At 38.4% G+C, this 72,089-nt stretch overlaps 5 protein-coding genes and 2 long non-coding RNA genes across 19 annotated transcripts; 6 read left to right on the top strand and 1 right to left on the bottom strand.

The window, feature by feature from the left end:
* The first annotated feature begins 26,087 nt into the window (after positions 1 to 26,087).
* Positions 26,088 to 36,564, top strand: LOC147511029 (uncharacterized). Of its 13 annotated transcripts, none has more exons than XM_086602872.1 (9): positions 26,090 to 26,244; positions 26,313 to 26,421; positions 26,521 to 26,617; positions 27,058 to 27,389; positions 34,008 to 34,039; positions 34,128 to 34,534; positions 35,647 to 35,830; positions 35,932 to 35,967; positions 36,068 to 36,564. In XM_086602872.1, exons 7-9 carry the CDS (start codon positions 35,727 to 35,729, stop codon positions 36,198 to 36,200), a joined length of 273 nt encoding a protein of 90 aa, XP_086458998.1. In that variant the 5' UTR covers positions 26,090 to 26,244; positions 26,313 to 26,421; positions 26,521 to 26,617; positions 27,058 to 27,389; positions 34,008 to 34,039; positions 34,128 to 34,534; positions 35,647 to 35,726; the 3' UTR covers positions 36,201 to 36,564. The 13 variants fall into 13 exon arrangements, 8 of the variants coding, with proteins under 8 accessions (XP_086459001.1, XP_086459002.1, XP_086458998.1 ...); XM_086602874.1 differs by having other exon boundaries at positions 34,008 to 34,043; positions 34,432 to 34,534; XR_015219163.1 differs by lacking the exon at positions 27,058 to 27,389 and having other exon boundaries at positions 26,088 to 26,244; positions 34,432 to 34,534; positions 36,071 to 36,564.
* LOC147511030 (uncharacterized) lies at positions 27,407 to 33,995 on the bottom strand. The gene is made up of 2 exons (XR_015219166.1): positions 29,824 to 33,995; positions 27,407 to 29,239 (listed from the first exon to the last, which is right to left on the bottom strand). It is a non-coding gene; the product is annotated as an uncharacterized LOC147511030 (long non-coding RNA).
* Positions 36,565 to 40,268: 3,704 nt separating the features above from the next.
* LOC147511028 (uncharacterized) lies at positions 40,269 to 41,113 on the top strand. The gene is made up of 2 exons (XR_015216910.1): positions 40,269 to 40,308; positions 40,388 to 41,113. It is a non-coding gene; the product is annotated as an uncharacterized LOC147511028 (long non-coding RNA).
* A 14,168-nt stretch (positions 41,114 to 55,281) lies between these two features.
* LOC147511027 (uncharacterized) lies at positions 55,282 to 57,357 on the top strand. Its single transcript, XM_086598334.1, has one exon. The coding sequence runs from the start codon at positions 55,282 to 55,284 to the stop codon at positions 57,355 to 57,357; it is 2,076 nt and encodes a 691-aa protein (XP_086454460.1).
* A 1,478-nt stretch (positions 57,358 to 58,835) lies between these two features.
* Positions 58,836 to 60,047, top strand: LOC147511026 (uncharacterized). Its single transcript, XM_086598333.1, has one exon. It carries the CDS (start codon positions 58,836 to 58,838, stop codon positions 60,045 to 60,047), a length of 1,212 nt encoding a protein of 403 aa, XP_086454459.1.
* A 93-nt stretch (positions 60,048 to 60,140) lies between these two features.
* LOC147511025 (uncharacterized) lies at positions 60,141 to 60,668 on the top strand. Its single transcript, XM_086598332.1, has one exon. The coding sequence runs from the start codon at positions 60,141 to 60,143 to the stop codon at positions 60,666 to 60,668; it is 528 nt and encodes a 175-aa protein (XP_086454458.1).
* Positions 60,669 to 70,072: 9,404 nt separating this feature from the next.
* Positions 70,073 to 70,900, top strand: LOC147511024 (uncharacterized). The gene has a single exon (XM_086598331.1). The coding sequence runs from the start codon at positions 70,073 to 70,075 to the stop codon at positions 70,898 to 70,900; it is 828 nt and encodes a 275-aa protein (XP_086454457.1).
* The last annotated feature ends 1,189 nt before the right edge of the window (positions 70,901 to 72,089 follow it).

Genomic DNA, 72,089 nt, shown 5'->3' with positions numbered 1-72,089 from the left:
TGTCAACTTTTGATATTTCATCGTGTAAGACGCTTCGTATCCTTGTCAAACACTGACACACCTATCCGTGTAAATGTAACTCACAGCTTATAAGTTATAACATTCGTACACAACTCAATCACCACATTTTTCAAAATTCTTAAACAAACAGCTTAAACTAGCAATACTACCAAAGCATTGATATCAAAATTAGCTGACATTACAATCTACACTTAATATATATTTAAAATTGTGGAGAAAAAAGGAGTTTTTTTCTCTCTTTGGCGAACAGGTTGTTAGGCATGCCCGCGCTCCTCTCTCTGGCTATGAACAAGTTGTTAGGCGTGCGCGTGCTCGACCTTTGCCTGGCCAAGGGCGCACCCGTGTCCCACCGTATTTCAATAGGACTTCGACTGTTTTCGGAAATAGTATAAATATAAGTTTTTCTATAAAAACTTAACCTAACCAAAACCAAGAAAAATAGAGATTATAATAGAGCAATTCTTAGTAAGTTGAGTATTCATTCTTTGTGAGTGAATTGATAACTCTTGTAATTTGTTACTTTGGACATCTAGTAAAGCTTGGAACTTGCAGTGTGGACGTAGGCAATTCAAATTGCCGAACCACGATATATCCTTGTCTTGTGTTGTGTTCTCTTTTATATTAATTGTTTTACTTTATATGCTTATTTAATTGACATTGAGAAGTGTTGGGATAGTACTTGGAGGGTGTTGAAGTCTTGTTTAAAGAGAAGGATCAATCCTTGTGTAGAGTTAATCTATTTGTAGTGGATAACGTTGTTTCCGCATTAATTTATCCATAACAAAAATCATACTAAACTTGCATTTACCCTAATTCAATTCCTTCTTATACACTCGTACACAACATCCATAAAAATCACAATCCAAGTAAACTACGGGCATTATTAAATAAACTGACTTCCAATACAATGTGATTCAAATTACATCTAATTGCAAGTTTAGAACAACACATGCGGTCATTAACTCAAAGCCCGCCCTAACACGTAAAAGCATACAAAACAAGACCTAACATAAATAAAAAGAGCAGCAGGAATAACAAAAGGAATAATAAGCAGCAATACTATATTTACTCCCACTCCCTCAACTCAAAACCCCCCTTTCTAGTAAGAGCCACTAAAAGCAATAACGAAATAGCAAAGAACAAACAAATAGAAAGAACTTATGTAGTTTGGCAAGTAGTACTGTAGTAGTAATAGTTTTGACATCAGCCCTCGTCCATCTTCAATATCTTGTCGATTCTATACTGTCGTTTCAATCCTTTGAATTTTTTTGATTGGCCTCAATCCTTTGAATCAACTCAATTAATACATGATGTTTCATCTCAACCTTAATTTCCTCACCAGACTCTTCTTCTAATAGAGGCACTTCTTCTTCTTCTTCAAAGTGGTGCTGGCGTTGAAGTATCTTCTCCTTAAGTTTGCGTCTCCTCTCTTCCAAAGCAGCTTCGTCTTCTTCAAACTTTTCCTTTTCCTTCTTTATTTGTCATCAAATCAATGCATGTTCTCTACATAGCCTGCTATCCTCGACATCTTCTTCTTTTTCGAAGTCGTTGCCAGCCATTGTGGGGGTTATCGACTATTCTTTCTTCCAATTGAACAACTCTTCCAAAAACCCTAAACCCTATAGATTAAAGTAGCCAACGTTGTTATAAAGTTTGTAGATTAAAGTACCAGTACTCCTTTCTTATTTATATATGTACAAAGAAAATCCTAGTTGCACTCAAATTAGAAACTCTTTCCATATTCAATTAGAACTCGTTTCTTTCCATTATAATAATAGAATAATGAAAAAACAAGATAATTTCCTTAAACACCCTTGTTGGTGAAAACATTTCTGTTCGTGGGTTTCACCCAAACCCGAACCAAGCCCATACAATGCAGAAACCCGTTTAACCAGACGTTGTGGCTGGGCTTGACGGTCAGCCCAACATTTCAAACAATTTGGGCAACCAAAATATGGGATTCATCTCTAGTTTAGAAAAAACAACATATACAAGTAGATCTAATGACCATAGGAGCAATAAGCCGTTAGAAATAATCAAAACAATCTATGCCCAAGAGTGACCGTAAACGAGAAGAATATAAAAAAGGTTGAGAGAATGGGGAGAAATGGAGTTAAAACTTACAAGAGAGACATTGAAAGGAGAGAAAATCAAGCAGCTACTGAAATAGAGTTTGTCACTCTCTATAGTAAAGATGTGAAATGACATAGGGTTTTTTAGAGTATATAAGTACATGGCTTCTTTTCTGACCCAAGTGGTCCTTTATAATTCGCTGGCTTGGGATCCTACGTGTCGACTCACTTGGTAATTTAAAAAGTCAAATCAAATTTGATTTGGTCAATTTCTTTTTTAGTTACATTACAATCACAAGTCCTCTCACCTGGCTTGCCACATATTAAACCATCCTCCAATCCAAACCAAGTCGTAAAAAAAAAATAAACAATTTTTAATCACTCACAAGGACCGAGTAGATGAAAGGTCAAGTTTACCCTTGATGCAAAATTAAACACAGCTTGGGTAGATGAAATGTCAAGTATATCCCTGATGCAAAATAATAAACGGCCCGACTACCCAACCGAAACGACCCAGTGTATATAGTATGAACTTATGGTATGAACAATCATTGTTCATACCTCAACATAGGGGTGTAATACGGGGTGGGTCGGGTCAACTGCGGGTCAAATAATGACAGGCCGAGTCTAGGAGATACAAATCCATTGGCCCCCGACGGAATGGGTTGAAGTGTCATGTCTTAGTACCATCACCCGGCCTGTTCGATTAGCTTATAGGGCGGGTCATCCAGGTCAAGTGGAAATTGTCATTTTAACCCAATTTCACACAAAAAAAAAAAAAAAAAAATAAAAATAATAATAAAAAAAATAAACTAATTCTGCAAGTAATATCTTTCCAATTCACAACATAAAGAAAAAAAATATATAATCCATCAATGAAAAATAAACAAAAATGAAAAACTAGAACTTGAACCCAAAACCATATCTGAAAATTTGAAACTTCTTTCTCGTGATTTACCATTTGTAAATTGATTATCTTCCATAGCATGATAAAATGAAGATGGGAGGATCTATGGTACAAAACAATAAAATATAAACTAAAAGAATTCGAAATTAATACAAAGATGAATGGTTCATCTTCTCCAAAATTTGAAAGTTGAATTTGAACTATTGATATTTGCCCAATGTTCAAACTTGAACATTTGAAATTTATATTGAACTTATAATTTTGTGTTCATATCTCCCAAATTCCTACAAAAGTTAAAAGAAAATATAAACAAAATACAAAACTATTGGAGTTAGAGTCTTGAAACGGTGTAGGTCAACGGGGTTGGATCAACGGATTTTGGCACGGTGTGGGTCGGGCGGCTCGATAGTTGGTTTGAGCATAGAACCTACACCCATAACCCGACCGCGTAGAAATGGTGGCGGGGTGGAGAGGGTCTGTTTACAGGTTTGGGTAGCGGGTGAAGATCGACGGGGTGATGGGTCAACGATTTTTTTTTTACACTAGATGTCTTGGAATAGGTTGAGCCTTTAGCCTTTGGGTCTTTGAGTGTAGTTTAAGCCCTTGAGTTTTTAAGTTTACTTTGACCTTGATCGTTGACTTTAACTTTGACCGTTGATTTTTTTCCAATAATATTTATTTTTCACAAGAGGTCCATTTTTTGCTCCTTTTGCCTCTAAAATTCGTCGTTCGAGATAATTCATCCATAATAGACTTGTATCCTTAAAAATCAATAAGAACATGAGTTTTCTACATTATTGATCATACAATTAGACTAAATTGAAACATTATAAGGGGATAAAAATGCATATTTGAGGTCTGATTGGAGGGGGGTGTAAATAATACGTGTAGAAGACAAACTTGAACAAAATAAACTTTATTATATCAATTCAACAACTTTTATTAAACTTGATAAACAAAAGAACTTACCCCATCATACCAGTACCTGCATCTCTTTTCAACAATGCATCTCTCTTATTATTCTCTCACTTCTTCTTATGTTAATGTCTTAGTACACACACACACACACACACACACACACACACACACACACACACACATATAGCTTCTCCAATTACTAATTCCTACTAACTTGCTAATAATTAGAAACATTTAATACCAACCCAATTCTAATCTTATTTGTATTGCCAATATCAACTTGGTTTCCTAATAGCAACTCATACTTGCTAATCACATATCTTTCTAATTAATTAACCTCAAATTCTAATTTAACTAATTTGGCTAGATCTAAAATTACAAATTCCAACATAGATAGAAGAAATCCCATTCTCAACCCTTTGAATCAACTCAACTAGCATATGTTTCATCTCAACCTTAACTTCCTCCTCCTCTTCATACTTAAGCTTGCCAGGATCTTCATCGACTCTTTTTCAGATAGAGACACTCTTCTTGTTGTTCAAAGTGCTGGCATTGAAGTATTTTCTCCCTGAGTTTATGTCTCATCTCCCCAAAGAAGCCTCGTCATTATCTTCCACCTCTTCCTCCAAATTTTCCTTTTCTTCCTCCAACTTTTCCTTCTCTATTTGTCATCGAATCAATGCATGTTTTGCTAATCTACGTAACCTGCTATCCTCAACATATTCTGCTAATCTACGTAGCTTGCTATCCTTGACATCTTCATTCCTAGTAAGAGGACAAGCATTTTCCAATTCAACAATCCTCGCTATATCTCCCTCTTCTTCTTCTTTTTCGAAGTCATCGCCAGGCCAATTTCTCTTGAAATGAATGGTGGTGATTGACTATTCTTTCTATTAATCGAATAACTCTTCCAAAAACCCTATACCCCGTAGTTTGAAGTTCCCAACTAGTCCTTATTTATATATGTATGGAGAAAATCCTTCTTGCAATTAAATTAGAAACTCTTTCCATATTCAATTAGAACTCCTTCTTTCCATTATAGTTCCAAAAGGCCAAAAATAAGAAGTCCTTACATAAATTACCATCTAGCCATTTGTTTGTACATTAAATTAAAGGAAAATATATGTTGGACAAGCTACACCTAAAAAACAAAAGATGTAAACCCAGCTTAGCCCTATAGAAAGGCGAAACTAGAAAATCAGCTAAGACATTGGAGTTCCTATACTTTCCCTTTTTCATCATGTTCTTCAAAAAATATTGGTGACCACTTAATGGGATTAACGAGTATACTTCCTTAATCCAAATACTATTAATTAACAATCAGATTGATTATACTATTGGACCAAAGAGTTCTAAGACTCTATCAGAAGAAAAGCTTGTTTGGTAGAGGATTTTAATGTCTTCAACATTAGCAAAATAATGTCGGCTCATCCCATGTGACGAGCATGTATATAGCGTCAATTTAACAGAGTATGTCTTATTTTTCCTCTTTAATGTGGGATATTCACATATAAATCATTACTGAACACAAGAAGGATATCTAAACATTTGCATACCCTGCCTGGTCTAAATAAAATGAACAAGAGCAATCGTTTGAAAATAAATGTTTTCTATGAGCATTTGGTCTAAGGGTATTTTTTGCATATTTTCTCATTGCATAGGGAGGGGGTCTAAATAATAAGTGTAAAAAAAAACTTGAACTAAATAAAAATTATTATATCAATTCAACAACTTATATTAAACTTGACAAACAGAAGAACTTACCCCTTCAAACCAGTGCATCTCTTTTTGACAATGCAACTCTCTTATTATTCTCTCACTTTTTCTTATACATGCTAATGTCTAAGCACTCACACATATATATAGCTTTTCCAATTACTAATTTATACTAACTTGCAAATAATTAGAAACTTCTAATACCAACCCAATTATAATCTTACTTGTACTGCCAATGTCAACTTGGTTTTCTAATAGCAACTCATACTTGCTAATCACACATATTTCTAATTAATTAACCTCAAATTGCAGGTGCCGACTAGTAAAGCCGGTAAAACCTTTGGGTGATGATATCCAGAGGTCTGGGGCTTAAACCGCGCCAGCATCAAAGACTTATTGATCTCATTTAAAACAAGCTTTCCAATAAAAAAAAATAACCTCAAATTCTAATTTAACTAATTTAGCTAGATCTAAAATTACTAATTAATTCCAACATATATAAAGAAATCCCATTCTCAACCCTTTGAATCAACTCAACTAATATATGTTTCATCTGAACCTTAACTTCCTCCTCCTCTTCAAACTTAAGCTTGCCAGGATCTTCATCAGATTCTTCCTCAGGTAGAGACACTGACGTTTATTGTTCAAGGTGCTAGCGTTGAAGTATCTTCTCCCTGAGTTTACATCTCCTCTCCTTCAAAGAAGCTTCGTCATTATTTTCCACCTCTTCCTCCAAATTTTCCTTTTCTTCCTCCAAATTTTCCTTCTCTATATGTCGTCGAATCATTGCATGTTTTGCTAATCTACGTAACCTGCTATCCTCGACTTGTTCTGCTAATCTACGTAGCTTGCTATCCTTGACATCTTCCCTCCTAGTAAGAGGACAAGCAGTTTTCCTTTCAACAATCATCGCTATATCTCCCTCTTCTTCCTCTTCTTCTTCTTCTTTTTCAAAGTCGTCGCCAGGCCAGTTTCTCTTCACAGGCATGGTGATGATTGACTATTCTTTCTATTAATTGAATAAATCTTCCAAAGACCCTAACCCAGTAGTCTGAAGTTCCCAACTAGTCCTTAATTATATATGTACGGAGAAAATCTTACTTGCAATCAAATTAGAATCTCTTTCCATATTCAATTAGAACTCCTTCTTTAAATTATAGTTCCAAAAGGCCAAAAATAAGAAGTCCTTACATAAATTACCGTCCAGTCTTTTGTTTGTACATTAAATTAATGGAAAATATATGTTGGACAAGCTACACCTAAAAAACAGAAGATGTAAACCCTGCTTGCCCTATACAAAGGCGAAACTAGAAGATCAGCTAAGACAATATTCCATATGCAAATGGTGTTTCTATACCTTCCCTTTTTCATCATGTTCTTCGAAAAACATTGGTGACCACTTAATGGGATTAACGAGTATACTTCCTTAATCCAAATACTATTAATTACTAATCAACTTGATTATACCATTGGACCAGAGAGTTCTAAGACTCTATAATAAGAAGAAATTGTTTTGCAGAGGATTTTAATGTCTTCAATATTGGCAAACTAATGTCGACTCATCCCATGTGATGATCACGTATATAGCGTCAATTTAACATAGTGTCTTATTTTTCCTCTTTAATGTGGGATATTCATATATAAACCATTACTGAACACAAGGATATCTAAACATTTGCATACCCTGCATGGTCTAAATAAAATGAAGTAAAGCATTCGATTGAAAAGAAATGTTTTCTATGAACGTTTGGCCGAAGGGTATTTTTTGCATATTTTCTAATTGCATAAGGAGGGGGGACTAAATAATACACGAAGAAGACAAACTTGAACTAAATAAACTTTATAATATCAATTCATCAACAACTTATATTAAACAAAAGAACTTACCCCTTCATACTAGTGCATCTCTTTTCAACAATGCATCTCTATTATTATTCTCTCACTTGTTCTTATGCTAATGTCTAACCACTCACAAATATATATAGCTTCTCCAATTACTAATTCCTACTAACCTACTAATAATTAGAAACTTCTAATACCAACCCAATTCTAATCATACTTGTATTGCTAATATCAACATGGTTTCCTAATAGCAACTCATATTTGCTAATCACTCATTTTCTAATTAATTAACCTCAAATTCTAATTTAACTAATTTAGCGAGATCTAAAATTACTAATTCCAACATGGATAGAAGAAATCCCATTCTCAACCTTTTGAATCAACTCAACTAATATATGTTTCATCTCAGCCTTAACTTCCTCCTCCTCTTCCGGTCTACTTAAGCTTGCCATGATCTTCATCGACTCTTCTTCAGATAGAGACACTTCTTCTTGTTGTTCAAGGTGCTAGCATTGAAGTATCTTCTCCCTGAGTTTGCGTGTCCTCTCCTCCAAAGAAGCTTCATCATTATCTTCCACCACTTCTTCCAAATTTTCCTTTTCTTCCACCAAATTTTCCTTCTATATTTGTCGTTGAATCAATGCATGTTTTGCTAAGCTACGTAACCTGCTATCCTCGACTTGTTCTGCTAATCTACGTAGCTTGCTATCCTTGACATCTTCCTTCCTAGTAAGAGGACAAGTAGTTTCCCTTTCAACAATCCGGCCTTGATATATCTTCTTCTTCTTTTTCTTGTTCTTCTTTTTCGAAGTCGTCGTCAGGCAAGTTTCTCTTGACAGGCATGGTGGTGATTGACTATTGTTTCTATTAATCGAATAACTCTTCCAAAGACCCTAACCCCGTAGTTTGAAGTTCCCAACTAGTCCTTATTTATATATATACGAAGAAAATCCTATTTGCAATCAGATTAGAAACTCTTACCATATTCAATTAGAACTCCTTCTTTCCATTATAGTTCCAAAAGGCCAAAAATAAGAAGTCCTTATATAAATTACCGTCTAGTCTTTTGTTTGTACATTAAATTAAAGGAAAATATATATTGGACAAGCTACACCTAAAAAATAGAAGATGTAAACCCTGATTGCCCTATACAAAGGCGAAACTAGAAAATCAGCTAAGACCATAGTCCATATGTAAATGGTGTTTCTACACTTTCCCTTTTTCATCATGTTCTTCGAAAAACATTGGTGACAACTTAATGGGATTAACGAGTATACTTCCTTAATCCAAATACTATTAATTACCAATCAACTTGATTATACCATTGGACTAGAGAGTTCTACAACTTTCTAAGAAGAAGAGCTTGTTTGGCAGAGGATTTTAATGTCTTCAACATTAGCAAAATAATGTCGACGTACTTATCCCATGTGACGATCACGTATATAGCGTCAATTTAACAGTGTGTCTTATTTTTCCTCTTTAATGTGGGATATTCATATATAAACCATTACTGAACACAAGAAGGATATCTAAACATTTGCATACCTTGCATGGTCTAAATAAAATGAAGCAAAGCATTCGATTGAAAAGAAATGTTTTCTATGAACGTTTGACCTAAGGGTATTTTTTGCATATTTTCTCATTGCATAAATAGGGGGGGTTAAACTTTATTATATCAATTCATCAACAACTTATATTAAACAAAAGAACTTACCCCTTCATACAAATGCATCTCTATTATTATTTACTCACTTGTTCTTATGCTAATGTCTAAGCACTCACACATATACATAGCTTCTCCAATTACTAATTCCTACTAACATGTTAATAATTAGAAACTTCTAATACCAACCCAATTCTAACCTTACTTGTATTACCAATATCAACATGGTTTCCTAATAGTAAATCATATTTGCTAATCACTCATCTTTCTAATTAATTAACCTCAAATTCTAATTTAACTAATTTAGCTAGATCTAAAATTACTAATTCCAACATACATAGAAGAAATTCCATTCTCAACCTTTTGAATCAACTCAACTAATATATGTTTAATCTCAACCTTATCTTCCTCCTCCTCTTCCAACCTACTTAAGCTTGCCAGGATCTTCATCGACTCTTCTTCAGATAGAGATAGTTCTTCTTCTTGTTCAAGGTGCTGGCATTAAAGTATCTTCTCCCTGAGTTTGCTTCTCCTCTCCTCCAAAGAAGCTTCGTCATCATCTTTCACCTCTTCCTCCAAATTTTCCTTCTCTATTTGTCGTTGAATCATTGCATGTTTTGCTAATCTACGTAACCTGCTATCCTCGACTTGTTCTGCTAATCTACGTAGCTTGCTATCCTTAACATCTTCCTTCCTAGTAAGAGGACAAGCAATTTCCCTTTCAACAATCCTCGATATATCTCCCTCTTCTTCTTCTTCTTCTTTTTCTTTTTCTTCTTTTTTGAAGTCGTCGCCAGGCCAGTTTCTCTTAACAGGCATGGTGGTCATTGACTATTCTTTCTATTAATCAAATAACTCTTCCAAAGACCCTAACCCCGTAGTTTGAAGTTCCAAACTAGTCCTTATTTATATATGTATGGAGAAAATCCTACTTGCAATCAAATTAGAAACTCTTTCCATATTCAATTAGAACTCCTTCTTTCCATTATTGTTCCAAAAGGATAAAAATAAGAAGTCCTTACATAAATTATCGTCTAGTCTTTTGTTTGTACATTAAATTTAAGGAAAATATATGTTGGACAAGCTACACCTAAAAAACAGAAGATGTAAACCATGCTTGCCCTATACAAAGGTGAAACTAGAAAATCAGCTAAGACCATAGTCCATATGCAAATGGTGTTTCTATACTTTCGCAGACTTTTTCATCATGTTCTTCTAAAAACATTAGTGACCATTTAATGGGATTAACGAGTATACTTCCTTAATCCAAATACTATTAATTACCAATCAATTCAAGTTGATTATACTATTGGACCAAAGAGTTCTAAGACTCTATAAGAAGAAGAACTTGTTTGGCAGAAGATTTTAATGTCTTCAATATTAGCAAAATAATATCGACTCATACCATGTGACGAGCACGTATATAGCCTCAATTTAACAGATATGTCTTATTTTTCTTCTTTAATGTGGGATATTATTCATATATAAACCATTATTAAATACAAGAAGGATATCTAAACATTTGCATACCCTAACTGGTGTAAATAAAATGAAGCAGAGCAATCGATTGAAAAGAAACATTTTCTATGAGTGTTTGGCCTAAGGGTATTTTTTGCATATTTTCTCATTGCATAGGGGAGGGGGGTGTCTAAATAATACGCGTAGAAGACAAACTTGAACTAAATAAACTTTATTATATCAATTCAACAACTTATATTAAACTTGATAAAACAAAAGAATTTACCCCTTCATACTAGTGCATCTCTCTTATTATTCTCGAGTTTATGACTATTTAGTATTACGAACTTACGTTTTTTTTCCTAAATGGTACCCGAACTTTGTTTCTCGCCTATTCATACTACGAAATTTCAATTTGTTTCAATTTAGTACATCAGTTAATTTTCCATCAAATTCCGTCCAATTTCACTAACAGCGTTAGCACTATTCACACAGCACTATTTACGTGAACAATGTTTTTTCAAAAATTCAAATTTTGAAAAAACAAAAAACACTATTCACATGAATAGTGAACATTTTTTTTAAGAATCTTTAATCAATCTTAAAAATTAATTCTTTAATGAAAAAAAATAAAAAATAAAAAAACACTATTCATGTGAACATTTTTTTTTTGTAATAATCTTTAATTAATCTTAAAAATTAGATTCTTAAAAAAAAACACACACACACTGTTCATGGTAATAGTAAAAACAATGTTCACGTGAATAGTGTTTTTTTATTATTTTTCATTAAAGAATTAAATTTTAAGATTGATTAAAGATTCTTAAAAAAAATTGTTCACGTGAATAGTGAAAATACTGTTCACATAAATAGGGTTTTTGTTTTTAAAAAATTTGAATTTATGAAAAAACATTGTTCATGTAAATAGTGTTATGTGAATAGTACTAATGCCGTTAGTGAAATTGGACGAAATTGGATGGAAAATTAACTGAGGTACTAAATTGAAACTTCGTGGTATGAATAGGCGAGAAACAAAGTTCGGGTACCATTTAGAAAAAAATGTGAAAGTTCATGGTACTAAATAGTCATTAACTCACTTCTTATTATGCTAATGTATAAGCACTCACACATATATATAACTTCTTCAATTACTAATTCCTACTAACCTGCTAATAATTAGAAACTTCTAATACCAACCCAATTCTAATCTTACTTGTATTGCCAATATCAATTTGGTTTCCTAGTAGCAACCCATACTTGCTAATCACACATCTTTCTAATTAATTAACCTCAAATTATAATTTAACTAATTTAGCTAGATCTAAAATTACTAATTCCAACATGGATAGAAGAAATCCCATTCTCAACCCTTTGAATCAACTCAACTACTATATGTTTCTTCTCAGCCTTAACTTCCTCCTCCTCTTCATACTTAAGCTTGGCAGGATCTTCATCAGACTCTTCTTCTTCTTGTTCAAGGTGCTGGCGTTGAAGTATCTTCTCCTTGAGTTTGCGTCTCTTCTCCTCCAAAGAAGCTTCGTCATTATCTTCCACCTCTTCCTCCAAATTTTCCTTTTTTTTCACCAAATTTTCCTTCTCTATTTGTCATCGAATCAAAGCATGTTTTGCTAATCTACGTAACCTACTATCCTCAAAACGTTATGCTAATCTACGTAGCTTGCTATCCTTGACATCTTCCTTCGTAGTAAGAGGACAAATAGTTTCCCTTTCAATAATCCTCGCTATATCTCCATCTTCTTCTTTTTATTCTTTTTCGAAACTGTTGCTAGGCTAGTTTCTCTTGACAGGCATGGTGGTGATTGACTATTCTTTCTATTAATCAAATAACTCTTCTGAAGACCCTAACCCCGTAGTTTGAAGTTCCTAACTAGTCCATATTTATATATGTACGTAGAAAATCCTACTTGCAATCAAATTAGAAACTCTTTCCATATTCAATTTGAACTCCTTTCCATTATAGTTCTAAAAGGCCAAAAATAAGAAGTCCTTACATAAATTATTGTCTAGTCTTTTGTTTGTACATTAAATTAAAGGAAAATATATGTTGGAAAAGCTACACCTGCAAAACATAAGATGTAAACCCTGCTTGTCCAATACAAAGGCGAAACTAGAAAATCAGCTAAGACCATAGTCCATATGCAAATGGTGTTTCTATACTTTCCCATTTTCATCATGTTCTTCGAAAAACATTGGTGACCACTTAATGGGATTAATGGGATTAATGAGTAAACTTCCTTAATCTAAATACTATTAATTACCAATCAAGTGTATTATACCATTGGACTAAGGAGTTCTAAGACTTTATAAGAAGAAGAGCTTGTTTGGCAGAGGATTTTAATGTCTTCAACATTAGCAAAATAATGTTGACTCATCCAATGTGATGAGCACATATATAACGTCAATTTAACAGAGTATGTCTTATTTTCCTCTTTAATGTGGGATATTCATATATAAACCATTATTGAACACAAGAAGGATATCTAAACATTTGCGTACCCTGCCTGGTATAAATAAAATGAAGCAGAGCAATCGATTAAAAAGAAAGGTTTTCTATGAGCGTTTGACCTAAGGGTATTTTCTTATTGCATAGGGGGTGAAGAATAATAATAGTAGTGAGTATTTGTGTTGAAAATGCTTAAGGGGTTGAAGTTCGCCACTAGATCTTAAGTTGAGTTAAAGGGATGTGATCAGTTTCGAAATGTGCATTTTATTACCTTTACAATGTTTTGAATATGCCTTTTTTATGCTTAATGAACATACAACTTATAGTTTTTGCTACCGTTTGCAAGATAAAGACCATTTAGGACGCATATTCCTAATACGTGCATTTTAACACATAAAGGGTGGCTATTTACGCTGCTTGGGAAGATTCCAGCTTTGGAGCAAAGTTACCAAAAAGTCAAAGTCAAAAGTCAAGTCAACTGTCAAAGTCAAAGACTCAAGGACTCAAGACTGAAAGTTACTGACCTAGGGACCTAAAGCCAAATTTAAGACTTCTATTGTATGGGCTTAGGTCAAAGGCCCATAAGATTGTTTCTAGAAGGAAGGGTATAATTTTAAATTGTGTCCTATATAAACCAAAGTTGTATAAAAGACCTCTTTACCCTAGATGACTAGATCTAATCTTTGGTCATTAGGAGTAGATTCAATGTTTTTAATTTAAATTGTTATTTATTTATTTTCCATTTTCATATTCTTCAAGTTTTAGTGTAAACCAAGTTCTTAATCATTTCAATACAAGTTTTCTTAATCATCTCAATACAAGTTTTCTAAATCATTTCAATACAAGTTTAAGATTGAGAGCAATTCCAATAGCCATAAGAAAATAGGAGAGAAGAGTTACAAAGTTTAGTGTTTCGTCCATCAAAAACCATCCTCTAAACAAAGAGTCTAAGATTAACAACAAAACCCTTTCCACCACAACCAAATACTCTTCTTCAAATGGCGCCGCCGTCATGGATTCATATAGGAAGAGGAAGATGGAGAAAAACAACAATCCTTGAACCCTTCTTCTCAATCTTCATTTAATTTTTTTAGTTTTTTTTCTAATTTTCGTTACTGATGTTTCGTTTTTGTGTGTTTCCAGTACATTTCTGCACAAACGGAGCCCGACAGTAACACAAGACGAGTCACCGGAACTTGCTGTAGAAAACAGAGCGCAAACGGAGAAAACGAACCCGTGACGCGCCTGTTACATGCGCACCCGCGAACGAAATGCACCCGCATATGTTAGACACGCGTCCACGTACTACACGCACCCGCGAACCATTTCCTAGTGCACGCAAATAACACACGACCGCACCTCGTTTTTATCATATGAAAATTCCGTATGCTAGGAATCTTTATATGTAAGTCCAATTTAATTTATCATAGTCTGTTTAATTCAACTGTTAGTAGATAAAAAGTAGATAGATTTACAAGTTTTTGAGTTTTCAAAAATAAAAAATTCAATTAAAAAGCATTTTAAAAATTAAAAGTTTTTATTAATTAAAATAAATTAGTAATCATCAGCAAGGTTAAATATTATAATTAGTGTAGTAGCATGTTTAGGTCTTAGTTTTCATTAATTGTTGTTTATGCATTATTAGATTAAGATAATATCATAAAAGTAAGTCAAAACACAAAAAAATTAATTAGGTTAAATACAAAATAGTTTAAGCTTTGAAAGTTTAGTCTTTTGGTTTAAGTTTACTTACCAAAAGTTGGGGATTAAACCAACTTGGACCGGTTGGATGTGCATGGCACGAAAGAGTAGTACCACGTGCGCACATCACAACCCAACTTGGGGATTGAAGTTCCAATCTTTGATGAATACTTTCCAAACTTTTACGTATTTTGTTTAATTAAGTAAATAGTTAATTAGTTAAACGTAGTTAATTTTCGTGTTTACCGCTTTCATAGTTTAAGCCCATGAAGGTAAATTTGTTTTGGGCCCATGAAGGCAATCAATTGTAATTTATTGGCTTTGCCAACATTTTAACCCGACTTATGGGTCTTAGTTAGATTAAATTTGCAACCGTAAGGAAAAGCTCGAATGGTGGGTTGACACACAAGACACCAAACACTTCGTCAACCCCACCAAGTCACCTTCACCCCAAGGGTCGTGTACACACACATTGGGCGGTGATTTCTAAATCTCTTCGCTACAAAGTGTAAGAGGATATTTGTGTGTTACTAAGCATGCTTAGATGATTATGTGATTTACATTTCAATCTCGTCTTTACATTTAACGATAAGGCTAAACCCGAGCCCTAAAATAACAAAAAGTAGGATTAAGACCCACTTTAGAACGGATGTTGCGTGAAATGTTTGTTACATAGACCAAATTAAAAAGATAAAATCAATCAAGCAAAGCTAATTTAGTCATGTCCATCAGGACAAACATCTAGCACGAACAAAGAGAGTAGTAAACTATCAGATTCCAGTGGACCAACCACCTTCCTCACTCCCCTCCCTCAGAAATGCCATGGGTGAGATTCTTAGTGGCACACCATCTGGTGAAGTAGTGATCTTCTCCCTCGACGCGTGTAGTTCACAAAACCTAGTTTTGCACCCACTATTCAATTCAAACAGGGCATAGTATCTAATCTACAGACATTGCATGCAAACTTTTCAAAAACTTCAAAGTCACAAATGAATTTCTACAAATTGTGCATCATTCTTGTTTGAGCATTCATGTCTTATCAATATACATCGCAACCGTCATGAAATTATAATGCAAACCCAGAGCCATGTTCTTGTTGTGGTAGTTTGTATCATTGGGCGTCTCAATGCACATCATATACTGAGTTCGAGCCTCCTATGGAATATTCTTATGATTACGAACCTTAATTTTCAAATTTCCCTAGTACCCAATACACGCAAAAGTTTTCTAAACATGCAGAAAATTCATGGAATTCCATCACAGATAGTCAACCACCATTCATGTATCCATATGGTCAGTCAGAGTGCGGTTTCACCCAAAGCCCATTACCATTCACATCAAATTCATATTCCACTCCACCATCTATCACAGACCAACTCTACCAAGCAATGGTCGAGCAAACAATTCAAATATAACAAATAGCAAAGACCTTCTGTTCTCTGCAATCCATTTCACTCAATACCACGTCTGAGACTAATGTTCTTCCCACCATTCCAAAAACCAACCAACAAGAAGAACAAGGTGTTGCTATAACAAAACCAATTGCTAAAGCCCATCCTGATATTTATGACCAATTAAAACCACATCACCATCCACCTAACTATCGTGTGAATTCCAGTTCTTATGATGATTACATGCCTAAGTTTATAGTTTCTCCTATTTGTCTTAATACAGCCATGGATGAGAACACTCCGGCAGAAGAAAATCTAGAACCTGTGTTGGAAAGTAACTCGACATACTTGGACAATGATAAAGAGGATAAGGAAAACCAAGTGCACGGAGAAGAGGATATAAATTCTATAGTGGAAAGTGGATCTAATTTTAGTTTGGCCATTAAAGACTTATCGATGGAACAAATTTGTGACATCCTTAATATTGCCGATATGAACCACAATATTATGGAAACACCAAAATTAGATGAAGAATTCCCTGAGTCCTCGAGATCATATGAAGAACCACCACCCGACCATCATTCTCCTGAGTTAACACCTCTCGAAAGTCAACCTCCATTCATAAAAAATCCACCAACTTCTGAGGACTGCACCACTAAACCATTTCAAAGAAACCTCAAGCTCGCACTTAAGTCAATTGCTTTTGAAATCTTTCATAATTTTCTAAACCTTCCCAGTAAAGAGACTTCGCCCAACATACAAACTCCCGAGACTATCATTCCAGTTAAGAAGAGCCCCACATTGATTGAAGTGCCAGAAAAAGAGGAAAAAGAATCTAAGGTGGAAGATGAGTTCTTGAGAGCATACGATGATCCCTCTATTCAAGTGGTTGAAAAACCTAGTTTACCATATGTCACATCATCTAAGCCACATGAATAACAACTACTACCATACTCACACTCTCTTGGACAATTCAATGACGGGTTATTGCATAAATTCCATGATGGTTTACATAAGCTTTATCTTATCACTCTGCATCTTACACTCCAAATACATCATTTTATTCTATTTGGGGGTTTTCTATAAAGATCCCCTACTGTTTAGACTATTAGTAAATAGTTAACAGCATATCATCCATCTCATATGCATAGTCTTGGGGAATCTGACTTAAAATGACCCCACATATAGTCTTGAATATCTGACTATAAAAGATTCATGTTATGTTTTCTCGATGCATTCCACGGGAGTGCATCATTAAGATAACTAGACCACTCCACTTGGAGTGTGTGGTTGTAAGTGCCAGAGCCTTGAGTCCACGTATACTTGCATATTCCTTGTTAGCACTTTTACTCGTAGTTTGAGTAGTGTACCCCTATGGAGCAAGTATACAATTTTCTTTTTCTTGATTTTACACTTCTTTTTAGAGTAGCTTTTCTATTCATATATTTACAATTCCTGTCTTTATTTTTATTTTCTTGTTTTCTATTTTTATATAAGCATTTTTCTTTCAATCTCACCTTTGAAGCTGAGTAGTCTTTCCTTTATAAAGAATAGATGTGAAACAAAGCAGAGGGCGATAAGGATTGAGTGAAAGTGTCTTACAGTTGTCTTTCATGGTTGTTTAGCATGTCTCGTCTTCCATAGGCATGCCATACCGTGGGATGGTTAGCAGCTGGAGCCCTTGATTTCGAAAACTTTTTCCTTCTATGGCTGATTTCTAATTATTTCGAGCTTCGTCTTTCTCTCTGGTTGGAATAGCTACAAAATAGGGCTAACTAGAGATTAGGAGAGGAGAGACTAGAGTATCTAGCAATAAAGCTAGTCCTCTTCACTAGATTCGCTTTCTTGCAAAACAAGAAAATGCACAATCTAGGGCAAACCAAACCCCACGCAGGTTCTCAATTAGAATCACTTAATTTCAAGCACCTTCTATTGGGAGGATCACTTTTGTCATAGTGATTTTTCTTAGTAGTTTTATAATTTATATTTTTCTATCATAGTAATTTAGGAACAAAAACTCAAAACGCCAAAAAGAAAAACCCTTCTCTCACCCTTTCATAAAAGTTCTTATTTTTTTGTGCTTATAATAAAGTTTCTCAATACATCAATAGTTATGTGATTTCCAAAAAATAAAACGGGCAATGGATTCCACATAGACCAACCCTTAGAAGTACGCAATCTCCATTCTTCTAAGGGCTATTTGAGGATCAGGTATGTGTTACTAAGGTCGCCCATATCACCATGCACTTTCTGTCTCAGCTTAACCCAGATACCAATTGTCCCTTACGCACCAACATACTATTGAGAAGTATGTGCTTTCAATATACCAAATGCACCATGGAGGCAACACCCAAAGTCACAAACCCAACCACCTCCAGGGTTCGTCAAACCACCAACTACATTCAAACAAGGACAAAGTACCTACATCAATCATAACAGAGCATTGGTTCCACCCCATTTTAACTAAAACTACCAAAATCCACCAAAGAGACCTAGTTCCACTATCCACTAGTGTCCAATCAGATAAACCATCCCACTACGTTCTGTGCAGTAAATCTTGCAACACACATAACTGATTATTCTACTTAAAATTGAAATGGAGAATAAAAAGAGGATTTTTATTCTCCTCTTAAAATTAAAAAGAGGAGAATAAAATTGAAATGGAGGATTTTTTCTACTTAAATAATTAAGCTATGCTACCCCACCTTCTTTATATCACACGAGAATATTATTTGGTTAACCGTTGTGGTATGCGGACTTAAAATCGATTTTTAAATGGGAGACCATGGGCCCTCTGGTCACTACTCATTACTCCTGAGTCCTAACTAAGAATAATTTCATTGAGATATGTAGTGTGCAAAGCTTTATTAGATTAGCCTATGTAAATCTAATTTGGAATGCCAACACCTCGACCCATTCAACCTTGCTGCTGATGGGATCAAGTCGTAGGTGCACATGCCACAGTTAATTTGGTGATCGGTTTCAGAGTTCAAACCATTTTAAGGCTCGATGTTAATGGGACGAGACGGGCAATATCGCAAGGATGACACCTTTCTCATTGAAGCAGATAACAGAATATCTTTACCCAAAAAAAAAAGATAACAGAACATCAAATGATTTATTTCTAATGCAAAAGGAAGGTTTAATTTTTCATAATGCCGGTAGAAAATAACGTGTAACAAAAAAGTCCAACACGTATTGGCATTCATTGGAAAATGCCTTGTTAGTACTTTTTACATTTGTTAGAGCATTTTTTAATGGTGAGAGTTTAAAAACACTAAATTTTTAGATCAAACCAAACAAACACCAAACATCTTCAGCCTAGACATCAAAGATTCGACACCAAACTATGTTGTTTTGGATAAACCGCGCCAGAATAGCCAACGCAACTTTTGAAACACCGCGCCAGAAAGTCCACAGTTTAGCCCAAATCCCACACGGTGTTCGAGACACCGTGTCGTACAGTTTAACCCAAAGCCCATGTTGTTTTGAAGCCGACCAAATTATTATTCAATTATCAATAATCTAAAATTGAAAAGTGAAAAAATAGATTGCAAAGTGAGAAGAGTGTTTGTCATGAGAGAATAAAATGTTTTATTATAACTTAAATCACTAATCACAACACACAAATCAACTAGCTCAAAGATGGAAACAACTATATCTCAAAAAAAATTACAAGTTTATAGTTGGAGGTTTTTTTGCTAGATGGAGAAGAAAATAAATATTTTATCATATCTTAAATCACTAATCACAAGTTCACAACACACAAATCCGCTAGCTCAAAGAAACAACTAGATTTCAAAAATATTTTACAAGTTTATAGTTTTTTTTTTTTTTTTTTTGCTAGATGGAAAAGAAGGTCGTAATTGGTATTAAACAAAAATAAATTGCTGACAAAATTGTTAATGAGCCTAAAATCGAAATTATTGTTCATCCGGGCCTAAAACCGAAATTATAGGTCAGTGTATGTGTTTGGGCCTAAATTTGTGAATTTAAAATTGGTTGCCATAACTTTGAAGCCCGACTGTAAGCCCAAGGGTTTAGGGGGGGGGGTAAGGGTTAGTATTGGCCCACTCATGACCCAGCAGGGCTAGCCGGCCCAATTCAACCCTCAACTAATTGCCGATAAAATTCGTGAGATCTCAAAATTCATTACTTCCTTTCCAAAAAAAAAATGAACTCATCATTCCCTCACGTAGCTGATAAAGCATCAATGACGAATTTGAAGCTTTCCAGGAGATTTTGTAAGTGTTATAGAAGTAGTACTAGAGTTTTGGATGATCTCCATGCTTAGAAGTGGAGTTTCTAAAAGATTGAACTATGAAGCTAGATCGATTAATCTAATATGTGGTGGGAAGTTATTGAAAGATGGAGAAGAGAAGTTGTGGGATTTAGGTCTTAGGAACAATGAAAAAGTGCTTGTTTCTAGATTATCTACAGATGAAAAGGAATCTCTCGAAAAGGAATTGGTGGCTGATGAAGATTAGGTTTTTAGTTTTAGACGACTTAAGTAAGTGCATCAATCTATTGCAGTGCAGGCCCTGAGGCAAAGCGACCCAACCGATTGCTTTGGGCCACCAAACCAAAACAAAAAATAGGGGCACACTATTATCGGCACAAAATAATAAACTTTCTAATAAAGAGTTCAGTTAGTTGCCACTTATTTAGGACAAAAAATAAACCAACCATATTTAAGAAAAAAAAAAATAAACACACGATTTCCACTAATCCCTCAATACCTAAGAATCTAACCATTTATATTAAACTCTTTGGCAATACTTACCCATTACAAACAATTAAAAAAAAACAAAAAATACTAAAACCCAACTCACAATTAAAAAACCCAAACTTTTATCTATATCTAAAAAAACAAATAAAATTCTTTTGTCAAATAACAAAATTACTCACGATCCCCGAGAACCCAACTCATTATTAAACTCTTTGACAATACTTACCCCACTTGTTACAAACAATTAAAAAAAATAAAAAACACTAAACTAATTCACAATTAAAAAACCCAAACTTTTATCTATATCTAAAAAAATAAATAAAACTCATCTGCCAAATAACAAAATAACTCACAATCCCCAAGAACCCAACTCCTTATAAACTCTTTGGCAATAATTAACCAACTCCTACTCGTTACAAACAATTAAAAAAAACAAAAAACAAAAAACACTAAACCAAGAACCCAACTCCTTATTAAACTCTTTGACAATACTTAACCCACTCCCACTCATTACAAACAATTTAAAAAAAACACTAAACCAACTCACAATTAAAAAATATTAACTTTTATTTATATCTAAAAAAAACAAATAAAACTCTTCTGCCAAATAACAAAATCACTTACAATCCCCGAGAACCCAACTCCTTATTAAACTTTTTGACAATACTTACCCCACTCACAAACAATAAAAATAAAATAAAAAAACATTAAACCAACTCACAATAAAAAAACCCAAACTTTTATCTATATCTAAAAAATAAATAAAACTCTTTTGTCAAATAACAAAATCTGTAACGCCCGTATTTAAAATATATATTTATTTATTAATTAATTAATTTAATTGTTTATTTAAAATTCACTGGATTAGATTTGGGATATGTGGGCCTGATTTCTAGGCCCGAGTTTGTGTTGGGCTTAGGTTTCAAACCCGAGTATATATTCATATTTTTCTAGAGAATAGGGTTTTGAGATAAAAATAAAATAAAAATGGAGGTGGAGATAAAAGCTCGTTGGCTAGAGCGTTGGAGCGCGACGATTCGGATTAGGAGGGATTCGTCGAGCTGTTAATACAGGTGAGTAGATTTTATCTTTCACCGACTACTAAAACTAGGATTTTTGTCTATTTAAAATTTACGAATTTATTGCCAAAATATATAAGTTTTCTGTTTAATTTTGCTATTCGTTCTGTTGTGTGCTGAAATATTCTACATGCTACTGAAACCAAGTTATACTGATAAAATTGGGTGTTTGACTACTAATAAATTTTAATTATTTATCCATATAAAGATATAAACTGTTACTGTGAGTATGGTTGATTGTGTTATCAGTTTCATTACTGTTGGTTGGCCTATTTGTTGGTTGTCGGGGTAGAATCGGTGGTGACTATTGATTGTGGGTGGAAGGTGGCTGCCGATTGGGTGGTGTGTTGTTGTTGGACGAAATATGTTGGTCGGGCTATCGATTTGAGTCTGGGGTGTGGTTGAACCTGTTGAAGCTTTGAAAAAAAAAAAAAAAAAAGGGCGTCGACATTTGTGAGCAGTGAGGTTTTGTTTGGGTTTTGATTTCACTCCAAAGGTTTGGTTTGGATGGGGATCGAAACCTAACCGTTTGGTGGTGGTTGGGGGTTGGTAGAAGAGTTGTTGGAAGCTCCCAAGATGCGTCAATGGCGGTCGGGGTTGAGTTTCGATGTAAAGGGAATCGGGTTATGATGATATCGGTAGATAGGGGTTTTCATGAGGGTTAAAACCGCTGGGTTTTGGGGGGCAAAGGTAGGTGGTTGATGGTGGTCGATCCGGTGGTGGAGGCTGCTGTGAGGAAGAAGCTTGATGAAGAAGACGATACTGTTCTGTGTTTGGGTTTGGGGTTTGGGCCTAAACCTTTTTGTTGGTTGGGCCGGAACTAAGTTAGGTTATCTGGGCCCAGTTTAGTTTAAGTTGTTTTGGGCCAAAGCTAATTAGTTTTCCTTGGGCCGAAATCTATTTGGTTTAGGCCGGACTAAAGATTAGTTTAGTTTGTTTTTGGGCCAGTTTCATTTTAGTGGTTTGTGGGCCGAACTAATTAAAGTTTTGGGCCAGTTTAAGTTTTATTTTTTTGGTTGGCTTGGGCTGAAACCAATTAGTTTTCTTTGGGTCAGTTTCAAGTTTGTTTTGGGGTCAGTCCATATAACGTAAAATAGATCCAATAGGGTCTTTAAATATTTAGACTTTTGGGTTTTGGTTTCGGGCTTTGATTGTGGACTTTTTGACTGTTGAATTGTGCTACGTTTTATGTTGTAAATTGAATGGACAAATCAAATGCTAAAATGCTGTGGAAGCTTATATAAATTTGGTTGCCATTATCTAAGAAAGATTTGACATTGATATTGTGTATATTTTGACACGTGACGAGATAGAAACTTTAGAAGATATAATATTCCTAAAACGCTATAAAAATGTTATGTGATATGTTTGAAGCAATTGTGACATTATATAATATGTTGGGATATATATATTAAATACAATAGTTTTGGAGAAATAAATATATAAACGCTCCATTATTTTATCTGTGAGATGCTAGTAAAGTATTTGTGGATATTTTCCACGGGATTGTGGGGTAGTGCAATAATATATTGGCACGTAACAGAATGAAAATGGTTATGAGATATATTGAGATATTTCTAAATATTGTGGATTAGTACAATAAGGTATTTGACCTGCACGTGATATAGTGGAATGATTATGAGATATAAGTGTATGACACATGAATAAATTACGTAACGAAAATCCTAGAACCTAGATACCACAACTCATGTGATTTGGCCCTAGTGATGGGCGTATGTGATATGATTGGCCCTTCTGGCGTTTCAGTGAATCTGAATGGCCCTTCCGGCGTAAGTAATGTGATTGACCCTTCTGACGTTTCAGTGAATCTGAATGGCCCTTCTGGCGTAGCCAAATAGTGGCTTGATTATTCCGTTCGCAAAATTAGAATGAGACGCGATATTTTATGTCGAATAGTGGCAGTACTTACATAATGGCTTTCGTGTGAAGGTTACCGGGTGTGCAGCATCCCGCTCAAGGTAGTTACGCACGGAGTGATTCATTATGTGAGGGGAGACATGTGGATGTACATGTTCGGCGATGGAAAACGATTGTGGTAGCCAGGGAAACTAGGTAAGATATAGATACGACGTGATTTTAGGGACACGCAAAGAAAGCCTTAATTAATATAATTATGGTAATATGTTGGTTAATGATGTATCTTTAGATAGATGATTGTATATGGTTTTGCAGAAGTGTAGGTCAAACTAATTACTTGGGCAGAGACGACCCACTCTGTAATTGAGCATGAAATGCGGTAAGTATAGAATATGTTTGGTTGGTTATTAGTTTAGTTAGAACCTAAGGCGCCTCGTGGAGGAACTAAATGCCTTTTTATTATGCGTATGGTTTGTTGTGTGGTTAGTGGGAAGTTAAGGCGCCTCAGTGGAGGAACTACCTGCTTTACTTATTGTAGTTAAGAATGTCGTATTAGTTGTTGGAAGTTAAGGCGCCTCGGTGGAGGAACTAACTGCCTTATGGATTGTGTATGTATATGTATATGTATAAGTATATATTGTATTTTAGAGCTACTCACACCAGCATTGTTTATAATGCTGACCCGATTTGCATGTTTGCTTATCGGGTGTGTTCATTAAATGAACATAGTTGATAAATCTTGACAAGTTTCATGTTGAAGAAGGTTGGTTGCTGCTTGTGGTTTGCATTAGCGTCGCATTTAGGATATATTTTGTTTTCCCTTAAGGTGTAATAGATTTTTAGTTGAGACAAATATTGTTTTATATTTTCAGTTGTATTTATAACTAAATAGGGTTGAAAGGAGATTTATAACTTAATCAGTTTTGTGAACTTTTGTAATGAAGAGGACTTTTGTTAATTTGAAATTTTTATTAATTTTTAATTATCCGCGTATTTAAACTGATTATGGGTTTTGAGAGTAGAGAGTGCATCACACCTCGAAAATCGAAGAGTCGGGAACAAATATTGTTTTTCAATTCTGTCAAAATTTGGGGTGTGACAAAATCACTCACAATCCCCTAAAACCTAACTCCTTATTAAACTATTTGACAATACTTACTCCACTCGTCACAATTAAAAAACCCAAACTTTTATCTATATCTAAAAAAACAAATAAAACTCATCTGCCAAATAACAAAATTACTCACAATTCCTGAGAACCCAACTCTTTATTAAACTTTTTGGGGCAGTACTTATCTCACTCCCACTCGTTACAAACAATTAAAAAAAACCACACACTAAACCAACTCACAATTAAAAAATCCAAACTTTTATCTATATCTAAAAAACAAAGAAAACTTCTCTACCAAATAACAAAATTACTCACAATCCCCCATAACCTAACTCCTTATTAAACTCTTTGGCAATACTTACTCCACTTATTACAAACAATTAAAAAAAAAACATTAAACCAACTCACAATTAAAAAACCCAAATTTTTATCCATATCTAAAAAAACAAATAAAACTCTTCTGTCAAATAACAAAATTACTTCACTAGCTCTCTCTTGGATTATATTGAATAATACAAATAAAAAAAAATGATAACATTAATGCATATAAGGTCACATTTTATTGCAGACAATGGGTTTAATCTCCCTGGTACTTAAATAGTTGCACAAAAACTCCTTGTAAGCGAACAAATGTATAAAACATCATTATTATTTAAAACATAACATCAAAGCCAAAATAGACCAAAATACCCCTGTGAAAACCGGCTGACGTCATCCTATGTAAATTTGTATTTACATATGACAATATAAAATTACACATTCTTCTTAGCCTATTTAAATTTAAATTTTCATATAAAAAATTTTTCATAGAAAAATTTAAATTTATATTCTATCTAGTGTCGTCGGAAAATTTTCAATCCCAAAAGTTACTATGTAAATTTAAGTTTTCATAACTCCAATAACTATATAAATATAGTTTTACATATATATGACTATGTAAAAATATATTTACATATATTCTGTCAGGTGTGGGAAAATTTTCAATCCCAAAAGTTACTATGTAAAGAAATTTTCAATCCCAAAAAGTAAAAAATGAGATAAGATAAAATGGGAAATAAAAACAGACCAGATTTTATCTATTTTTTGGAAAATATGGAGATTATTTAACGAGACCTAAATAATAAGGAGGTTATGTGATATGGGTCGGGAGTTTATACTACCGAGTTAGAACCAAGGGCTGAGCCTCATTTCTTGAATTTTATTGTCATGGTTAGGCACCAAAATATAAGGACCGACACTGATCTATTGATTAATCACACGCGTTCAGAACTCCTAAAGTTTCCTTTAATGACCGGTATTAAGTGTTAAATGTCCACTTAGATTGATTATTATTATTATTATTTAACTCTATGGTATTGACAGGGACGCTGTGTGTGCATTAAGCAAAAGGCACTTACCAACTGAAGTGGTCTGTAGAACTTACTGATCAAGCTGGACTGAAAGCTCAGTTGGAATCTGAATCAGATTACCTGTATGAAATTTTAAGCATATTTCGTATTTTTGTCTTGTGAATCTAGTTTTATTGTTTCTTCAAATAATTTTAGTCTAAAATGTCACTATAATGTGATAGGGGGTTGATGCAAGGCCTGATGTTTCATTCAATGGCGAAGGTTCTTATTGCTAAGAAGATGTACAAGGAGGCGCTAGATGTGCTCGCTATTGAAGAGGTTAGGATACGAATTCATATCAGTAACATCAGATTATTGAGGTTGTTGTTATGATTTTTTTTACTATTCTCTAGGAAGTTCATTTTTGGGATTTGTGTTCTAATTGTAAAAGATGTGTTGGTATGTCTAGTACAAGAAACATCTGATAGAGTCCTCCTACATGCCACAATTCAATGGCTTGCAAAGATATTGATTGAAGTGCGATGAGAGAGTGTGATTTTAAGTGCGATAGGAGTAATTTGTCTTAAGTTCCCCCTGGTTATTTTTTCCACCTTCTCCGCCTTTTCCATCTAAAAGTTTGTGGTAAACAGCAAGCTTGTCCTTTTACAAGGGTAAATATTACTATTTTAAGTAAGGTTTTGGAGGGTAATCATCCGAGCTATTTCGTTGAATTTCTCCCTCTTCTTACTTCTGGTATATGTTGATTTCGTGATATGAAGCAATCAATGATTCTGTCCTTGGAGTTTCCTTGGAGACTCAGGAACGGCCGAAAAGGAGGTGACTGCTAGCAAACCAAGTGGAGCCAGGATGGTAGGAGCTACTCAATCTTATGCCTCATGACTCGAGCGAAGGTCGGTCGGGAGGTTGATGCATCTACACTTCCAGAACCTGAATGGCATGGAGATTACTCTACCATTAGAATCCCAAAACCAGAAGTGGATAAATGTGTTGAACTGTACAACTTTTCTTGGTGGGAAGATTGGATCTGAATAAGATCAAGTTGGAAACCATAAAGGAGTACGTTGCAACTAGATGGAAGCCTGAACAAGAGGTAAAAATTATACCTTTGGGTAGGGGTTATCTTATGTTTAGATTCAAGTTGGAATTTTTTTTTTGAGTATGTATGGCGACAGGGCTCATGGATGATTGAGAAACAATTACTGAGGCTCAACAAATGGAGTCCCATCTTCTCCATTGACAAACATACTCAATCCAATGCCTTGGTATGGGTGAAGTTCCCTTGACTTAGCCTAGAATGTTGGGAAACTAAAACTCTAATGGCTTTGGAGAGAGCAGTAGGAAGACCAGTGCAGTTGGATAACACAACAGCAAATAGGACTACTGGGTACTATGCTATGGTTTTGTGTGATATCGACCTTGCACAGAAGCTCCCAGAGAGAATTTGGGTGGAAGTGGAAGGTACTGACATTAAGTTTTGGCAGAGAGTTGAGTTAGGCAATTTGCCTAAATTCTGTACACATTGCAGAGGGGTTGGCCATTTTGTTGCAGAGTGTAGACTCTTGAAACAAGACTTAGCTAAAACGAAAGCAAAGGAGGGAGCAGTGGACACAACCGCTAAGGGAGTTGCGAACACTAATTCCAAGGATAAAGTAGTGGTGGACTTAGCTAAAACGAAAGCAAAGGAGGGGGTAGTGATTGCAAAGAGGTGAAACGTCAACTCGACCAACAGAAGATGTTGCACCAAATGAAGCACAAGGTACCGATACAGTTGTAACTGTTGTGACTGGGCTTGAGGCTTTCACAAGGGATACAGAGACAGTCATGGAGGCAGAAGTAGCAAGTATAGATGCTGGGAAAGGCATTGAAGAACAGAACGTCACTGAATGGGTCAACCAGGAAGACGCACCTATGGTGAATGTTGCGGTACAAGATATAGTTGTCCATGAGAATGAGAACATAGTGGAGTCGATAAGACTAGGAGCCGTTTTACCATCAATTGGTGATCCACTTGATGTGCAAAACCCCTTCAGCTCTTTGGGAGGGGAGGAAGCAGTAATAGAACGCAGAACCAACTCCTCTTGGAGGCTGCTGCTGTAACTGAGAAATGGGGTGATAGGGATGATACAGAGGTGGAGAAAGAGACCAACACTCCTCTGCCTACTAAGGAAAAAGGCAAGAAAAAGAAAGGTCAAAAGAACCAGATAGTTCCAGCTGAAGCATCGGTTACGACGAGAGCTCAAGCACAGGTGCAACTAACCCCTAATCTTTCTTAATGAGGATTCTCTACTGAAATATTAGAGGAAGGAAAAAACATGTAGCGGTTGGTAGATTGAAGGAGTTGGTAAGACACCACAAGTTTGATGTCATTTGTTTGGCTGAACCCATGGTGAAACCAAAACAGGAATCAGTAGTAACTCTCGGTCTAGATGCCTATGAGAAATTGAGAATGGATTTTTGCATAATGATGAAAGTGACAAAACTAATAACATTTGGGTCATTGCTAAAAGGGGAATCGTGATGTCACTAGTCATGAAGTCTCACCAGCAGATCACAGTGAGGATTGGGGATACTCAGATTTCTTTTGTGTGCGCAAGAAGTTTAAGAAGGCTGAGCAGTCAACTATGGATAGAGATGGGTCAGCTCATGACCACCCCTCCATGGTTGGTGGCAGGAGACTTTAATTGTGGCTTGAGTTATAGTGAAAAGAAAGGGAACACCCCCCCCGAGTGGACTGTCGATGGAGGAGTTCTATGGAGCAATCAATTCTTGTGAGCTGATGGAGATTGAACACACAGTGATGATGACTTGGTGTAATCGTCAAAATGGAGCTGCCAGAATTGTTTCCAAAATTGACAGAATGTTCATGAATAATGCTTGGGCTGTTGGTAAAACCTTTGGGTGATGATATCAGAGGTTTGGGGTTCGAACCCCGCTACACACCTACACACTGCGGACCCGACATTTTTCAAAAATATAGGATACGGATACGTCATGGATACGTTTGAATAATATATATATATATATATATATATATTATATATATATATATATATATATATATATATTTCACCAAATTCAAATTAAAATGGCAATTCTACTTCATAAAATGACCAATTCAAACACATTTTTGTATAAGTGTATAACACCGCAAGCAAATGCCAACAAAAAGTTCAAAACAATACAATGGATTTGTCAATCAAGTTGTCCAACTTTAAGTCATTTTCTACATCTTAATTCACTTCATCTTTATTCTCTTGCATCTCTTCTTATCTTGGATTTTATTTCACTTTTTTTTTTTTCCAAAAAAGTTCCAAAAAAATTTGTGAGATTACTATTTTTTATCCGCCCGCGTATCCCCGCCGTATCCCCCGTGATCGGAAAATAAAAATTAATTAAAAAATCGATACTCCAAATTGCGTGATCCGACACGTATCCGGGTATGCGATCCGGCGATCCGATCGGGATCGTGTCGACACCGGATACTTCACCCATATAGAAGTATCCGCGGCTTCATAGCTACACACTATCGAAGTTATCGATCTCTTTAAAAACAAGCTTGCCCACACATTTTTTTGCAGGTGCTGACTAGCAAAGTTGGTAAAACCTTTGGATGATGATACCAGAGGTCTGGGGCTCGAACCCCGCCAGCATCAAAGAGTTACTGATCTCATTTAAAACAGGCTTACCAATAAAAAAAAAATGTATGCAGGATGGAAGTATAAGGTATCAACCCGGTTAGGTTCTAACCACTCCACTTTGCATGGAGCACATTCATAGACCAAAACCTACCAACGCACCGTTTAGGTTTAATAAATGCTGGATTGAATACCCAACATTTATGCAAATGGTCTCAACTAGTTGGGTCTCAGTCTACTCTTGGTCCTCCTATGATAAGAGTCATGAAGAAACTGCAAAGGCTTAAACAGGATTTGAAGGTGTGGAGTTGTCAAGTCTTTGGCAATCTGGATCAGAATCTGAAGAAAGCACAAGCTGAGTTTGATGAGTTACAAGCCATAGCTGATCTTCAACCTGAGTGTGATAGGCTAGGCCAAGAACTATGTCAGAAGGAACAACTCTCGAATAGAGCAATGTCAGATAAAGAGGTTATGTTGAGGCAGAAATGTAAAGATAAAGGAGTTACAGGAGGGGAGAGAAACTCAGCCTACTTTCATGCTCTATACAAGGTCAGACAGGGGCAGTCAATGAATACAGAACTTCAAGACGATAATGGCATACAGTTATTGGACCTGGACAGCATCAAGACACACATTGTGGAGTTTGACACTAATAAGTTTAGCTTCCAACCGGTGAGTTATGATGAGGAGTTAATGAGTGTTATTCCATCACTTGTTAATGAGGGGGATAATAATCAGTTATGCATGCTACCTAACTTTGGGGAGATACAAGGAGCAGTGTTTGCCACGAATGTGGACGGTTCTCCAGGGCCAAATGGATTTCAAGGATGCTTTTACCAAGCTTTTTGGAGTACCATTAAAGTGGACATATGCTTTGCTGTACAGTCCATTTTTGTTGACCCCAGAATTCTGCAAGGTATGAATGCAAGTTTCATTACTCTGATTCCAAAACTGAATAATGCCACTAAGCTAGGTCAGTATTGACCAATTTGCATGGGCAACTTCATGATTAAGATCATTTCAAAGGTGTTACAAGTAAGATTGAACAAAGTGGTGGATAAGTTGATTTCGATGGAGCAGACAGGGTTCATTAAAGGAAGGAATATTCATTCTAATATTGTCCTTGCCTCATAAATGATCAATGAACTACCAAAGAAGAGATTTAAAGTAGATATAACTCAAGCTTATGACACTAAGCTGGGATTTTTGCCTCTGAGCTTTGAGTAAATATGGGTTCTCCCTGACTATCATTAAGTGGGTACATGCACTGTTGCGATCAGCTAAACTCTCTATTTTAGTTAATGGTGAACCTGTTGGATTCTTTTAAGTGGGGAGGAGAGTTAGGCAGGGTGACCCCCTTTCTCCCAATCTCTTTGCACTTGCAGAAGAGGTTCTGAGCAGGGGATTGACGGATTTGAGATTAAGGAATAAAGTACAGCCTATGGTAGTGGTGAGAGGTCATCCCAGTCCAAGTCACCTACTGTTTGAAGATGATATCATGGTGTTCTCCAATGGAGAAATGAGGGGTCTGAAGAAGATCACAAAATTGTTCCAGAGATACCAAGAAGCAGCAGGTCAAGCAATGAACAAAAGCAAAAGTAAACTCTTCATGGGAGGGATTGCTTTAGGCAGAAGAAGAGCTATCACCCAAGAACTGGGTATAGAGGAAGGGGCATTGCCAGAAACTTATCTTGGAGTGCCTATTTTCAGTGGAAAGGTCACTTGGCCTGGGGTTTGCAATCTCTTGGACAGAATAAGAAAGAAGATGTCTAACTGGAGGGGTAGACTCCTATCTTTCAGGGGAGAAGTATTCTTATCAAAGCCGTTTTGTCAAGCATCACAGTTCACAATATGTCAGTTTACAAATGGCCAGCTAGGCTCGTTAAAGAAGCAGGGAAACCAATGAGGAATTTCCTATGGACAGGGAATCCTGCAGAGAGAAAAAAGATTAGAGTGAGTTGGGACAAAGTATGTAAGCTGTGTGAGGAAGGTGGACTGGGCATTATGAGATTGAAGGAGATCAACACTTCAATGCTAATGAAACTAGCATGGAGATTCAAATGTGGTACTGATGAGTGCTCAGAATTCTTGAGAAACAAGTTCTTGACTAAAGATGGAGCTGTGATACAATATTACAAGAGGTCTTCTGTGGTCAGGAATTGAATGGGGCCTCGAGGAGATTAACACAAGAAACCAATGGTGTATTGGTAAAGGGGGGAGAGTGGACATCTGGAGGGATAATTGGGCTTGCAAGAAGTCGATTCAAGATGGGCTTAACATGTCGGATGAGATGTTAAAAGGGTGCAGATCCAAGGTTCTGTCTGTTGTTACTGGAGGTGACTTAAACTGTCCCGTTGAGGTGCAAGTGTTAATCAACAATGCAGGACTGAGCTTGAATAATGTGGTTAGAAATGACAAGGAGGATACACTAATATGGTGTCCTGATATTAAGGGCAACTTCACAACTAGTTCGGCTTTTCAAGAAATCAGGAAAAGAAGAAATGTGGTGAGTTAGCATAAGAATGTGTGGAACAGGGCAGTTCATCCTAAACTCTCTGGCACAGCATGGAAATTATTTCATAATTCAGCTGCAACAGATGTGACAGCCCAAGCAAAAGGAATTCGTCTAGCCTCTTGATGTCCTATTTGTCTCAATCACGTGGAATGCCTACAGCACCTCCTGTTTGAGTGTCCCATGGCAGTGCAAGTGTGGAATTGGTTCCTGGGTAAGTTCCAAGTTTCGAGGTATATGCAATGATAGAAATGAGGTGATGGGGAAAGCAGCACATCAAAGTTCAATTGTTAAACAGTTGTGGAATGCTGCTTGTATTGCGACCATGGTCATTCTATGGAAACAACAGAATAAGGCGGTGTTTGAAGTGTCTAAAGCTTCAGTTCAAAGATCTCAAATGCTTATCAGCAGACAAGTGCATTATGCATACCAGCTCTCAAATGGTCACATGCATAATTCTATTGAAGATATGCTGGCGCTTAGAGAGTAGGGACTGCCTATAAAGTATGGACCAGCAACCAAGTGCAGCCAATGTATTTGGCTTCCACCAGCGGCAAATAAGGTTAAGATTAGCACGGATGGGGCTGCTCGAGGAAATCCAGGTATGGCACGAATTGGGTCTTCATTCAGAGATAAGATGGGAAATTTCCTACTCATTGCGGGCAAAGGTTGGGAGTTAAAACTAACTACTGGGCTGAGTGCATGGCAATAGTAGAAAGTGTTGAGATAGCATTGTCTAAAGGGTGGAAAAATATCTGGGTAGAGTCCGATGCAGCAACGACGGTGACGGCTTTCAAGAGTGATTCACCCCCATGGCAACTCAAAACCAGGTGGAAGGAGTGCATAAAGAGAAGTGACAACATAATGTTATCAAACATTTGGGGGGAGGCCAACCTTGTTGCCAATAAGGTGGCGGCAACAAAGAACGAGGGTCAGAGATTTGAATGTTCAGGAAGGCCACCATGGATTTATAAATGGGAGGTCCCCTATCAATACTTCTTAAGATTTGCCTCGACTTTGAGCAAATGTTATAGTTGAACAAAGCACTTTTATACCGTTCTTTTATTTTTAATATATCATTAACTTACCAAGGAAAAAAAAACGGAAAAAAGGCTTGCACTGGGCATTAACACCTCCTTGAACCTTCAGAAGTTCTTCATTCGTTGGATTTTTCCTCATATGTTTCTTTTGAATATCTGGATAGTCGAGATAAATTATTATTGTTAGTTCTTGATGTCTTTTGTGGTATCGACATATCCATGTTACTGTGGTTGACTATTGTTATGGATTACCTAGCAGTTAATTAGGCCATCGTTAGGAGAAATCAGGATACTTGCTTACGAAATACTGTAATATACACTTATAAAAATTAAGCGTTATAAAAAAGGAAGGAATGAGAACAATTGGAACTTCCTTTTCAATTTTATTACTGGAATACTATGTATAGGAGCCAGTTTGTGATTATTTTGTTAGGCATGTTGGTTATAGAGAAATCATATTTTGTTATGTAGTTCGATGCAATACAGAGGGTCCTAAGCCACATTGTGTTTCTGTTTTGCAGAAGGCCTTTTCCCGCTGTGATACTGAACTTTTGTATGTGAGTCGAGCAAATTTTTGTCAATTTTTTCTCTCTCTCTTTTTCTTTTGCACCATGACATAATTTAGGTTTTTAATGACCCAGAGCATTGACAACATCCCAATACTCCAAATAGACACAGTTTGGTGTTATTTCATGCTGCGGGACATGAAATGGCTCTCCACGGCTGGTGCACGGCTTGCAAAAGCTAGAAAAGGGCTTCAGTGGTCTCATACTGAAGATCTGGCCCGTTTTAGAGCACTGGAAAAAGATTGTCATCCAGAGCTGGCTTTCTGAGAATTTATTTCCCAATTTACTTTTTCAAATGCTTGTCATTGCAGTATTCTGCTCTTCCACCAAAGAGGCTTGGACTTATTGCTATAGTTGATACCCAATTTATATATGATAGGTACGTCAGACTAGAGCTCTTGGAAGGGGTTGTCGCTTATCATAATCGACGTTTTGACAAATGTAGGAAGGCGTTGACTTCGGCACATTCTAAATACCTTCAGGTTTATTTTTTATTATTCATCCTTTATAAGAACTTTCAGAAACTTCTTCCTGCCAATTTGATTGGTTAGATTGTTACTTTAGAATGTCGATAAGTCTTAAAAAAAAATTACATGGGATTAATTTTGCTACACATTCATTTGGGGCTTACTTAACGAGGAAGTAATACTGGCATGGGCTGTATTCCACACATTAATATCCCTCTTTTAACATGGGATGTATTTTACATGGTCCACCATATCGAGTAACCCTCCTAGGCAATTGAAGAGGCTCGAGGATGTTCTGTTCAAATTACCCAGAGTTCTTGCTTGAATACAGTGTGTATAATCTATGAAACAGTTTTAAGCTTGAAACCGAACTGCCAAAAATATGTGGTGTTTAATGTGTACGATACCTATGTTTCAACTTGGGTAACTAGCATTTTACATACCTGAGATGCTCACTTTGGTACATATTGCACAGGTCTCCTTTTCTGTGTCTCATATCTAAATCGCTACCCCAAGCATGGTCTGCACATGCTTGGTGTTAACACGTTTAGACCCTAATGGAGGAATGCTGTGATGACTCATGCTTCCTAAAGCTCTATGATCCACACTGTTACCCCAAGCTTGTTCTGCATTACCAAGGTCTTAACCTAAGACAATAAGGGCTAACGGGCAGGGGTACAGTTACATATTAGTCCAAATGAAATCTAGGAGCGAAAGCAGATCCCGCCACTTAGGTTATTACCATGCTCAGTACACCTTATGCATTCCTGTTGCACGACTCCCTTCTATAGCTGGAACTGATTATCCCTTCTACATGCAACAAGTTTAATAAGCAAACTTAAACCTATAGTAACTTGCAGTGCTGAAACAATGCGTGCAGCAGGTCTAGTTCTGTGTACATTGACAGTCGTCAAGTAACTTGACCTCTTAAATAAGGAATTAATCATTTCGTTTGGATTATCCTATTAAGTATATATTTTCCATTTAGACTCATTTCAATGCAGTTTGGTAATGTTGGCTCAGTATTTATGCAAAGCTTGTGCTTATAGCTTTTGATGGATGAGAGTTGCGGCTATAACTGAATGCTTTTATATCTTATCCTTTTCATTTTCCATTAACATCTGCAGCTTCAGGTCCAATATGAAGACTTATCAGAGCTTATGAGCACAGGGGCTACAATGAACAGGAAGCAAGGAGGGCACTTAGAATGAATAATCAAAATGTTGACCTTGCTGTTAAGTTTCTCGTCATGCAGAAGGAAAAGGGAGAACAAACATTGAAGGAGGATAGTCTAGGAAAAAGCAAAATCATGTTGGTCAAACTATCTGAGATTCTTCAATAATTTTTTACTATTTAGATGTCGCCTTTGTTAATTTAATTGATGAGTGTAACTGAACTGCTGAAATTTTTAGGGTACACTTCAAGAAACCTCTGGATCTTGAAATCAGGTAAAAGGCGTCTTCTACTTCAAATAAATATCGATTTCCCTTTGAAAATGATTGGTAATTTGTGGCAGAAGATACATGCAATTAATACTTTTTCGTATAGCAGGTACAAGAAGGATGTTGCTGTGGAAGCCCTGCAAAGGAGTGAAATTGGACCTCTAAGGGATGTGGATGTTGCTGTAGAAGCCCTGCAAAGGAGTGAAATTGGACGTCTAAGGGATGTGGATGTGCTGTAGAAGCCCTGCAAAGGAGTGAAATTGGACCTCTAAGGGATGCGAGCGATACTGAAAATATGGAACCACGAGATGTGGAGATGGAAAGAGCAATTGCAACCGAATTAGTAGGAGATTCATTGTCAGACTATGACTTTGAAGTCACAGAAGAAGGAGAAGCTATAACAGAGTACTTGGCATTGCTTGATATTGCAAGATAGAAGTAGAAACTCTGCTATGAAACCATTGTCTTCTAATATGCAAACTGGTAAGCAAGGTTTTCAGGTTTCCACTTTTTGTTTAACAGTTCTGATTTGGGTACTTCCACATTGTAACCGGCCATTGGCGTTTCGTAAATTACATCAATCCAACTCATTGTCTCACCCCACCCGTCAAAGTGTCAAAGTATCATAGTTTTGATTGAACTCATTAAGTAGGAATACAAAACGTAATACAGATTTATCATCATCTATGCATTTACATTAAACAATGTCAAATCAACGAGAAAATAGTCAAAACACATGTACACACAATAAAAATAAGAAAATTACTGATGACTTTATCCTCATTGAGGGGTTGTGACGCCTACCACTGTACTGAAAGCGATTCACCACCCTAAAACCAGTCGTGGTTTATTCCTCATCCTCCTCTTCATACCCGCCAGAATCATCACTTCTTCTGATAGAGGCACGTCTTCTTCTTGTTCAAGGCGCTGGGGTTGAAGCAACTTCTCCCTAAGTTTGCATCTCCTCTCTACCAAAGCAGCTTCGTCATTATCTTCCACTTCTTCCTCCAACTTTTCCTTTTCCTTCTCTATTTGTCGTCGAATCAATGCATGTTCTGCTAATCTACGTAACCTACTATCCTCGCCTACTATCCTCGACGTGTTCTGCTAATCTACGTAGCATGCTCTTCTCGACATCTTCCTAGTAAGAGGACAAACAGTTTCCCTTTCAACAATCTTGCTATATCTCCCTTCTTCTTCTTCTTCTTCTTCTTTTCAAGTCGTTGCCAGGCCACTTTCTCTTGATAGGCATTGTGGCGACCGACTATTCTTTCTTCCGAACAACTTTCTATTCTACACCCACCACTACTCCTTTTATATTTTTGTACGTACGAAGAAAATCATACTTGAAATCAAATTAGAAACTCTTTCTATATTCAATTAGGAGACCGGATCTTTTCCGCCCGGGTGTAAAAAAGAGCCTTTTACACCTTACAAAATTATATTGACACCTGTCTACTTATTTAACCCCAAAAATTTAGGCAACTAACAGTGTTAGATAAAACCAAAAAAAAAAAAAAAAAAATCGGTTACAAATTAGGAAGATTCCGGATGTGGTTTATCTCCACACTCTCTCTCTCGGAAAGTGATATTGAAGTAAGAAAATAATCTAGAACAGAGAACAATATTCTTTCCGTTTTTCACTTTTTTCTCCGAAAAAACGAAGAATCATCTCTATTGGTATGTTATTCTCACTTTTTTTTAACAGATTGCAATTATATACTTGTATTTAAGCCTTATAATTTGTCCCCAAAAAATTGCCGAAAAGGTGAAACTCCATTTGTATTATGAAGTTGCCAGTTGAATCAATTTTTTAATTGTTAAAACTGGAGCTACAGGGCAGACTCTTGATGAAGGAAGAGCCATAAATCTTTCTCTATCAGCACTTGGGGACGTTATTGCTGCTCTAAAAAGAACTCGTGGTCATGTACCGTATAGGCAAGTTCTCAGCTGGGTTTTATCACTTAAATTAATTGTTGTTGAATTCTGTGTTAGTGGTGATGCTAGAAGAGTTGTGACATTGATATATTAGAGACACAAAGAAGAAGACCAAAGAAGACTAGAGATTGATTAGGGTTAAAGAGTTCTTAGGTTGAGAGACTGTTCTCTACCCAGAGTTACATACTTATACTAAAACTAAAACATGATAATAGAAACTACTAGATATGGATGTCCACACTTATAGAAACATGGGACTATCCATATTGGGCATATTCTAATACTCCCCCTCAAGTTGTAATTATGCAAACTATGCAAATTACAACTTGGATTACAAAAAAACAAAAGATAAGAATACTGCTCCCCCTTTCCCATAAAACTGTATTTAGTTGAAGAACTCGAACAACTGTTGAGACGTTCTGGAGCTGAAACTGTCGGTGTAGGCAATGACCTATCCTGAATACTGAAGGTGTACCACATTCACAAACTGAAACCATAACACCGGTTTGATGGCGCGCTACTTGGCTGCTACTCACTTCATTCGTTGCTATGACTTTCATAATCTAAATTGCAAACGATAACACTGATTTGATGTGCACTTCTTGGCTGCTACTATCAATATCACTGTTGAAGTCAACAAAATACTATTATGGGTACTCTCACGAATCTTGAATATTGGTGCAGTTTAGGCATGATCGATACGAAACATACTTGCGGTTGAGGCTTGGATCAAGCACGAATCTTGATGAGTGTAGTTTAGGCTTGATCGCTACGAAACATCTTGGCGGTTGAGGCTTGATCGCTACGAAACTTGATTGAGGCTTGACTGCTACCTAAAACATACTTGCAGCTACCTGAAACATACTTGCAATTAAGGCTTGACTGCTACCTGAATACTGAAGACTGAATAGTGGGGATGTCAAGGCATGTTGGAATATGGAGACATGAGTACTCTTTCTCATACGTCTCCATATTCTCCTTCTCTCATATACTACTGAATGTCTTCATATCTCCCTATTCCCCTCTCAAGTTGGAATATACAAGGCTATTGAAAAATACAAAGGCTTGTCTATTCCGACTTGAACTTGAAATTGAGAAAACTAAATACCAACTTATACAACCAACCAATGCCCAAAAAAAAAAAAAAAAAACAATACTTCATACTCCAACTATACTTCATACTTCAAAAATTCTAATAGAACATGCATCAAACAATACTCACTATAGAGGGTGGAGGGTGGGTCACACATTTTTATGACTGCGAACTTCTGGATCAGTGGAAGATGGAAAGAATAATTCCTCGTGAGATAGAGGTCATGTGCCCCTATAATACTTCAAACAAACAACTTGATCATGTTCTAGAAACTGAGATAGAATACGACATCAATACCAACTGCGCGGAAGCTAGAAACTCAAACATCCATAACGACATACAAACAATACTACCCCTCCAATCCTAGACGAAAGTGTAAACTACCTTCCAAAGGCTTGATACTTCAAAAACCTCGAAACCTGATGAGTGAAAGCTAGAGCGCGTGCGCGCCTTCGTCAAGGCCAAAGACTCCGGGATACAGAGAGATTGTGCTCCTCTTATCAATACTAAGACAGAGAGATTGCGGAAGACGTAGATTGCAGAAGCGAAACAATACGAAGAAACCAATACTGAGAAACTTCGGATCTCTCTTCTAGCATTCTTCAAACAAACTTTAAACACTAACGAAATCTTTAAAACTTACTTTAACATGACGATGAATAGTATCGTGAACAGTATCGGTAAATAGTACCCGTGGACAGTGTTGGTGAACAATACCATGAACAATAAACTCGCCAGAGAAAAAATTGAAACTTGAATTGAGATATAAAAACTTCTTCTTGTAAAAAATCTTTCTTCTTCTTGAAACTTGACTTGAATACTATACTGAAAAACTTAAATAAACTTAATTTTGTTTCTTGGTGAGGGATTCCTCTCCTAGCATACTACTGAACCTCGCTCTGATACCATGTTGAATTCTGTGTTAGTGGTGATGTTAGGAGAGTTGTAACATTGATATATTAGAGATATAAAGAAGAAGACCAAAGAAGACTAGAGATTGATTAGGGTTAAAGAGTTCTTAGGTTGAGAGACTGTTCTCTACCCAGAGTTACATACTTATACTAAAACTAAAACATGATAATAGAAACTACTAGATATGGATGTCCACACTTATAGAAACATGGGACTATCCATATTGGGCATATTCTAATACTGACATATTCTAATAATTGTTTATATTCCTTTTTTTGGGTTGTGAGTTCCTACTACAAGGATGATGATATGTTCTTGCTTTGATGCTTCTAGTCTAGCTTAACATGTTTATTTCATTGTTTGCAGAAACAGTAAGCTAACTCAAATTCTCAAAGATTCACTTGGTAGGATATTGTAACTTTGAGTTTATATGTAGCTGTTCATGTTACCCGTTTTCTTACTTGTTTCCTTCTAACTTGTTAGGTGATGGTTCAAAAGTGTTGATGCTTGTTCACACTAGCCCATGTGAAGAAGATGTTGGGGAGACTACTTGCTCTTTGATTTTTGCAAAGAGAGTGAGAGTTGTAGAGTCAAACAAAGAAATTCCTGAGGTACTAACTCTTGAATGTCCTAAATTATTCATGTTTATTTATTTATTTTTGGGTACAAACATGCTTAGTAAGTAGCAATGGTTTTGCCTCATCGTTTTATTTGAGCCCAACTCGTTTAGGTAAATGATGCTAGTGAGAAAGTCTACTTATTTGGTCCTAATCAGCCTGCCATGCTTCAAGACTTGAAGAGGCATCGAGAGAAGACTATTGTCGAACTCAATCAAAAGATGAGAGATGTTGAAGAAGATTGTCAGAAAGTCAAGAACCAAATTCTGAAAGCTAAATTCTCCTATATGAGACAAAAAGATCATTTAATTGCTGAGATGATAAAAAGATATTCCATCCTGTAAGCCTTTTTCAATTTTCTTGTGTTTTTTTTTTTTTTTTTTTTTTTGTTATGCTATTATAATTTGTGAGCTGACTATAATCTTATATAAATAGACAAGTTCATTTTGTGTGTTTCATATTTAGAGGAGCAGGAGTCTTTAAGTATGATAGATACAATAATTAAACGTTACCTAAGTAAGTAATTTAGCCAATTATGTTTCAAGTATCAATATCTTCCTTAAGGGCTGCAATAATATGGTCTGTTGTCACTTGTCAAGTATGTGGCATTCTCCTCTATGAGACAAAAATATAGTAAATGCCGCAGTAGCATTTCAATTATGTACTTAACAACTATGTGTAATAGATCTTTAGCTTAAATGGAAAAAGCGCTTGAGAATTGGACCATGTCTCCAATGTATCTCAAGAGATGGTGGTTCAAGTTCACCACGATCCTTCAATAATTTGTAGAAAGATTGTCTAACTAGCCAAGGCGTGGAGCTAGGGACAGTTATTTCTCTACTTATTCTTCTTTCTTGTTTCAGTACTGGTAACATTTTGTTTGGGGTGTTCAAGTTTGCATTTTGAAGTGTACCCGTGACAGTTTACACACTTTAGAAATTAGGGTCAGCAGCACTATTGATGGTGAAGAAATATTAAATGCAGAAACTGTGACTGCTAATGCTAGGGATCGGTTCGGGTTTTGGAGTCGTCACGTGAAGTGTTGGTATGGGTGCAAGCCATGAGGCTGAAATTCATGGAACTGATTTATCGTTCATAGAACTAGCGTGTTGTTGGGGATCTTTGAACCAATTGTAGAAGTGGATGAAAATCGGGGCAAACTGGTGAGTCAATTCCAGATCCTAGGCTAATGGGTGAGTTTATTCACGAAGAAGTGGGAGAGAGGATCCTCAAGGTGATAGCCATGATATGATGTCTCGATCTGTTGGAAGGGATGACAGTGGTTCAAAAGTCGATGGTTTGCTTAAGGCGGATTCTGTTGAAAGTGGTGAGAAGATCAGCCAAAACCATGTGCTAGTTCATGACAGCAGTGCTCATCCATCTCTTTCTTGCAATGCAATAGTATATTCTGGGTATGAAGTATCAAAGGATGAGGTTACTCAGACGGGAAAACAATCAGCCAATGAGGATTCTACATTCCTTGAGTCGGATTATGTTGCTGCAAATGGAATAGGTGACTACTTTTATTTGCTTTATTTTTTTCATGTCAATTCTAATGTTCTTTGTAGAGAGAGAGAGTGTGGAGATAAACCACATCCGGGATCTTCCTAATTTGTAGCCGATTTTTTTTTTGGATTTTATCTAACACTGTTAGTTGCCTAAACTTTTGGGGTTAAATGAGTGGACAGGTGTCAATATAATTTTGTAAGGTGTAAAAGGCTCCTTTTTATACTATACCGGGCAGAGAAGATCTGGCCTCTGCAATTAGAACTCTTTCTTTCCATTATAGTTCCCAAAAAACAGCCCAAAAGTAGAAGTCCTAACAAAAATTAGAAACTCTTTCAATTAGAACTCTTTCTTTCTATTATACACCCACCACTACTCCTTTTGTTTGTACATCTAAAGGAAAATATATTGGACAAGCTACACCTAAAAAACAGAAGATGCAAACCCTGATACAAAACTAGATAATAAGCTAAGACCATAGTCCATAGGCAAATGGTTTCTATACTTTCCCTTTTTCATCATGTTCTTCGAAAAACATTGGTAACCACTTAATGGGATTAACGAGTATACTTCTTTAATCCAAATACTATTAATTACCAATTAAGTTGATTATACCATTGGACCAACATTATACTATTAATCCAAAGAAATCTAAGACTATAAGAAGAAGAGGAAGAAGAGCTTGTTTGGGCAGAGGATTTTAATATCTTCAACATTAGCAAAATGTTGACTCATCCCATGTGACGAGTAGTCAATTTGACATAGTATGTCTTATTTATCCTCTTTAATGTGGGATATTCATATTCTTACCACAAAAAAAAAAATAAATAAATGGGATATTCATAAACCATTACTTAAGGCAAGAAGAGGATATCTGAAAATTTGCCTACCCTGCCTGGTCTAAATTAAATGAAGCAGAGCAATCGATTGACAACAAATGTTTTCTATGAGCGTTTTAAGGGTATTCTTTGCATATTTTCTTATTAGGGGCTCATTGAAGGAACAAATGAAGGGAAAGGCGCACACCAATGTCGTAAGAACTGAAATTGATGAGTGAAGATCCGTACTTCTCCACAGCATCTATAAGAAAATAATGTGGGGATATGTAGGTAGAAGGCGTATCTTCAAGACCATATAGGAATATGTTTCTACTTGCGGTAATCCGAGTTACCGATACCGATATTGTTTTTTTTAATGCTTATTATGTTCTCGTGACTTTTCTTATTTTGCAATTTGTGACAAATAGTACACAATTTAGTCAAATTAGTTTGTTCTCACCGATGGTATGCACTGATAGTGTTGTTAGAGCCTCTTTCGTGTGACACTTGTACTATTAGTTCAAAGAAAACAACGACCGCTATTGCAGCTTTTGTGCATAATAGTGTCTTGTCTTTCCACACACAGAGACTCTGTAGAGATAACACTCCAACTCCAACTCATGCATATTCAAATTAAAGAACTCGTATAAAAGACTAAGCAGTGCTTAAAGTAAATGAACATATTTAACGAATACCATATGTATTATTATTATGTCATAACCAAAATGTCTTTAAAAACTTGGTGGAGCTGGAACGTAGACGGCAGAAGCAAAATGGTTTTTGAGCACAAAATCATGAAGTAGGAAGAAAATGTCATATGATTCAATCTTTGCTTGAAGTGATATGGTAGATGACCAGCCCATTAGTTTATTGATGCCATGTAGTTTGACTCTACATACCCATCTTCAGATAGCAAAATATTCCTCCATGTAGGTTGTGATAAATTTCATTGTTCTTGTTGCACTAAAAATTCCGAAGTGCAGAAACATGAACCTTAAACAACCTACACTCTAAAAACTAATAATAATTAAAAATAATTGTGATAATCCAAAAGAAAGATATATACATGAGTTTATGAGATATGTTTCCACATAAACAGGTGACCGGATAATGACCGTTTGCAACCAACAAAATACTAATGTATTTCTCAAATGAAAAATGAGCAAAAGGAAAACACTAACAAAATAGAAAAACAAAAATAAGACGTATACATAGGGTGTAGAAAAGTAATAGAACACATTCTTCATGAGAAGTCGTGATTTGCAAAATAATTAATAAAATTTCCTCATACTCCCTAAGAGCATCTTTAAGAATACATTAGATTGCAAATACAGATAAATGGAGTAATGTTTGTGAAGCAGATAATTGGGAAGTATGAAGAAAATGTCTTAAAATTAGCATAATAGCATAGCAATCATAAAATTGCAAAGGGCATCAAATTCATATATCATCAATTTCTTACAGTCTAATCATGGTTTTGCCTTAGTTATCCCAAATTCCTAATAAATTCCTAATCAAATACAAATCCATGCAAAATTATATGCAACCAAAAATATCATATGTTTCGAGACAAAAACTTATATCTAAGATATAGAAGAAGACAAATTTGTAGCTAGGGAAGAAATGTCGTGATGATGATCTAACTAAAGGTGTTCACCATTTAAGGTTTAGAGCAATAGATGATAAGCACATATCTCATTTATCTTTAATAGTCTATGTGAGATTGTGAGCCTTAGAAGGAGAAGGTGGCCGTGTATAAGAGACAGACATCATGAGACAATGGATAAGTTCATGACGCCTTTTGATGCCATTTATACCCTCACATTGTATATTGATAAAGGGAGTGTTTGTTCACATAGAAAATCTCTATATATGGTGTTGACATCATTTATCCAAAGAAAAATCATGCCCAGGCTCATACAGTACAATTCATCCAATAAATTAAAGTGATCGAGGTAGTTAATTAAGAATTAAGATTTAAAGGAATCGCCAATGAGGGCATTTTTTTTTTGGTAGGTAAGCAGGGTTTTTAGAGAGGTCCCTTACCCCTTTTCATAAATAAAATAATAAGAGCTTTTACATTCTTGCATATTCCTTGCCTGTAGCATCTTCATATACAATTTTCTTAACATCTTCATAAAATGAACTAGGTACTATCTCTATGAAGCTGAGAGTAGGAATATTGGTAGCTAGTGCGTCTGCCAACTTATTAGCTTCCCTATATACATGGATAATAGAAAATGCTTCCAATTTCCCTATATAATGGTGTATATCATCCATTATGTTCTTTGCCTGCCATGGGTATTGATTTTGGGCCTTCTGAAATGAGACCACATTACTTGAGTCCGTCTCGGGCTTTAATTCTCATTACATTGTGGGTTTCAGCCAACTTGAGTCCGTGCATTAATCCTTGTAGTTCGATTATTGCGATGCTTTTAAACTCTGTACTTCCCTTTGCTGCCGCCAAAACTTCTCCACTGTGATTCCTTATCACTGCTGATCATCCTCCACGCGTACCTTGCAATGTCCCATCGGTATTCAAGATACTTACATCTTCTCCATCTCTCTCCCATTTGCACCACCTGACCTGCCTCCTCTCGACTTCAATATCTAATCTCCACATCTGTTCCAGTCGCGTTCTACTCGGCCCCTCACTCATCTTATCTTCGACATGCTCAAGCTTTGTCTTCATTATCATTCAATACCACTTGTATTATGTGCTCTGCTGCTGCCTGCTTATTCTGAAACACCCTTCGATTCCTTTCTTGCCATATCTCATACACAAAGCCATTGAACATCAGCTTCAGCACATCTTTATCGCATTAGGTAGTCAGTATGTTGAGAACTCCCCCACTTCAGGTACATTGGTTTTATAACTCAATGCTTTTGAAAAACTTCTTCACATTTAAGCGTAAGCAAATTATTCATCCATGTTACCATATCCAATGCATATAAGTATTATGTCTTTCTTACTGAAAATGAGTTTGGTTTTCACCAAAAGTAAGTGCATCACTAAGTAAATAGAGTAGGTTCCTAGTTTGCATGACCACTAACACCCACTCAGGTTTAGTTGTCTTCAAATTGAAGTATAGATCATGGAAAGAAAAAAGGAATAAATCTCATTGTTAAGAAGCAGATGATTGTACTGTGCATGTAACTATCGTGTGCAATCAAGAGAATATTATCAGCAATTGCTCAACCTAAAATGAACGACACGAATGTTACATGCACATAAACATGCAAAGACATTCACACATGCTTAATTAAGCCAAAAAAAAATCTAAATGGCTATCTAACTCACCAGCCTAATTATATATCAAGGAGTCAAAAGAGGAAATATCACAGCTATAATATTTGTTGAGCATGGTACATGCAGGACTCACTTTCCTTGTTGGCAGGCATGTGATGGATGATCTTGTTTCAAACCACTTAATCACTTCTCTCAAGCCCGGAATTGTATGATAAGCAGTACTTTGAGTTCTTCTTCACGCTTCTCTACTTGCGGAAATTCCTGATAAAAGCAACAAAATTTTAGATAACAAATGCTTAAAACTGATTAAATTAAATAAATATATAATATTATAGTAAACAGATTATCATATTTTCCACTTCACTCAAGAAGAAAATTAATAAAATATAGCTATTACGCTAATACACTTTATGATTACTAAACCATATGAGTTGCATAAGACGACAAATTTCCTGATCAATACAAATGTAACCACTTCATGCCTAATAATTCTCAAACTAAATAATAAAACCACTCTAAGCTAGTAGTTATAACCGTGTATAAGTTAGAGCTCAAATCCAAAAATAGCTAGTAGTATGATTATTACGAAAAGCTTGAATTCTATCAAAATTCCTTTCTTAATAATTTTTTTACAGAAAAAAGACAACACAACCAGACTCAAGTCAAGACTAAGAACTTAAGAAAATGTTATGCATTCAAAAACTAATTGTTTTTTACTTGCATAAAAATCTATGTCAAGTAATTCATGACACATACGCACACTTGGTTCCCATTTTTGCTACTGATGCCCAACCATTCGAATGCAAGTGTCATTGTTGCAACAAATTATATCAATAATCGATATAATCAAGAATCGAACAGTTATCAAATTTTATAAATTCTAACACATTTCTTTCAATACCATCAAACTACTACACAAATTCACTCAGATTTTCAATGAGATTATTGAGGTATAGAATACCTACAGTGTCACGCAATTATCTCATTTTAACACACAATTAAAAAAATAAAATAAAATAAATATCAACCTGTTCAAGCAAAATTGAAGGAATGAATATAGTTGCTTCAATGTTGTTTAATGGCGAATCCATTATATCAATTACTGGAACTGAATATCAATTGCTAGAATGAAAGCATCACCTACAACCCAAAAGAAGAACAAAATCTATTTAGCTTTTCATACAGTTACAACAACAAAAATGAAAAAGTTAATGCAGATTAATTAGATTAACAGCATAATTCAAGAGCATTCAAACAAAATAAAAAAGGTAAAGTGGAACATGATAGATCGATTCTCCTCCTTGAGACATCAATAGAAAAATATTTTTTAGTGATGATATATATTTGATTTTCAGTGTAAAAAAGGTGGAACCATTCTCAATACTTATACCCCATTTAAGAATATGCCCACATATGTTTCAAACCGTTAGAAGGAAATTAAGCCGACTCCAAAACATTTTTCAATTAAATTCAGAAGACACTCAAATGTTTTCTAAACGAATATCAACAGTGGCAGAAAGCAACTTTATATCATCTATTTGAAGTCTATTTCGATTGTTGATAGCACTTTCTATCAATATCTTATATGCTATTTTAATAAAAATTGAAGCGACACAGTAGAAAAACAGGAGAAGAAACATACTAATTTGAATAACATATTCGAAGACTCTACCAAGTTGATATAGACAGATATACCTGCACAAAAGCCATGAATCAACCATTCAATCAAGAGAAAAATAAAATAAAAATACCGGAGGGTGAGAGAGAGAGAGTAATAGTACAATCAATTTAATAGTCAAAACGTTTTTCTTTTGATTGGAATAGACGTTGGCATTGGAGAAAACCCACGTTGAAACCCAACCCAAGCGTTTTCTTATGTTGTTAACCTTATTTAATGATGCAGACTTGATGTCCACGTCTTAATCCTGCCTATTTAAGACGTGTTTAACCTCCTAAATTCTTAGTAGTTTTGGTGTTCTTTTAACGTTTTTTCTCTTCTCATTTTTCCAGTTTTTCTTAAATCCAATCCAAAAGTTAATGCAAAAATTTGACCAAAGTTTTTGGTTTCTTCGATTAGAAATTTGACCAAAGTTAAATGTTTAATAGAACTAGCAAGATGCACGTGCTCTCTGCACGCCGATGTCAAATAAAACTCACACATTATGCTTGAGCATATGCACTGGCAGCCGTTGGAAATTTGACTTGAAGGGAACTCCTATTCTATTTCATTTTCAGACATACATAAGCAGTAAAATTTTAAGTATAGCTCCAAATCACACCTATTTTGAGCCTAATTTTGTGGTCAAGTAAAAAAAAATTGGTTTTTGTGTCCAAGGTTTTGGAATAGTTATAAAATATCAACGGGGGTTTTAGAAACAGAAAATTAGTTTAAGAGAGTCTGTTAATATTTTTTTGGACTCCTAAGACAGAGGGATAATATTTTTAGTTATTACACCCAAGTTTGACCAAAACCATAATTTGACACATGTTTAACCACTTTTGGAAGCAATGGACAAAAATACCCTATTTAATTATTTGCAACTACTTCTACAATATGTGAAACAACGAGATTTCCTCTCTCATAATCTTTTAAAAAAGGGTGATCTTGGACATACCCAACAAAACACTCCCGTATCCCAATTTTAAAATAAATAAATAAAATGATTTTAGACACATTTAACTTCCTAAATTACTCTTTTTTTTTATTAGGCGTACCCAAGATATTTATTGACTTAAACAAGTCATTTACTCTACGTGATTCAGTTGTAGAAGAAAAAGACCACGTTTTTTCTTCTTCTTCTCCAATAACCTCTTATTCTTTTATCTCATCAATAAACATGCAAGCACCCACTTTTGATTTGAATCAATCATACCAAAACAATGAGGATGAATACTAACCGAATGAGGATAAATAAAAAAATTCAAAATCAAATTTTGATGAATGGGAGAACGCAGAAGACTATTATACTTTGGATTACTACAATGAACAGATAAAAACACCAAACAAAAATGTGAGTTTGTTTGCAATATTAAACAAAGTGTTATTTTTTTTGGGTGCATACTGAGACCATTTTTTTTTGATAAAATTTTACTTTGAACAGCCTCATCCTATTAGTAGTGCATCTCCAAATGCATTGTCTTTGCTTCAACTAAATTATGAGTCAGAAAATGAAGAGCAAGAAAGCCCGACATAAAACTCTAATTTTGTTTGTCCGGATACAACCGACTCATTTACAACTGCAACAGTAATAACTTGAGGACACTTTTATAAATTTAGTATATCATTTTTCCGAATGGTGATGTAATACAACCTATAACAAAATGATTACAGGTATTTGAAAATCGAAAAGACCTTGTTGATTGGTGCAGAGAGGTAGGGAGAGAAATTGGTTTTATGCCAGTTGTGCTAAAAGATACTGCTCCTCTACCTCTGGTTTGGCGAGATTGGCAGTCTGTTAGATGGCCAGAAGCAAGTATATGGGACTGTTCTGAAAGGAAAATTAGGCAGGTGGGCCGGATCAGTTCCGATCAATATGCAGAACCTACAATATGTTTATCCATATTAGTTTTAGTTGTTGGATAAAAAAATAAAATACTTAGTTGTAACTTACTAATTGTTTTCTGTGGATGAACCATCAGTTTCTCAAGAATTACTCTGTGCTTATTTCATTATAAAACATAGCTTATGGAAATATTGATTATAATATGAGGTTTTGAGTGTCAACAGAACAAAGATCTCTTAATATAGATATACTTAACTTGCATAGTTACTATGGAAGATAGACTTGCATTTCACCATTTTGTTGTTTTTGTTGATGCCCCTTTAATTTTTTTCTGTCGTCTATGATGGGAAGTAAAGTGAAGTGTTGATTTTTTGAAATATGAGGAAGACTGGAGGGTGATTCTGAGGTGAAGGCAGTCGCTTATGAGAGAACAAATAGTCGACAAAAAGAGAAGTGGAGGTGGGAGATCATTTGCACTGACATAACTTGGGTTTCATAATTAAGCACATTCTAAGACCAATGTCACAGTGATCTGAACTTGAATTTAATAGGGAGAACAGGAGTGCCCACTTTCAATGAAATACAGAGCTCTGTAACAGTAAACATACAATAAATGGTGGCATGGATCACGCTTACATGTGAAATCCTGCACTAAAACTTACATAACTACATAAGCAAGCACTCTTCCTAGCTAAGTTCATTATAACGACACAAAGAGCAATAGAAAGAGGAGGATCAATGGTGAGGAAAACATCTCAAAAGATAAAAGACATTTTTCTTGTATCATGATATTAGACCCAGATGGATTCGAACCATCAACCTCTCAACTAGTGATTGCTCTTTCCATTTTGAGCTTATGTATCCACTGATAGCAAACACAGGGAAACAAACATTTATTTTGATAAAGTAAATAAAAACCATCCAAAGTCGTTTACATCACAACTAAAAATATATCTTAGCATAGATGGGGGATCTTATCACAGCACGGGGAAAACAGAGACAAGCATTTGATTATAGCAGCAGCACAACAAGAAAAGGGTACAGGAGCAAAGAAAGATGAAACACAGCCAGTGCATCAAGGAATATCATCAAGAAGTGAAAAATTTCGAAGAAAGTGGAAAGAACTGGAGATGGTTGCTAGTGTTGTACCTGTTGAGGATATTGCTTAAGCCATTGTTGTTGATACAGTGAAAATGGTAGCCAATAAACATCTCAACAGCAAATGGTTCGTCAATACCACCTCTCCGGGCCTACAAATGAGGAAATTATTGGGCAATATGAAAGCACAGCAACATCAAGTAGATATTTAAAAAATAATTGACGCATTTGGAAGGTCAAGAAAATCAAGTTGTAGGTTATATACCACAGATGTTATTAAGTAATGTAAAGGTACCATAATATATCTACTATAACTTTGTGGGAAAATAAACTTCAAGAATTTTTTGATGGATGATCAGGGGTAAAAAATTCGAGATGTGTTTGTAGAAAAATATATCTACTATAACTTTATGATTACCTTTTGGTTATAACTATCTGTGAGTGAAGAATTTTCAGTAGCTAATGATTCTTCTAAGGCTCTTGAGGCATTCAGATCTCGCTCCATAGAGAACTTTGCTTGTGTTAGATCTTCAATATGCTGCAACAAAAGACACCAGAATAAATGTCAAGACAAGCAAATTGAGTCAACTTTATTGACTCTCAACAGAAAAGGGTACAGAGAATAATGAACATTAAGTGGTTCCTCAGTCTGCAAAATAACCCATATCCTTGGATAAAACCTATGGCTGATGTTGTACACGTGAAGGGCCCAATAGATCCAACAAGTAATCATAGCTGCTAAGTTAAGGGCTACCAAGGAGATGAGAGATATTGTACTGAGAGCAAGCACAATAGATACTGTTTAAGACTTATGAAGTGAACCCAAAAAAGAAAGCAACTAAACCTGTTCTAGAGTAGCAAAGTTTTTGTCCTGCTTCACTATATAGCAAACTCATGATTCCATTTTATACCACTGTCATTGACACCTGCACCTTGCATTTCTTCTTCAGTGCTCACTAAACTGAATTGTTCCCGCTGTGATGCATATCAGGTATATTTGGAGTTTTCCACTTGTCAAATAATTGCCCATAAACAGAGGAGGCTGGTGTATCTGCACTCTAAAATATAAAACTTCTAGACATATATGGTTCGGTTTTATTTTCACTCAATGGCAAGTGGGAGGAAGGGGAGACTCTGGGAACATTAAGAGAGTCAAGAAAAGATGGACGATTTCACGGGTTCCAACTTCTGATGTTACAGGGTTAAGTGGGATATGATTGGAGTCACTTCTGAGATCAAAATTATAACCTGAAGAGAGTGAGGAATCTGATGATTTCCACCTTTCACTACCTGTGATGGGTTCCTGATCAACATAACTACTAAGCTTCATTCACCCCATATAAAAAATATAACCACTAGACCACTCAGCTCTAGGAAAAGATTCTGCTAAGCTGGTTATAGAAGGAATAGAATCTCCAGAATAACTGACTAAAAGATAGTAAATGAAAAATCCCCAAACGTTAAATCAGACTAGATGCACTCCAATATATTGTTCCAACGGAATTGAAAAAAGTGGTAAATCAAAATTAAAAAAAATAATAATAATAATAAATATAGATAGATAAATAGATAGATAGATAGATAGATAGACAAATTACCTTCATTTAGATGAACAGATGCATTACCACTAGCTGATGTGCTGGCAGATCCAGCATCAAGTTTCTTCCCATTTTTCCATTTTCGTTTTTGTGTCATTATTTTGTTTTTCCGATTTTTTCATAGACGTGTCGTTATTTTTTTTTTTTTTTTTTTTTTTTTTTTTTTTTTTTTTTTTTCTCCTACCCTTATTGGAAATACCCCAAATTAATTTGGGAGATATTATTGGATTTAGGCCGTTATTGGGGTATGACAAAAATTTATGTTAGTTATGAGGTTTGGAAGTGTTTTTATGGGTATGTCCAAGATCACCCTTAAAAAATTCATAAATTTTAAATGTATTTAAGTTATTTTGAAACTCAACATTTTAAAACATATATTTAAGTTATTTACTTGTGTGCAGGCTTTTAGGCCCTTGGACAGTACTTTGTGGAGCAATACACCAGTACCTTTTGATGTTATGAGTGACCTAGATTCAATACACCACTCTCTCTCTCCTGCGCACACTAGCTTTACTCTTTATAAATCTAAATTCTATTCAAACCCAAAATCCACTCTTCTTGTTCTGGTAGTTATCTTATCTACAGTTAGTTATCTTATTCAAGGGTGAAAAAGAGAATATATATATATATATATATAAAAGCTCGCGCATATTCTCTCTCCTCACCATATCATTTTATTTTCCAACCCGAGCAATATTATTGGCTCCTAAAAAAAATGAAGACTAAATAATTAGAAACACCTCCCCGCATTTGTTTAATTCTCCCTCTTTTATTTTTAATTTACTATGGCCTCCCCAAATTCCAATTTTATTAAGAAATAAGAAATAACAAAGAAAACACCCCACCAAAGCCTTACGTACAAGAACTCTGAACTCTGGAAATCAGGAGGCATAGACGGCTTCTTTTGAGCAACGGAAATAGTCGAGCAAAACCCTATTGACTGCAAGGTTGGCCTCTGCCACTTCTTCAAGCTTTTATCCGTGTAGAAAGGAGAAAGATTTATCCGATTATATGGATTCTATATGAGAATCGTTTATGCCATTTGAGGTTTAATAAATCGGATATAAAATTTCTTGTTTATATTTTTTTTTATAAATGTTTTATGCAGGATAGGTTTGATACTAATCATCTTCTTTGTCATATGAACACAACAATCAATGTTGGATCCACTATGTTTATCCAAGCAAGGTAACTATTTTTCCAAAACAACACTTAATACAAGAGTCTTTTATAGCTTTCTTTACTCCCGTTCTTTCATGTTTTTCGGATTTGACTGTATTAGGTTATGTTGCAAACATTTTTTCTTTTTCTACATTTTTTTCTTTGTGAAAAAGAAATAACTGATATGAAAGAGGACTAATTTAATCAAGTAGGTTGTGATTTTGGGGTAATACGGCTTAGGTACATCGTTTAACATATTGTAAATGACAAATGATATGATGGTTATACCATTTTATGAAAACCAAGGGTTTTGATATTGGAGATCTCATGAACCTTACAAGCTTTTAAATTAGAGTGACTTAAGTCCTTTTATCACAAGCATATCACAATCAAAATGGATGAAAATGTGTCATTCAGTTATGCTTAGGAAGCATCGTGATCTCATAAATCATTGTATATCATTCCAAATTTCCAATGTTTATAGATTGGGTGAGGTGACATGCGGACATTGAGCATAAATTCATATTTCAATGCTTAGAATTCAGTACTAACTTTTTCCATTCTTATTGGTTGTTGGAATTTCCATTTTTTGCAGGTTCACATTTGGTTGCGGATCTCCTTCTTTTCTGGCAAGGTTTGCTTGCTTTCATTTCATTTGGTGAATAACTTTGTTTTTGTTTCATCATTTTTATGGACTTGAAAGAGATGAGACCACCATCAACAGACAGCCAAAGTCCCCCTCCAAATGCCTTTATTTTCCACAATTTTGCTCTTCATACAACTGATGATAAATTTAAACAAGTTGTTAGATATCTATTGTAGTAAAATGTATTTGAGTTCTATAAAATCGATAGAAATTTATTTTCCGACAAAGATGTCACTAATTTCTATAGGTGGCATTATGGAATGTGACCTGTTTATGTCAAGATTGGTGGAGATAATGAATACTTAGAAAGAAGATCATTAGTTAGTTTATTTGAAGTAGGTGTGTATGCCCTACGTGGTATACCATAAACCAAAGAGGATTATTCCACACAAACAGTGCACGCCTCTCTTTCTCCTTTCTTCTTTTTCCCCGACCAAAAGCAAAAACATAAAACCATTCAATTTGTCGCTCTTGCAATTCTCAGGTTGGTTTCATCATCACTTATGGTTCTTATGTCTCTCTTTCCCTTTAGTGTTTCAATTAATTAATTAATTAATTGTTATTTTTATTTATTTTTTATTTATTTTTTGTGCTTTATGATCACTTTGTTTGAGTAATATCTCCTCCCATATTAGTATGACATAGGCATGTAAGCCAAGTGATAGTAACACCACATCTTTATGCTACATGAAATATGTATCAACCTAATACATGACTACTAAGACGACTGGTGTGTTCTGGGCTGGGGCAACATAACGGAAGAAGACGAATGAGCACGGGGCAAAGTCCGCGAATAATGGGAAGGCCGCGGAATCTGGAAGTGCGAGAAGATCAGTGGAGTTACTATGATTTGAGGGAGATGTTGGATAGGGAAAGAAAGAGCTGGAGCACAGTAGCCAAGACACGATCTCTGAGGAGACAGGTGGACGGTTCCAGGACGTGGGACATGGAAGGAGATCATGGGAATAGAAGAACGGTTAAAGAAGATGGGAGCGGTTAAAGAGAGAGGGCGGTTAGGAGGTATAAAAGAGGTGGAAGAGAAAAGGAGAGGTGGGAGAAAGAAAAGTGAGAGAGAGATAGGAGTTTAGAGGTTGTAATTCTGGACAACACATTTGGCGCCGTCTGTGGGGAACGAGAGGAAAGCATACGATCAAGTGATTGCTAAGAAGAAGGTGTGAAGATGGCAACCATAGCGAAGAAAACAAGAGAGAGACCCAAAAAAGTGAGGACTGAGGGGGCTGATGATGAAACAAGGAGTGTGGAAATGGAGGAGATGGAGGAGTTGGAAGAGGAAGTTCCCGAGGTTGCGGGGGAAGCAACCAGGCTGTTACAGGAGGAGATAGGAAGGTTAAGAAATGAGAATGACAGTCTGAGGAGAGAAAGGGAATCCACACAGGGGGAGGAGGAGATAAGGGAGCCAGAGAATAGTGAAGTTGAAGGCCAGCATGAGGAAGTGCGTCATAAACCAAGAGGCGATACGGGGGAAGGTATTACCATGGAGATGGTCCAAGCGATGATCGAGAAAGACAGAGAAATGAATCGGGTGGCTGAGAGGGAAAGTCAAGTGGTGGTGAAGAAGGTGGTGGCTAGACTCAATCAGAATCCGCTGGCCGATGCAGTCTGGAACGCCAAGGTGCCCAAGCGATTCGCGCAACCAAGATTCGAGAGATACTACGGGAAGGGGGATCCTGCGAACCACTTGCACCATTTCAGACAACAGATGCCGTTGTGGCAAGAAATTAAATATGATGGGCTCCGATGCATGATGTTTCCCGCCAGCTTGAAGGGTGGAGCGTCAGACTGGTATTATAGGTTGGCATCGCGGAGTATAACCAAGTTCGAGGAGTTGGAGCAAGCATTTGTAGACCATTTTATCCATCAGAAACGAAGGGTAGTGGATATTGCGGATCTATTTAACGTCAAACAGAAGTCCGGCGAGACACTCAGGGAATTCTTGTGTAGATTCAAGGAGGAGACCCTAAGGGTGGAAAGTCTGGACGAGCACACCGCAGTCATTGCTTTCCAACATGGACTGAAGCCGGGAACAAGAGTCCACGAATCTGTATCCAAAATTGAGGTTACAACGTTGCATGCGTTGTATCCGAAAGTGGAGAAGTACATCCGCTATGAGGATATGTTGCAGAGAAATGCTAAGGAGCCGAGGAAGTCAGAGAAGTCAATACAGAGTGTAGAACAGGAAGAGCGGAAAGATAAAGGGAAGGCTGCGATAAGAGAAGGGGGAGCCTATAGAGAGGCGGCACGCAAATCGGAGAGAGGCAGAGATCAAGTTAGGAGGGAGATCCACGAACAAAAACCATATCGTGATGTGGAGTCCACACCGTTGAACAAACCATTGGACGAAATCTTGCCACTGATTAAAGGGATGCAGCATTACGAAGGTCCGCGAAGCATAACCAGGGAGTTAGAAGATAAGCCATTTTGTGCTTACCACCAGATCAGAAATTATACTACAAATGAGTGTTTCACACTGCGATGGTTGATCGAAAGAATGTTAGAGAAAGGATTGTTAAGGGAATTTATCAGGGAGATACACCCAGTGGACAGAGCACCAGCCGTGGCCAAAATATTAGGAACAATCAATGTCATATATAGTGGGGAGACAATGGGAAGGAATGCACACAGGGATAAGGTACGGAGGATTGCCAGCTTACAGCAGATAAATGAGGTTTCATGTGTTCCACGACCGGTGCCAGGGAACGCCCTAGGAGATGGAAGGATAAAGTTCACTCCGAAGGATCTGGAAGCCGTAACCGCGCCTCACACTGATGCATTGGTGATTACGGTAGCAGTGGGTAATTATATGGTGAAGAGGGTTTTGATAGATTGTGGGAGTTCAGTAGATTTGCTGTTTAAAGGCGCGATGGAGGAAATGGGCATCGAACAGAGGCAGATGAAGCCCCCAAGAACAAATTTGTTTGGATTTAATGGTAGCCGAACCGAGCCCATGGGGCAATTATTGTTACCTGTAACAGCGGGACCGGTGACGGTATTCACTCGTTTCATGATAGTGGATGCCGCTTCACAGTACAATGCAATTTTGGGGAGAAGATGGATCCACGAAATGAAAGCGATTCCGTCCACATACTACCAGGTGATCCGCTTCCCGACTAATGGGGGAACATATGAAATAAGAGGGGACCAAGTCGCGGCTCAAAATATTCACCAGGTGGTGGTTAAAGAATTGACCCGCGCACCAGAGAAGGAAGTGGAGGGGGAGGGCGAGTCCCCAGCATAGCAATTACAGACTGCGATGGCTAAGGGAGATGGGTCTGTGGGAGGAAAGACCTTGGACGAGACTGCGACCGTGAATCTGGGTGAGGGGGAAGAGGAGAAACTGGTGTCTGTTGGGGCCGAGTGGCCAGAGAGTTGGAAGGCAAAGTTAGTTGATTTGTTAACAGAGAACAGCGATGTTTTTGCGTGGTCGATTGAGGACTTGATTGGATTGGATCCCGAGTTTGCGTGTCACAGGCTGCACATGAGAGAAGAGGCCAAACCCGTCCGACAAAAAATGAGAGGAATAAGACCGCAGTATGCAGAAGGGATAAGAGAGGAAGTGCAAAGATTGAAAGCCGCAGGAATCATCCGCGAGTGTCAGTTTACCGAATGGCTCTCGAACATCGTCGCGGTACCCAAGAAAAATGGGAAGGTCAGAATGTGTGTTGATTTTACTGATGTCAACCAGCAGTGCCCGAAAGATTGTTATCCTATGCCGCGGATAGACGAACTGGTGGACCGAACGGCCGAGTTCAAATTTTTCTCATTCATGGACGCCTCCATGGGGTATAACCAGGTGGTAATGTACGGCCCAGACCAGGTGAAGACCGCGTTCATTGTCGATGGAGGAGTGTATTGTTACACCAGAATGCCTTTCGGACTGAAGAATGCAGGGGCAACTTTTCAAAGGGTAGGGGAGAAGATGTTTGAATGCAAAATCCGGAGGAGTATGGAAATATACATAGATGATATGGTAGAGAAGAGCATGACTGAGGAGGAACATCTGGGGGGATTGAAAGAAACCTTCGCGATATTGCGAAAATATAGGCTGAGGTTGAACCCTGAGAAGTGCACATTTGGGGTGACTTCTGGAAAGTTTTTGGGATATATTGTCACATACCGCGGAATAGAAGCTAACCCGGATCAGATTAGAGCTTTGGTGGAAATGCAATCGCCCCAAAATGTGAAGGAGGTTCAGATGCTTGCGGGAAGAATTGCGGCCCTCAACCGGTTCATTTCCAAGTCGTTAGACAAGTGTAGACCGTTGTACCTACTCTTGAGGAAAACTACTGACTTTCAGTGGACCGAGGCATGCGAACGAGCTTTCCAAGAGTTGAAGATTTATTTGGGAAAGGCTCCTATTTTTTCACCTAATCGGCAAGGGAAAAGCTGTATTTATACTTGGGGTGTCGAGAATATGCTATTAGTTACGTGGTTAATAAGGGTGGTGGACAAGGCGAGAGGCGGTGTATTTCGAGCAAAACAATGTTAGACGCAGAGACCAGATACAGCAAAATTGAGAAATTTGCATTGGCCTTGGTGTTTTCTGCGTTAAAATTGAAGCCGTACTTCGAAGCTCATTCTGTGGTTGTGGTGACCAACTTGCCTCTCAAATAGGCGTTAAAGGCGGACAAATCAGGGAGAATGCTGAAATGGGCCGTGTTGTTGAGTGCATATGACATTGAATTCCAAATCCGGACAGCGGAAAAAGCACAAGCTATGGCAGAGTTTTTGGCAGAGTTCTCCGCCGAAGACCCAACTTGGGGGGACAATATGATCATGGAGCAGGAGGGAGAGATCAGGCAGGATGTGTTAGACCCATGGGACATGAGAAATGGATGGAGGGTATTCACAGATGGGTCCGCAACGGACACAGGAAACGGGATTGGAGTGGTGGTAGTCACCCCAGAGAATAATCGACTTGAATTATCGATGAAGTTGGGTTTCGCGGCTTCAAACAATGAATCAGAGTATGAAGCGGTGATAGCTGGGCTAGATTTGGCCACGGATCTTGGAGTGAAGGAGCTGATAGTGTATTCTGATTCGAATTTGGTAATTTGTCAGATGAATGGAGAATTCACTGCCCGATGCCCCAGGATGGCAAAGTACCTGGAGGTATTGCAGAGGAAAGCGAGTGAGTTTGGCAAAATCCGGTTCGCTCATTTAGGACGCGGTGAAAATAGACATGCTGACGCGTTGGCATATGTAGCCGCGGTGCTTCCTGGGTCCGAGGGCAGATCAATTGAGGTCAGGGTGTTAAGCAAGCCAAGTACCTCCGTGAATGCCGAGGTAGGAGTGACCATGAAGGAAGAGCCAGGGTGGATAGAGCCCATAAAAAATTTCTTATTGGGGAGAGAGATCGAGGATAGACGAGAGCGAAGGAGAATGGAGCAGGTATCCCAAAGATACATTTTAATGGAAGGAGACATGTACAGACGGAACGTCAGCGGACCGTTGTTGAGATGTTTAGCTTCGCGTCAGGCGAAAGAGATCTTAGCAGAAGTTCATGAGGGGGACTGTGGGAGCCATTCGGCAGGAAGAACGACAGCGCATCGGGTGTTGTCCCAGGGGTATTTCTGGCCACACCTAAAGAGAGAAGCGACCGAGTATGCTAAGAGGTTCGAGAAATGCCAGAGATTTGCACCACTGATACATGCACTTGCTGAGCCTTTGCACAAGGTATATAGTCCTTGGCCATTCGCGATGTGGGCACTGGATATTGTAGGACCGCTACCGATGGCCAGTGGTAAACGGAGGTATATGCTAGTAGTGACTGATTATTTTTCCAAGTGGGTAGAGGGGGTGGCACTCCAACAGATCAAGGAGGAACAAGTGAAGAAATTCCTATGGGAAAATATAATATGCCGGTTCGGGTTGCCACATACCTTAATCGCCGATAATGGGACACAGTTTACGGGTGGGAAGGTGTGAGAATTCTTCCAGGCGTTCAAAGTAAAACAAGGATTCGCGGCTCCTTATAACCCAGAAGGGAATGGGCAAGCAGAATCCTCCAACAAGACAATCATGGATAATCTGAAGAAAAAACTGGAGGATAAAAAGGGTTCATGGGCGGACGAGTTAAATCATGTGCTGTGGGCATATCGAACTACACCGCGAACATCCACTCATGAGTCGCCATTTGCCATGGCATATGGGGTAGAAGCAGTGATTCCAGTAGAGATGGTGGCAGCCACAACCCGAACAAGAGCGGTGGAGGAGGGGATCAATGATATGGTATTGACCGCGGATTTGAATCTCAGGGAGGAGAGGAGAGACACAGCCCACATCCGATTGGAGGAATATCATAGAAGATTGCAAAGACAATATGACAAGAGAGTGAGGCCACGACAGTTTCAAGTGGGGGATCGCGTTTTGAGGAGAGTGACACCGTCAACTAGAAAGGAGGTGGACGGAAAGTTAGGGCCTAACTGGGAGGGACCCTATACCGTGGCAGAAAAGGGGAGCGCAGGAACATATCGACTGCAGACGCCTCAGGGAAAGGATATCGCGAGGCCTTGGAACATCAAAATGTTAAGAAGTTTCCATGAGTGACAACATGTAATGTGTGGGAATCAATGGCCAAGGCAGCGGCCTCTAGTGATGTAGCGACATTTTATTATAATATTTAGAGTATAAAATTTATCAATGAATAGAGAATCATTTTGCCTATTTGTTTGCTGCGTTGTTAATTGCAAGGGTGTAGAGAAATTGCCCATGGATGATGAGGTCCCACTTTAACTGGGGGGGGCAAACTGAGTTGCCTTCGTATGAGTAGTGTCGGCTACGGACAGAGATAGGGGGTAGACCGGAGCGATTCCTGAAGGTCCAAATCTGACTTGGGGCAAATTGAGTTGCCCTCAATCAGGAGCCCATCTGAGATAGGGGCGGAGCCCTTCGCGGACAAAGAGGTCCAAATCTGACTTGGGGGCAAATTGAGTTGCCCTCAATCAGGAGCCCATCTGAGATAGCGGGGGGCGGAGCCCTTCGCGGACAACGAGGTTCGTATCCAACATGGGGGCAAACTGAAGTTGCCCCAAGGATCTTCATGTAACGAGAGTTTAAGTTGGGGCAATTAAAACAAATGGGGTGAGAGAGGCTAAGTTTAAGCTAAGTTGTATAGCATGGTTCAAACACGGTGCCACGAAATAAAAAGAAGAAACTACCGCGAGCTGGATGGTTAAAATGAAAACATAAGTGTGAGCCCACTGGGATCACCCAGAAATACGGGACATAAAGTAGACATACAAAATGAGTGAGAACAAAAAATGGCCAGGGCTAAGCAAACACAAAGAAACAAGTAGTTTAATGTTTAGCAGCGTCTTGTAAAGTGGGATTCCCAGCTACGTCTTTATGAGGAGAACCTTCAGATATTACCACCACCGCGTCTTCTGCCACGGAGCCAATGTTTTGGTCACCCGCAGGGGGCGGCAAAGAGGCCGTTGAAGGTCCAACCTCAGGAACAGGGGTCGACGAGGGCGAGGGGAGGAGTCTCCCAGCAGCAGTGAGATCGTCGAGCTGACGCTGCAACTCTCTGGCTATCTTATTTTCAGCCAAAACACGAAAACGATCGGAATAAACCTTCAGCGATTGCTCCAATTTAGCTTGGGCCGCCGCCTCGTGGGCTGTCTTCTCGCCCTCCATCTTGGCCCGCAGTTCAGACAATTGTTGATTGAAGGCCTCCTCCGCGGTCTGTTGAAGCTTGTGGGATTTAAGAGCGGCGAGGCGAGCATTATCGCGATCTTTCTCCAGACGCTCATATCGTATTTTCCAGCCTTCGGGCCCATGAATTTCCTGCTTCACCGCCTCTAGGGTTTCCAGGGTACTGGTCAGACCGCGGATTACGTAGCCTACATCCAGGCTCAGCTGTACACAAAGGAGACGTTGAGTATCTTATCCAGAAAAGATACCAAGATAATAGGGGACTAAGACATACCTTCTCCCAGCCGGTATAGATGGCAGCGCGGTGGGCAGCGAAGGTCCCAGAGTCGCCATAGGCTTGATCACAAGGTAGATGGGGGCTGAAGAACAGAGTGGCAGCGACTGCAGCGTTATCCAGAGCTGAGTCGCGGGTGGTGACCGGCCGATCCCTAGCTTTGAATTCAGGGCGCCAAACCTCAGGAGCAACTGGGGCAGTTTCCTTGCCTGGACGGCGAGTAGAAGCCGAGGGCCGCGGCAATACTTGTGCGGGAGCACAGGGGGTAGAGGAGGTTCCCGCCGTTCTGCTTCTCTTGGCTGGCGGGCTCTTGGCCGCGGAATCAGATTCGCCCTCTTCTTCGTCACTGTCCCACAATTTCAACTTGGTGGCATCCATAGCTGGGACGGTGGGGGGAGTAGGACCAGCAGCTTGAAAATCGTCCTCCCAATCAGCAATGGAAGAGTAAGGGGCCGGGGCACTGTGGGTGCTACTTGGAAAGGTTTCAGAGGGGCGTTGAGATTGTTGAGTGGCCGCAGCCCGTTTGGCAACAGCTTTGGAATGGGAAATCTTCTTGGTATATCCCCTCTTCTTGGGTTTTGGGGGGGAAGCCTTGGGCAACCTTTCTTTGGGAGGAGGTAGACGGTAGAAGGGGCCTTGGTACTTGCCGAAGTCTTTGAGAGACGGATCCAGAAGAAGAGGAGTGCCTTTCTCCGGATCGATACCTAGAACTTCACACTGATCACTTCCCAGGTCGCGGAGATTCTGGAAGATGGCAGAATTGACACCGAAATATAGTTGGGAGTGTGAGTCTGGTCTCCAACCTGTGCCCATGCAAAGAACATTGGGGTGAGCGATGAGATTACACAAAAAGAAAACATAGGCGGGCGGTCCATACTTACCGCTCGAGAGAAAATGTAAATGTCTCAGAGATACTTCAGTGGGAAGGTCAGCGGACAGGAAGCTCCCGGACACATACAGCGGATAGTGGTGCCACACTTTGTCGGAAGAAGTGATGTTGAGAACAAAGGACTTCTTTCGCGGACGGCTACAGAAGGATTGGTAGCCTATACTACCGAATTTGGTACTCTTCTTTATGTAATAGTGGGAGATCATGTCGCGGAGTTGGATGGTGGGGGAGTTGGTTTTGTTATAGAAGTTGGCGGCATACATCACACGCCAGAAGTTGCCAATACCCTGACACGGTGGGATATTGAAATGGTTGAAAACTTCTACGTCTAATAAGGACAGAGGAAACCGAAGACCGGCCACGATTTGCCCTATGGTAGCGACAAGAGCGCCTGGCCGAGGTTTGACCAAGTGAGGGAAGTGAGTAACCCCGGGCACATGCTCCAAAATCACTTCGTCTGGGATACCATAAGCCACCTTGACCGCAGCCAAGTTGGCTCGGCGGTAGTGTGAAGGGGCCGGAGGGAGTTTGAACGATCTCCCAGACATGGAAGGGATAGCGGTTGGGGAGTCCGAATCTGAGGCCGCGGACTCAGATCTCTCAACAATAAGGCTACTGGATCTGGAGGAGGGAGAACTAGATCTAATGGATCTGGCGGCGGAGGTGCTTGCCGACTCAGAAGTCGACATGATGCAAATTACACTAGTCGTAGAATGGAAAAGATGAAAGGACTAAGCTATGCAAGTGGGAGAATCCACAGAGCACTAGAGAACAACCAAACCAATGGTATAATAAAAGTTCGAGAGATAAAGGAAAGAAGAAACGAACCTGATTTACGAGGTAGCAGCGAGCAAAGAGATTAGCAAGAATCAAATCAGGAGCAAAGGCAGTAGAGATTCACCGAGAGGAAGAAGGAAGATAGGAAAGCCAGACGATCCCAAAATGAAGAACAGAGAGAGATGAAGTTGAAAGGTTCAAGTGAGAAAGAAGCAAAAGGGAGTGAGAGAGAAAATGAAGGGTTTGAGAGAGAAAAAGAAGGGTTTGAACGAGTTTCGAAGCGGCAGGGGTAAAACAGTAATTTCCAAAATACAAAAACCAAAGAATCAAAAGGAGGGGCCAGCAGGGGGTGACACGTGGAGGGGCTAAGAATGAGGCGACAGGTTCCGCACGCTATCATAATTGCTAGAGGCGTGCGAGGCACGCGAGGGGTATAGAGCTCTTAAATCAAAGTCAGGAGAACACGTGGCCCTGAAGAAAGGACCCAACACTGGCTAACCGGACCCCCTCCTCTGGCTTGGTGATGGGCTCTAGGACAGGTACCAGAGATTCGCGGCTTCAGTTGGCAGAAAGTATCTCGGACCCCGAACTAAGGGTCCGAGGACCGAGAGGGGGCATCTGTATCAGCCTAATACATGACTACTAAGACGACTAGTGTGTTCTGGGCTGGGGCAACATAACGGAAGAAGATGAATGAGCACGGGGCAGAGTCCGCGAATAATGGGAAGGCCGCGGAATCTGGAAGTGCGAGAAGAGCAGTGGAGTTACTATGATTTGAGGGAGATGTTGGATAGGGAAAGAAAGAGCTGGAGCACAGTAGCCAAGACACGATCTCTGAGGAGACAGGTGGACGGTCCCAGGACGTGGGACATGGAAGGAGATCATGGGAATAGAAGAACGGTTAGAGAAGATGGGAGTGGTTAAAGAGAGAGGGCGGTTAGGAGGTATAAAAGAGGTGGAAGAGAAAAGGAGAGGTGGGAGAAAGAAAAGTGAGAGAGAGATAGGAGTTTAGAGGTTGTAATTCTGGACAACACAAAATAGCTAAAAGACTTGAGAAATAAAGAAAATCCCTTATAGTATCAGTTAAGAAAGCATAATGGTCTACTGTTATACCATGAAAACAGAGAAGTTAATGATCCACTTAATGGAGCTTTATATAACTTTGAGTCGCGTATTATATAAATCAATAGATGTTTGTTTATTCGTACATCAACTAAACAACATTTTGATGTATATGTATCACTAAGAATTATATGTGTGTGCTTAGCTAGCTAGCTGTGTCTGTTAACGTGCATTGTAGAGAAAAATTTTAATGTGCAAACCTGGATGCATTGGGAGAGCAAACAAAATTCTGGGGGCATTGGATTACATCCTGACCACCCATATAATCCTAATATCTAGGTTCAAAGTTGGTGAAAAAGACAAAGTATAAGCTTATTAACCACTAAACCATTTTGGTATACATTATAGATCTACTTGATGCATGTAGGAAGTATCTCTTCCGTTTGCTCACCACCTTCTATTCTGCCGGCAAAATTAATTTGGTTGCCCTTTTTTAGTATAAAAGTTGAAGCAAATAGATGCGTCACAACTTATTGGGCAGAAAGAATTATTTTGTAGCATATGTGATTGTGCGTCTTTACTATTTCTAAGTTAGTAACAGTAGTTCAATTTGATATAACTACCGGGCTTGAAAATCAAGTTTTAAGGCTCTTTTTGTGCAAAAAGTGCAAAAAACTTCTATCGTACCACTTTAAGTTTCAATATTATGGTTCTTGATGCTCACCTTGCTATCCTTCAACATTTGATCTTGCTTTTGGACTGCGCATATTTTTTTGCCAACTTAAATACGTATACTTCTCATTCAGGATAGTTGAGACATTCTATTCGTCTGCAGTTCTAAAGGGATGTGCAAGCTTCCATCTAAGTGTTCTTCATTTTCATTTTTTTACTAGCCCCCATGCTTAAGCTACAAAGTGCTCATGAGTCATGATTACATTTTTTTTCCATTAGAGATGGAAGATTTGGAGTGTGTCCATAGTTTAAGTGCTTAATGTTACTTGACTATTATGACTTCCCAATGCTTATAGCTCCATTGTTCATATAGTACACACTTTGATGACTTCATTGGGATTACAAATTTTCTCCGTATAATATAATTCATAACTTTGGAAGAGAATGTGGGGATTTTAGAGTGTTTATAAAGTTAATTTTTTTGCATGCACTCTATTGTTTCACAGGATAAAGAAATCGATGTGCACCTATTGTTATACAGGTTGTTTTACTTAACTTAATTTGTTGTGATGTGCACCTGTTGTGCTTATAGCTTGATATGTAAACTTGAGAAGCCTTCACCACCACTAAACCAACACTAGAAAGGTGCATTAGGAAGAAGTAAGGTATACATCCCTTATTCTCTTCTTCTTTTTTTCGAAACATAATGATTTCACCATGATATAGCTTATGTAGCTACAATATTAATTTGTACACATGAAGTCATGAATGACTACACTTACATGAACTTTTGTATAACATGGGATCATTAGAAATTCAAGCATTATAGTATCCCAAGCATTGACATGGCCGTCCATTATTTAATTCTTCTTTACCCCTTGTATATTTTTCAGTGAAAAAATTGAAAAGGCCACCTCATGTATGTTTTTTAAATGAAAGAAGTGGAAAATGCCATGAAAAGCTTAGCAATATGATAGGAAACAAATCAAGTTAACATAGCACCTATGCTCAATTATTGCCCAAACTAATACCCAATTCCAAACTAACAGTTTTATTGTGTTTGCTTACCTGATCTCATTATCGAAAAAAAAACTTACCTGATCTCTGGCACCAACTATGAACTTGAATCACACCCTGAACCCTATACTATTGAAGCTCAGGGTTCTTCGAATGATATGATCTAATAGATTAGCGGCATACATATTCCACTTGCATGGAAGGATTTCCTATCATGCTTTATGTTACTATTTCCATTTCATGATTACTTCCTAAACTTATGTTGCTCATTGTAGTGGTAGTATGGGGGCCCGAAGTATCAAAGGGGGGATGCGCCCGAGCCAACGAAAGGTATTGAGCCGCTGGCTGAGGATCAGCGCTTGGGGGCACATGGTCGCTAAAGATCTGGAAACCCTACAGGAGAGAAGGAGATGCAAAAATGGAGGGACAGGTGGAGGGCCTGGATGGAGGGAGAAACCGATATAAAGAGAAAGAGGAAGAGATGAGAAAAAGGGAGGATTCATTAAGAGAGGGAGGAAAACCTAAGAAGGAGGGAGCGACCAGCAGAGAGGAGAAGGGGAATAGTGCTTTAAGACCTAGTGAATAGTGACAGTAACAAGGTGTGGGTTGTAACATTTGGTGCCGTCTGTGGGGAACGTGGAAATGGCACCAAAGAAGGTGGCGGGTAGACCTCGAAAGGTAAAAGTCCTAGAACAAATGCCAGAAGCAGCGGTGGAGGAAGGGGAGAAGAAGAAGGTCGGCTTATGCGGGAAGAGATTGAAAGGCTGAGGGAAGAAAATGAGGAGCTGAGAAGAGAAAGAGAGATGAGTAAGGAGGAGTCCGGGGAAGAGACAGGGGAGGAATCGGAGAACGAAAAGGCGGAAGAGGAGGAGGAATAGGGGCCGACTCTGGTGGATAACCCGGTGACTAGATTAACGATGGAGCAAGTCCAACAAATGATAAACAACGACCGGGAGGCGAATCTTCTGCAAACAAAGGTTCAAACGGGCGCGGCCAGTCAGGTGGTGGCGGGACTGAACCGCAACCCGCTAGCAGATGCGATATGGACTTCTGAGGTACCAAAACGCTTCAATCATCCAAGATTCGAGAGATACGACGGAACGGGAGATCCGGCAGATCACATCCATCACTTTCGGCAACAAATACCTCTCTGGCAAGAGGCGAGGTACGATGGTCTGTGGTGTATGATGTTCCCGGCCAGTCTTAAAGGGGGGGCTTCCGACTGGTACTATCGGTTGTCGTCAAGGAGCATAACCAATTTCCAAGAGTTGGAGCAAGCATTTGTTGGCCACTTTATACATCAGAAGAGGAGGGTGGTAGACATCCGGCCTTATTTAATGTTAGACAAAGGTCCGCCGAATCATTCAGGGAGTATCTATGTTGCTTCAAGGCGGAAATGCTTAAAGTGGAAAATTTGGATGAGAGGACGGCGGTAATAGCGTTCGAGAGGGGGCTGCGACCAGGGACGGCGGTACATCAGTCCGTGGCGAAGAATGAGATTGCAACATTGCACAAGCTATATCCGCGGGTAGAAAAGTATATTAGATACGAGGACACTATGCAGAAGGACTCCAAGAGGGGAGCCAAGGCAGTTACAGCGGTAGAAAAAGGAAGGGAGCGCAGAAAGTCAGAGGGAGAAGACAGAGGTGGGGAGAGGTACCGCGGTCAGTCATCACGGCCGGGGAGGGGAAGAGGAAATGGCGCGCAGGGAGTAGAGGGAGAAAAAGCCATACCGCTAGGTGGAACAAGTGCCCTTGGCGAGACCGTTGAGTGAGATACTACCGTTGATAAAAAACGTGCCGGGATATGAAGGGCGCGAACATTTCCTGCCGAAATGCCTAACAAGCCATACTGCGAGTATCACCAGGTGCACAATCATGAAACAAATGATTGTTATGCCTTAAAATGGTTGGTTCAGAGATTAGTTGAGAAGGGAGTGATGAGGGAATTTGTAGCGGAACCACAAAATAGGGAGCCGGTGCCCAACGCAGGAAGAATATTGGGAACCATAAATGTTATCTTCAGTGGGGAAGCACTGAGTCACAATGCCCACCGGGATAAGGTCGAGGAGGGGCGGTGAGCATTCAACAAGTCAATGAGTCATTCAACAAGTCAGCCGGGGAAGAGAGGTCCCATGAACGTTGGTCATTACGGTAGCAATGGGTAATTATGTGGTCAAAAGAGTCCCGATTGGATCATAAGAGAGGACCAATTTGTATGGGTTCAATGGGGAGTCCGCGAACTATGGGTGAACTTTTTTTGTTACCGGTAACAACGGGTCGGTGACGGTGTTCTCGAGATTTATGATGGTCGAACTCCCATTCCCAATACAACGAAAGGAGATGGAAGGTGAGGCGGTACCCTCGAATGGGGAACATACGAGGTCCACGGAGATCAAGGCCTCCAAGAAACCACGAACACAATTAAGAGGATGTCCCGTACGGGATGTCCGCGGGCGGGCCATGGAAGGGGCGGAAGACAGATGAATCAGAAATAGTGAATTCCGGAGAGGAGAAGTTGGCCGATTGGATCGAGGCCGACGGCAAATGGAAAAGATAAGTTGGTGCAATGTTTGGTGGAGAACAAGGACGATTCGCTGGGGATAGATATTCTCATTGGATGGATCGCGTCCAAGGAGGGGGTAGTAAACCAGAAGATGAGATGTATGGACTAAATCGAGAAGGAATCCGGGGAAGAGGTTCATTCGGGGATCATGTGGAAGGAGGCACGGAATGGTCACAATATAGTCGCGGTTCTAAAAAATGGGATGCGAATGTGTGTTTTGGGTTGAAGAATGTCCGAAGCGGGGGTTATCCTTTCCATGAAAGTGGGCGAATTGGGAGAGAAAATGTTTGTACAAGGGCATGTATCCGGCGGGCATCGTTGTGGAAGGAGATATACATCGATGATATGGGTTGGAGAAAAGCATGTCGAGGGGCATCGAGAGCACATCGATGAGGGGAAAAGGAGAGCGCGTTCAGATATTGCGGGTCCATAATTTGAAACTCAACCCAGAGAAATGCACATTTGGAGTCACCACGGGGAAATTTCTGGGGTACATTGTGACACAGCGGGGAATAGAGGCGAACCCCGAATAGATAAGATTGCTGGTGGAGATGCCATCACCACAGACAGTGAAAGAGGTGCAGCGGTTGGCAGGTAGAGTCGCGGCTCTCAACAGATTCATCTCAAAGTCATCCGACAAATGTAGGCCGCTGTATCGACTGTTGAGGAACACCACGGATTTCAAATGGACAGCGGAGTGCGAAGAGGCATTCCAAGGGCTTAAGAGGTATCTAGAGGAAACACCATTGTTGTCGCGGCCCGAAGCGGGAGAAAAGTTATTTTTGTACCTGGGTGTCACAGATTATGCGATCAGCTCGGTCCTCATCCGGGTAGTGGATAAAGTAGAAAGACCAGTGTACTTCCAGAGCAAGACCTTATTAGATACGGAGACTAGGTACAGTCGAGTAGAGAAGTACGCCCTTGCCTTGGTGTTCTCTGCCCTGAAGCTGAAGCCCTATTTCAAAGCTCACGCAGTGATTGTGGTAACCAACTTGCCCCCTTGGCGGCTCGAGGGGCAGAAAAATCGGGAGAATCTTTGAAATGGGCGTGATGCTTAGTTCATATGAGATTCAGTATCAAGTTAGGACGGCGGAGAAGGCTCAGGCAGTGGCGGAATTCTTGGTGGAGTTCCCTACAGAGGATCCTACCTGGGGGGAGGAGATGGTTTTGGAACCCGAGAGAGAAGAGGAACTGGATTGTTTGAACCCATGGGATGTACAGAACGGTTGGAGGGTGTTTGCCGATGGATCGGCAACGGATGTAGGCAGCGGAATAGGCGTGGTATTGGTCACTCCGGAGAATAATAGGTTAGAGCAGACGATGAAATTGGGCTTCGCAGCATCAAATAACGAGGCGGAGTATAAAGCGGTAATCGCGGGCATGAGAATGGCAGTAGGTCTGGGCGTGAAGGAACTCACTGTATACTCCAACTCCAATTTGGTGGTATGCCAGGCGAATGGAGGGTTCGCGGCTAGATGTCCCAGAATGGCAAGGTATTTGGGAGTCTTGTGGGCTTGGGCCTCGAAGTTCGACCAAATCCGATTCATCCATCTGAACCGTGGGGAGAACCACCACGCCGATGCTCTGGCCTACATGGCCGCCGCCATTCCAGGGTCTGAAGAAAGGACAATCGAGGTAAGGAAATTGAGCAGACCGAGTACCGAGGAAAGATTGGAGGTAATGATCACGGTGGAGGGAGACGATGGATGGATGGGGCCTTTCAAGCAGTTCTTGGAAGGGGTTGAGGTGACCGACCCTAGAGAAAGGCGGAGATTGGAACAGGCGTCTCGGAGATACACACTGATTAGAGGAGAATTTTATCGAAGGAACTTCAACGGGCCTTTGTTGAAATGTTTGGGGCGAAGCTAGCTCAAGAGGTGCTCAGTGAGCTGCACGAAGGAGACTGCGGGAGCCATTCAGAGGGCCGGACAACGGTGCACAGGTTGTTAACACAAGGTTACTTTTGGTCGCACATGAAAAGAGACGCTGTGGAATTCACCAGAAAGTGTGAGAAATGTCAAAGATTTTCTCAACTAATATGGGCCCCAGCAGAGCCGCTGCACTGTGTATCCAGCCCATGGCCATTTACAATGTGGGCCCTCAACATAGTGGGGCCGCTGCCAACGGCCAGAGGTAAGAGGAGGTTTCTATTGGTCGCGACGGACTACTTTACCAAGTGGATCGAGGCCGTACCTCTGCAATTGGTAAAGGAGGTCCAAGTGATCAAGTTCTTGTGGGAGAACATTATTTGCCGTTTCGGGTTGCCTTATGCTATCATTGCGGATAATGGAACGCAGTTCATGGGATCAAGAGTTAAGAGCTTTCTACAGGCCTATCATGTGAAGCAGGGATTCTCGGCCCCGTACAACCCCGAGGGCAATGGGCAGGTGGAATCCTCTAACAAGACCATACTAAACAATCTTAAGAGAAAACTGGAGAACAAGAAGTGGTCCTGGGCCGACGAGCTCAATCATGTACTATGGGCATATCGGACAACTCCGCGGACCACTGCCAAGGAGACCCCCTTTTCGTTAGCATATGGTGTGGAGGCCGTGATACCAACAAAAATGGTGGTAGCGACCACTAGAACCTTAGCCGTCGAGGATGGATCAAACTGGGGCATCCTGGCCAGAGATATGAATCTAACTAAAGAAAGAAGAGACACGCGCGCATCAGACTAGAAGAGTACCATCACCGCCTCCAACGGCAGTACAACAAGAAGGTGAAACTAAGGAGCTTTAAGGTGGGAGACAAGGTACTTCGGCGGGTGACCCCCAACACCAAGAAAGTGAGCGAGGGAAAGCTGGGTCCAACATGGGAGGGGCCTTATGTGGTGGTTGAGGTGGGAGGATCGGGCACCTATAGGTTGCGGACCTTGGAAGGGAAAACGGTTGAAAAACCGTGGAATGTAAGGCTGCTGAAAAAATTTCATGAGTAAATATAATGGGAGTGGCTATAAACTGCATGAGCTAGTTGTACATATATAAAACCTTAGCACTTTTGAGATGAGGAATTTCGCATGAATTTTTACTGCCTTCAGAGTAAAGGGAACGGAAGG

The sequence above is a fragment of the Coptis chinensis genome, chromosome 3 (genome assembly GCF_015680905.1).
Source record: "Coptis chinensis isolate HL-2020 chromosome 3, ASM1568090v1, whole genome shotgun sequence".
Classification (NCBI taxonomy): Eukaryota; Viridiplantae; Streptophyta; class Magnoliopsida; order Ranunculales; family Ranunculaceae; genus Coptis; species Coptis chinensis.
The sequence above is the reverse complement of the archived record's forward strand: the minus strand, read 5'-3'. Positions and strand labels throughout refer to the sequence as shown.

Bases quoted from the DNA above. Each gene is read 5' to 3' on its own strand.
- LOC147511027 (XM_086598334.1), top strand. From the start codon at position 55,282: ATGGCAACCATAGCGAAGAAAACAAGAGAGAGACCCAAAAAAGTGAGG.
- LOC147511024 (XM_086598331.1), top strand. From the start codon at position 70,073: ATGGGCGTGATGCTTAGTTCATATGAGATTCAGTATCAAGTTAGGACG.
- LOC147511026 (XM_086598333.1), top strand. From the start codon at position 58,836: ATGGCAGAGTTTTTGGCAGAGTTCTCCGCCGAAGACCCAACTTGGGGG.
- LOC147511025 (XM_086598332.1), top strand. From the start codon at position 60,141: ATGGATAATCTGAAGAAAAAACTGGAGGATAAAAAGGGTTCATGGGCG.
- LOC147511029 (XM_086602876.1), top strand. From the start codon at position 35,727: ATGAATAATCAAAATGTTGACCTTGCTGTTAAGTTTCTCGTCATGCAG. The intron at 35,831-35,931 runs GTTGGTCAAACT...TGAAATTTTTAG, and splicing joins CTAGGAAAAAGCAAAATCAT to GGTACACTTCAAGAAACCTC. The intron at 35,968-36,067 runs GTAAAAGGCGTC...TTTTTCGTATAG, and splicing joins CCTCTGGATCTTGAAATCAG to CAGGTACAAGAAGGATGTTG.